Source organism: Mercenaria mercenaria, unplaced genomic scaffold, assembly GCF_021730395.1.
Source record: "Mercenaria mercenaria strain notata unplaced genomic scaffold, MADL_Memer_1 contig_4902, whole genome shotgun sequence".
Lineage (NCBI taxonomy): Eukaryota > Metazoa > Mollusca > Bivalvia > Venerida > Veneridae > Mercenaria > Mercenaria mercenaria.
In genome coordinates, this window is record NW_026463169.1 from 1 (window position 1) to 69003 (window position 69003).

Below are 69003 nucleotides of genomic sequence, written 5' to 3' on the forward strand. Positions count from 1 at the left end.
ATTCATAACCGTTTGAAAAACTGATTTAAAAAGTATTTAAGTTGAATAAAATGTTAGTTTTAATCTGACATGTCTCCAATTAATAACAATATGATTTTTTTCTCATACCCTGTCTTTGTCTTGTTTTTTTCTAACATACCGTATTCTGCTGTAGGTATCACCGACATTCATTTTGTCATCTTTCAGTGTGTGCCCATATACAAAATCAGTTTACATAAAAAAAAAATACGGGATTTGTATACTATACACGCATATACGGGAAAAGTCTGGTAAATGTATCTTTTAGAAATACTGGTCCGTGAATTCCCCGAATACGAAAACCAAATTCAGTCTAAATGTGACACAAATATGGAATCTGTATACTCTGCATATCTTGCATAAACGGGGAAAAACCTGGCCCGTATATCAAAAACTACAGGTTCGTATATCCCCGTATATCAGATGCAAATACATTCCGTATATGACACAAGTACGGGATCCGTATATTGCGTATACCATGCATATACGGGCCTTGTCCGTAGCACGTATATCAAGAAGTACAGTTTCGTATATGCCCCGTATATGACAAAAGTACGGGATCCGTATACTTAGTATATCATGCGTATACGGAAAAAATCCGAAGCCCGTATATTAGAAAATACAAGTCCGTATATGCCCCGTATATTAGATGCAATCACAGTCCGTATATGGCAAAAATACGGGATCCGTATACTACGTATATCATGCGTATACGGAAAAAATCCGAAGCCCGTATATTAGAAAATACAAGTCCGTATATGCCCCGTATATTAGATGCAATCACAGTCCGTATATGACAAAAATACGGGATCCGTATACTACGTATAATCAGAATATACAGGCTCGTATACGTGTTCCGTATATTCTAAAATACGGAAAGTATACGGGAAAAAAAGTCTCAAGACCCTTCGAATACATGAAAATGAAACTTATGTTAAAGCAGGACACGAATAAACACCATTTCTAGGGATTTTTTAGGAAAGTTCGTATATTGCATATATACGGGAAATATACATTTATGTATATTCGGCGTATACGGGATCCCGTATATGCATGACAAATATACGGACTTCCCGTATACTAGATGTTCCGAATACGGGATCGTATATTAGGTCCGTATATTTGTAATATACATCCCGTATACGCCCGTATTTTCGAAATATACGGGACCGTACACTCCCGTATATTGACCCTTTTTTCGCAGTGGCTACAGTCCAAGTTTAATGAAGATCTATCAAGCGGTTCTCGACAAGAAGTCTAGATGTACTTCAATTGTTAGCTCTCGTGTGCCCTTAAAGGGCACAAGTGTCCCAATTTGAGCACATATTTAGAGAAGACCTTTCAATGATTAAACAGACCAAGTTTGATAAATATCTATTCAGTTGTTTATAGAATTAGTCGTTTAAAGTTTTTTCTACTTTTAGCTCTGGTGGCGCCTTAAGGGGCCAAGTGTCCTTAAGTTTGGTGTAATTCTTACCATTAATTTTGGAGGAGACGATATTTAAATATTAAAATGTTGACGACGGGTAAGTGACAACGAACGCTTGACAATCCACCTATACTAATAGTTCAGAGAGAACCCTTGGTTCAGATCAGCAAAACACAGGGGATTTTATTTTCGGTTTTCGTGCATTTCGCATGACATTTCACTAACAGCACGTTGTTCAAAGGGGAAAATTTCATGAAAATATTACATTTCAAAGTTTCCTTTAATGAAAAGAATTACTCAAACTATGAACTTTACAGATACTAGTACATGTAGTTTTAATTATGCGCGCTCGGTGACACGCAATGTAATGAAAATGAATGTAAAATTATCGCTACAATCGGTAATTTTACCCTTAAGTTTAACCATATATAGCAGAACCATGTATTGCATATTAAACAAGACGAACAGGTAATTTGCATACGGAATAGTTTCAATAGGGCGTAGCTTGAGTAATTATTTCTACATGGAGAATCACGAATTCACAAGAACACCATAAAAATCATCATTCCGGAAAGTGGCGACAACATCCGCAACAATACTTCATACAAAACAATTCATTACAGGAGAAGATGCACTAACACGGTTTAATCATTGAACACTCGCAAAATGTCAAGTTCTATAAAAAAAAAAGTGCGTGCTTTCTGCAATGTCTGAATACATCTATGCGCTATCGCAAATGTTTACATATTCCTAATAATCAAATTCTTTGTTTGTTACTGTATTGTATATTAATAATTTTTTTTTTCAAAAATAGTTTATTTGTTAAGAAGAAATATTCTTACAAGTGAATAGGCTAAAAATCTTTCATGATCAGCAAATCATGATGGGTAAGATATTCATCTGAACAAGAAATAAACTGACTTCCAGATAATTTTTGCGTCAACTATCTTGATATTGAGTTAAGTAAACAGAAAGGAATATGAACAAATTAATGCAATAATACGATACCATTAACGTTAAACGCCGTCTGAGAAAGCGATTTTTATAAATGCAAAAATAATGATAAACTGATATAGATTTAAGTGTCCTGATGTTTTCGAACCATGACAAAATACATCTATTGAAGAGAATTATTAAATCTAACCGAAAACTATTACTTTTGGTCTAAAAGCATAGTACAAAGCGTGTTATTTTACTGTGTTTATACTACAAAACTCGGCAAAACTCAGCTCAGTTAAGGCCATTTTCAATTTGCCTAATAAATTCATATTGATAAAACAACATAGAAGTATTTTCTTTTTTCTGTTCCAAAATGAAAGAAAAATAAAAAATAACTTGTATGACTATAACTGCTGGTGCTTTGTTCCGATATCAACCTCTCGATGTCTGGCAAGTAGAAAACGTTTAGCATTGACGACCAGAATACAAAACCTTAAAATTTGCCGTTATTCGACATTCCTAGAAAACTTAAAGACAGCCGCAACATAAATCGCCGAAGCGAAGGTTTGAATCTATGTTCTACGGACCACGTTAAGTTCAGATCAAAAGTAGATGAAATAGATTCAAGTTATCTTTCTCTAAACAACCAAACCTACTGACATCTTTAAATTTGTTTGTCACGAGAGGTTAGAAATTTGTCACATAAACAATCACATGTCCTTACACTGTCGTATATTGCATAACTCTATTTTTTCAATTTGGGTTTCCAACATTTTTACTTAATTTCTGCAATAAATCTAATATAGTTACCTTTTATTCTCTTTTCTATGGCCTGTATAGAACTATCACCTAGCTTCCATACTTTGCGAGGTGATGTTTCAATAAAGGATGTCAGTTTTGTAGTGGTGGAACTCATGCCATCATCGCTGATTAAGGTTATAAAGCAATCAAGATAATGTAAACTTAGTAGCTCAAATTCTATTCTGACCTGAAATACAAAAGGCTTTTAGAAAAAAGTTATTCACAATAATTTAATATATATATATACATTTCAGAAAATGACGCTCTGCATTATATGCACCATCAATAGAAAAAGTAGAAAGTAGAAAGGAAGATAAAATTAATACTCGGGAAATTTCATCTTCGAGAATGACGGTGTTGAGATTACAATAAAGAGATAAAGGGACTTTGATGATTAATATTAGTTCTAAACAAATTTCCAGCAGATAATATTCCGGTACAGAAACAATAAAAATAAGTCATTAAAAAAAATCATATAAGTTTCTGAAAAACTGTCTTCATCTAACGAAAACCTGTCAAAATAATTATACATATTTCGGTGTCCGCCGTCAACAGAGGACGAAGTAATAAGACTGTATTTTCACAAGAAAGAGTGTGCAATTCCAAAATGATTATTTATACTAAAACGAAGAGCTTAATTTATACTTTAAAAACACACATATTTAATTGCACTACATGTATATCAAATAAAGTCCAAGTGAAAAACTCCTTGGTATTTACATACAACGTGATTTTAAGTGAGATTCGCATTTTAAAGTAATTTGCAAATGTATTTTTCCTTACATTTGGTTACTTTCAATGATAAGGGAATTTCATGATGTAAACTATAGCATCTATTTTAAATAGCTATTAATCAAGCGTGTATAGAGTATTGCTGATAATGTGGTGAAGTACAATCAATAAAAATATTCAGAAAAAAAAGTATTATATTACAAAAACTACATGTAGAACTATTTGAGGATCAAGATACTTAGACTTCAATCAAGCCCTAAATTGTCTGAACATTCAACAGTTTGATCAGAGTCTGTTTTATCAGAAAGCATGTTTTATGTTCAAAATCGCAAATAATCTATTGCCAAATTATTTCTGTAATATGTACAATCAAAAGTAAATGACAAGTGACACCTCCATAATTCTACGATCAAACACGAACAGAAAATTTCATATACCTAATACGCAATCACAACTGTTCAAACAGTTTGACTTCTGTATTCAGGTCCAGATGTTTGGAATATCTTACATTTAGACATCAAAGCGTCCCGCTCACAACAGTGTTTTAAATCAAAATATAGTAAATAGATAAATATGCCATGAAATATATATGTAAGGCGACACCAAATTAAATTGATGGAAGAATCTAGGTTTATCTACCTCTATTATATACTGCACTTGTACAGTTACTTGTTAGGGTTTCAACCCGCGCTCGTTTATTTTAAAGAACAACGCCAATTATACTGTCCAGGAAATAGTCCGCTGGCGATATAGTCATGCAGGACATGAAGCATATTATACTTTTGAAGAATACTATTAGCGTCCGTCATAAATCCAGTATACTGTTCATCATGCTTCATAAAAGACATTAACCGGCAGTCGACACAGCTGGCCAGGAAATTGTGGCTTCTTTGAATGGATCCTATGTTTAACGCACACAATGTGAGGTCCGTGCTTGTGTTAACTTCTAATTACTGTACATGAATTATAAAAATCTGTGAGCTACTTCCAAATAATCAAAATTCGTTTTAGAATAGTTGTTCCACAGTTCGCAACCGTATAGATCCTTAAGAATTACAACAGAATTGTATATTGTTCTAGATGTCAGCGGGTTTAACTGGGTTGGATGTAAACGACTTTGAGTCACACTCAGTAGAATTCCTCTCAATTTGGTCGCTGCATCCTGCAACATTCTATCTGTTGACAGATATCAATCACATACCAGACTAAGATGGGTCTCCTCATTGCCAAACTCTCGAAGTCATGAAGGACTTCATGAAACAGCCGATTTTTTCTTGAATCCGCCTTGCTGATCACTTAAATTCTGTAACATTCAATGTTTTAACCTTTTTAGCACACTCATTTAAAAAAAATCCAAAATTACTGATGTTAAGCTAATCGCTCTGTAACAATTCGGGCCATCTTTACGTTTTTGTCCACCTTTATGAAGATTTATGATTACACCTCTTTTCATTTTATCCGGAACATACCAAGAGCGCAACATATGTGCGAAGATATATGCAAGAATAGGGATACATTGTGTGACAAGGGCTTAAATGTTCATACAGTGACTGTATATTATCACATCCACCGGTTTTCCCATTTGGACAAAACGTAATTACATCGATGACGTCAACAAGACGTTTACCGTTTGAACCGTTTATATTACCGCCTTATTTTCCATTGAAGTCAATAGTAAAAGTCTAATTCTGGACAATATTTAGGGTCATTTTCATTGACATAATGGGCAAAATACGGAAAAAATTCGTTTTTGCTTTGGTGATGTTTCAAAGAAAAATTATTAGATCTACTCGACTCAACTCTGTAAAAATACAATAAATATTTTTATTATTCCGCTTACCTTTTGTGCCTTTTATACAGTCACTATTACTTTTAGAATTGAGACTCGGACCGGCTCGGAAATTTCTAAACGACTCGATTACTTTAGGCGTTTACAGCGACTTTGTGATCTAAAGATAAATGTTTATCCCCAAGTTAATTTATGTTTTAGATCATAATTATTTATCAGTATTTTAAGCTCTTTTGTTCTTTTCTAAAATTGATTTAAACTTGTTGAAAACGTCTTGTCATCACATGTTTCGACACTGCAAATGCATGGTGAAAGACGGAACGAATGGTTAACGTTACGGTAGAGGATTTTTATAGAAAAAAAATGACACAAACAGATGAATTTGTATGTTCTAAGAGAAAGTGTCACCTTGATAATATGTCGAATTATTTTCTTTAGACCCATGGATATATAATTATATTTGAAGCGTATCTTTCAGATGTTCATCAGAATCACCACAACCAGAGATCAAAAATATCAAAATGTGTAAAGTAGGCATAAATTGGGACTAATAACGGGTAGTGTGCACTATTACGACACTGTACACAATAAAAATGTTTCGTTGAAAGAAAAGATGCATTTAATTGCAGCAATAAAATAAAAATCTATACAATAGTAATAATAATGTTTTATTCTTTAGTTAAAAAAAACTATGCTTTTTGCCGGCTACTTCAATTCTAGATTTATACAAATAAAGTTTCTTAAAATTTTAGTTGCTCATGTATAATTATATAATTGGAAAAATCGTAATCCTACTGCAAAGGAATAAATGGCATAATCATGTCAAATCTTAAGGCACTGACCTTAAGATTTTGACTAAAAATGCTCTTTCTTTAAAATTAAATATATTGAACATGAGTTTTTGTTACTTGCTATCTTAAAATGCCAAATAAAAATGTCGATAATCGAACCCGGGTTGCCGCGGCAATAAAATTATCTTGCGGACTTGAACAATACATACATGTGTCTAAAAATCGTTAAATATAAAGCTTTATTATTCAGGCAGTTTACCTCCGGTATCCCGTAACAAAACGTTTTTCAATTTTGAACGGAAAAATAGTAAAAAAACAAATTATTCTTATGTGTTTCCATAACTTTTATAATCATTCACTTTATAAAAGAAAACCTATTAATTTTCTGATATCTAAATAGTTTCTCTTTTTGTTGTCGAACGATCTGGATGTCAGTCCTATTTTAATTATCTCATAATTATACCGTCGCTTATTATGTTAAAGAAATAAAGGCGGAAGGTAAGAATAAATATATCGGCATATGAATATTGTAGGACACTTTAATTAAATTGAAAAGGAAATCGTGTTTTAAACAAACAGTATATTACCAATAAACTTATTTTATTGTATGCAAAAACTACAACGTGATAAATCTGCATTTTTTTTCACGCCGACACTTTATGTGCTTTTTATCAATTAAAACAGAAAAAGAAGAATTATTCAACGTTAGTTTTGATAGAAGAGAATGCGTCTTTTACAAATAAAAAAAGAAGAAGGTAGAACGCGTTTCAAACAAGCATTATGAAGAAGAAATGTTAATATCTAGTTAATCTGAACAAATGTTAAATAATTATATATCCTTTGGCCTAGATATTTACTGAAGTTTTCCTACCATCAGAGGCATTTAATAGTAAAACAAGATTATCCATTGAGCCATTAATTAGATATAGCTTAAGGCAGTTTAAATATCGGTTTTATTGAAAACATGGATTATGCCCTCCGCTAAATTTCGAAGATGGACGTAAATTTACGGAAGTTAACGATCAAAGCTACAAGATTATCGGTTTTTTCAAATAAGACTTATCAAAACTCGCGTATAGTACAGAAACTTCGATATGACGAGCGTTCGAGATAAGATGTCGCGCGCACGAGATTATATGATTTAATTTTTTGCATCTGAACAAGATGTCGTACGCTCGAGATAAGATGTCGTTCGCACGAGGTTATATGCCGTGCGTTCGAGATAAGATGTCGTGCGAACGAGATAATTTGATTTTTTCAAACATAAATGCATTTCCTAAACATATAACTGTAAGGATGATATTGATGACATTGATGTTGAATATGCAACTTATCGGTAGACGGTTTTGAAGAAGACAAACATTTTCCCACGTTGAATATTTCCTATAAATTATAAAAGATCTATCACTTAGTAATTGTTTGTCTCATAAAAATTATGTACTTTATATTAGCTACTACCATTTAGCGCTGAAAAATGAGTATATAAACGGTATCTTTATATTACAGTCATAGGGTAAAATAGAACAGCTATATTTTGTCGTAGATTCATGTATGCTGCGGATCGTGTTAGAATTTTTTTATTTCTTGTTTCTCCAAAATTACTAACTGATTTTGCGTTCAATATTAATATCAGATAGTCTCTCATTTTTATTTATACTATTTACAATCATATCCATGTACAAAATTTAATTTTCAATTTTTTCTCTATAATTAATTACCTTTTGTAATATTCGTTAATCGATTTCAACACATCAGTATTAATGCATTCACAACTGTTGATTAATTAAGAAATAATAAGTTCCCAAACGTGGTTTATCGTAGAATAACCCGAGTTTTGAGTTCTTATGCGAAGAAATATATAACGAAGGCTTTCGTGATATATTGTTTCGCAAAAGAACGAAAAACTCGGGTTATTCTAAGATAAATCACACTTGGGAACTTAATATTTCGATTCTAACACGACATGCTAATATCAACAATGCTAGAAAAAATGGTAACTGCTTTTTACGGCCGTGATACGCACCTGGATCGGATAACGTGATTGCACGCGAGTGGTTAATTGCAGATTAACCCGAGATATATTTTTCTCTACATGTTTGTAGGTTATTTGCTGGTCGTGTTAGAATGGTATATATCTAAACCTAAAGTCAATATGTACAGGTTTTTGGTGCGAAATCGGTTCTGTTACACAAATCCAACGGCTTATTTCTGGATAGGTTAATAATTCTAGTTATCCAGTGATTTTCTCAGGCAAAATATTCAATAAGATCTCAAAGCGCTATTTTCATTTGAAAAAATATTACGGTCGAAATGGACTACTTCTTCTAAAATATCGGATTTATTACCGCATTTTGCACTCAGGTCACCAGTTACAAATATTTTAACTTACTGAGTTTGTTCGGAAACCAATTTCAAGTGTTTTATAAAACCCACTTTCACGCACACTAAAATAAATATAATTACTAGGAAGAATATGATTTAAACAAAGAAATACATCAAATTCATAATGAAAATAGATCGCACAGTCTTACCCAGAAGACACCATCATCGTTCATTTCAATATTTTATTTAGAAAATGTCTATGAAACAGAGACATTCAAACACAACCCATCCTATTTCCACCTGTTAACGTTTATATTCTAGTTATTCAAAAGAATTCATATCAATCCATGCAGATATTGTCCTTGCTACGTTCCTAAATTCACTGAGAAAAACTATGTCATAATCGTAAACAACATCTAAAAAATCTTCATCGTCAGAAAAAAAGGTTGATAGTCTTCCGATGTTCTGGAATAAAACGCTTTAGTCATTCATTTTCTGAACATTATTCACTTACATCGGTTCTTGTGGGGATCATGTTTATATATATAGCTCATCGTTAAAGAGGTTGTCCCAGACTAGTACGGCTTTCTTTCATACTTTTTGATCTTCTTTACAAAATTATGTCCCTTTTCCGACTTCGCAATGTTTGGTTTATGTTTGTGTATATAAGCTGGTATCACAGTACTGATTAATAGAAATAGATCGATACTTCACACACTTGTCTGTTATGATGCATTGGCATAAACTTTACATGTTACATAACACTGTTTTACAAAATAATGACGCCTTTTTCGAATCGCTGAATAGCCCAGCACTGCTCTCCTCCGACTGCTCTTATTCATGATTGATATATCACTATCTGCATTTCACACCAATATATTTCTGCACAAGCTCTCGTCGGTGTCATGTATTGTTTCCTTGTCTCACAAGTTACCATTGGCTGTGTGTTATGAGCCGATCGGATTTTTGGATTTGCCAGACCTTGAGTCCGGAGCATTTCGAAGACAACTTCTAGCGCTGAAATAATTGTGAAACTACTAATGCTATATTGCATTGTCTTATCAAAGAGTATTTTAATTTTTGTCATTTTTCTGATAGACAGACTGACGGGAGAAACCTTTATTCGCCTATGTTTATATCACTAAAATATTCAAGCAGAAATTTAAAAGAATGAAAGGAGTTTGATACGTGTTCTTATAGTTAACATAGGATTGTAAATTATACTACATTGTATTCAAAACTATAGTCTGGTCATTTCAACTTTTGTGGTTTTTTGGGGTTTTTTTTTTTCAGGCCCCATATGGGTAACCCCATTTATTTGTCATTTTGGGTTTGAAATAATTCATACATCAAATATTTGGTAGTATGTGAGGAAATGAAGCACAGAAAGAAAGTCGTCAAAAATATCATGGCTAATTCTTGAGATATTGCACATGGAATTCTGAAATTCAGAAATATAGGTGTCCAAATTTAGAACATAGAATTTCTACATCTATATTTTCTAAAACAAAGTCATCCGCATTGGAGTTAAAGCGGTATATACCAAACATGATTGTGCATCTCAAAGTCAGAAAAAAAGAAAAAAAAACATTCATACGGGATTTGAAAACAAAATTGAATTCACAGTGTTACTGCAGATGGGTGGGGTACTTCATAACATCATATCTGCTAGATATTCATAAACACAGCAATTATTTTATAAAATGCTTTTGATCTGCTTTATGATCTAATGCATGCATGGGAATAAGGAGACACTAATACATGCATATTTCATTTCCATTTTACTTCAGACACATTTGCAATACTTTGTTTAATGAAGATCTAAAAGAAGCTGTCCTTGAAAAATATCACCTAATTTTCAGAGTTTGGTATGGCATTTTAGGAATTTTTCCAGTATTGCATAAGGAACTCATGATTATAAATCATCAATAAAACTTTATGTTGGACTTCGTTTGAGGTTTCTTCTAGTAATATAACTGGCCTATTACTATTTAATGACAATTGCTGAACTAAATGAAATTTTATCTCTACATGAACATAGTGTAACTTTAGTTTACATCAAGTATTTTAATATCCAAATGTTTCTTTCAAACATGCATTATTAACAAAATAGTAATACAATATAAACTGACCAATTAGGAATTATTTTGAGTGTAGAATGGTGTATGGACTATCAACGTTCCTGTGTGTATAATGCCCAGCGGCGTTAAATAAACATTTGATTATAAAACTTGTTATCATGGGTATCTCTTCAGAAGTATGGCGTGCTAGAATAGGCAGCTTTAGTCAACCGAACAAATGTAAGAACAGACTTGACACTCTAAAATTAGGCAATATAAGCCTGTGTATTCGAATTTGTTTATTCTTTCTACTATTGCACAATGTGTAGAGTCAAACCCGGGCCCTGCTAAGTCTAGATCACATTCAGGAAGCGCAAACAGACGCCGAGGAGGCGCCACCGGTAACTTTTACATCTTACAGATATAAGCACATGTGCATAGACTATATAATGTTAACGGAACCTGCTTTAAATGAACTCTGTTTAAAAGAATACTAATACGAACTCCTTAAACTGTGTTAGATACAGCTTAAAAATGATTTACGTGATGAATTTAAAGATTCTAAAATGCATAGAAACAAAGTCATCCATATAGCTGACAGTTCTGATGCCGGATCGGCTAACTGAGGAATACGAAAATCTTGATGGCGCAGATAACTCTGATGATGACCGTAGAATCAGGCGTGCAGAGGAACGTGCTAAAAAGAAGCTTGAAATCGAAAAATCTCTTAATCTGTCTTCTAATAATTTTCGTTCTTCAGCTTAAAATTTTAAAAACAGGTTCAGATCTTTGGATAAGCGATCCTTATAGAAAAACGCCCCTTCGAGCAGCAAGACGTCGTCTGCTACAAGTGTGGCAAGTTGGGACACTTTGCCAACGGATGTGCAAGCGGACTCTTGGAAATACCCGGCAACTTCAAGCAAAGACCCGTGGCAGCCTCAGGTCGCAAACAATCAAATACAACGGAGACCGCCGAAAAGCAGTAATCAGGATGCGTTTACACCATATGATAAGCATTCCTTTTTCAATACAGAATCTGAGTTTTTACAATAGTCGTCTTTTTTTCTTTTTTCTTTTTTTTTTTTTTGGGGGGGGGGTGGGGGGGGGGGTTATCGAATGTACAGCCAGTGATAAACATTCAAATATTTCGGTAAAAGACAGGCTGAAATTTTCTTTGTTGTTTCTGACAGATACATTCCAGCCTTCCAATAATGAAATGTTAACTTTCATAGAGAGAGATTATACAATTCCTTTTACAGAAAATCCTCCGTTCTTTGAGATGAGAAACAATCAATTTACATCAAAGAACAAAAGTTGTGTGGATTAAGCTATACATGAATTACTTGTCTACCAAGTTTCATCTAAATCTCATAATATTATTCCTCTATCGGTTGCTGAAAACATTTCTGGTAAACAACGCCTGAATTTAGATTTGAGTGTATTAAACCAGTATGTCAAAAAAAGATTATGTTAAATTCAAGGATAATTAAAAAGTTGCTTTAGAATATTTGATTCCTGGTGGATTTATGTTTAAATTTGATCGAAAGTCAGATATCACCATCTGTCTGTAGATCCTATTTATTATGCTTATTTAGACTTTTCCTGGATTATTGGTGTTTTTCCCGTGCTGGATTTTGGTTTGCGCAGTGCTCCATATATTATGTATCAATAAATCTAAGAACATGAAAAAAAACAACATAATATAACGACAACAGTAGCTACACATTTTTCTCAGAGTGATAATGACGGTTGTGCATTGTCAAGTGCAGCAAATGTTGCTATTATGTAAGATAAGTATATTTTATTGTAATGAGGCGTTTAGAATTTTAAAGTTAATTTCCTTAAATCTAATATAATTTTAGTATTTTTACAGATGTTGATCTTATAAGTATCACATATTGTTTTAGTTTTACCTTGGTAATTTTGGTCACGCCGTTAATGGTGTGACTGTTCACCTGTGGTCGTGCCAACAGTGGCGTAGACCGTTGAACTGCGGTCATTGACGGTTGAACCGTGGTCGGGCCGTTTGTGGCGTTGACCGCTGAACTGTGGTCGTGCCGTTTTTGGCGTCGACCGTTTAATTGAGGTCGTGCCGTATGTGAATTTGACCGTTAAATTGTGGTCGTGGCGTTTGTGGCATTGACCGTGAACTGTGGTCGAGCCGTTTGTGGCGTTGACCGTTGAACTGTGGTCGGGCCGTTTGTGGCGTTGACCGTTGAACTGTGGTCGGGCCGTTTGTGGCATTGCCCACTGAACTGCGATCGTGCCGTTTTCGGCGTCGGCCGTTTAATTGTGGCCGTGTAGTATGTGACTTTGACTGTTAAATTGTGGTCGCACCGTTTGTGGCGTTGACCGTTGAACTGCGGTCGTGCCTGTTTGTGGCATCGACCGTTAATTGTGGTCATGCCGTTTATGGATTTAACCGTTAAATTGTGGTCGTGCCATTTGTGGCGTTGACCGTTGAACTGTGGTCGTGCCGTTTGTGGCCTTGGCCGTTGAACTGTGGTCGTGCCGTTTGTGGCTTTAGCCGTTGAACTGTGGTCGTGCCGTTTGTGACATTGACCGTTGAACTGTGGTCGTGTCGTTTTTGGCGTCGACCGTTTAATTGTGGTCGTACCGTATGTGGATTTGACCGTTAAATTGTGGTCGTGGCATTAACCGTTGAACTGTAGCTGTGCCTATTGCGGCGTTGACCGTTGAGCTGTGGTCGTGCCGTTGTTTGTTTGGCGTCGACCGTTTAATTGTGGTCGTGCCGTTTGTGGCGTTGACCGTTGAGCTATGGTCGTACCGTTTGTGGCGTTGACCGTTGAAATGTGGTTGGGCCAAGTTTCTGACAAGTCGTCAATTTCGAGAATTTTGATATTTTCACATGGTTATCTGTTTCACGATCATCTTGAGAACATATACGCCCTCATATTAGTATCTATTGAGAGTGATACTAAAAAATAAGGATGTGCATTGCTATCTACATCCAAAAGATTAGTATATTTTAAGCAACGTGGTGCTCAGAATTTTTAATTTAATTTTTTAAATCTAGAACATTTACAGAAGTCAGTAGTGCAGCATGTAGTTTCACCTTTATTTTATGTCAACTTAGACATTGGTCGTGCCGTTAGTGGCACTGACCTTTAAGTTGTTACCTAATACTTGTTGTTATTTTTGTAGTCTCGTGACATAAAATTGGTGAAAAATTAATTTGCTCACAACGAAAAGTCAGCAAATAAAATCATTCACCGTTTTCATAGTTACTTATGCGTCTTGTTTCTTCACTATACAATATAGGATATATAAAGCTAGTCTTTGTTTTTTAAGGTCTATAGTTTCCTGCTTTATTTTTGGACTCAATGATTTTCTCGTTTTATTGCAGTTTCGTAATTCAATTTTCACTCGTGGCAAATTTTTTGGCAGTAAAGGTTGATTTGTGTGCTTTATTACCACCCTCCCTCCTTTGTCAGCATTTACAGCCTGAACTTCAGATGTATCTGTTATTCCAATTTTTATTCTAGGAGGTGTAGTTTGTTTTCAGATGCCATGTGTTGCTGTACAGATATTTATCATTTAGACAAGATTTTTCACTGATGCTTGCATTAAAGTACTTTAATCAGTCTTTTTCAGAAACTGATGATCCAACTCTCCATGACGGATACTACGGTGCTACGGCATTGCATGAGATAAAATTGAATTTTCGTGTTATTGTTCTGTTGCCAAATACTAACGCCTGTCACCTAATAATTATTGTTTTTATTTTTGTAGCGTGGTAATATAAAATTAGTGAATAATTAATTTACTCACAATGATAAGTGACTAAAGTTATTTATAACTACTCGCCCACAGTTTGGGTTAATTCTTCAACATGCTCATTTCCGCCAAGTTAGGCATAGAATGTATATATGACACTGAAAAACGATAGAGTAGGAGAAAATAAAAGTTTTGGTAAAAATGCAAGAAAAAATATATTTTCCACCAATCTTATCTCAGTTAGTTTGTACCATTAGTCACTATCAGAGTACTCACTTGTGGATTTTTGAGAAAAATTATTTTTCGTCTAAAAACATGTGGGTTAGTCCCTTTAAACATAGAAGTAAGTTTTTAAGTTACAAACTAAATGATAATTCCAATATCCAAAATGCTTAATGTTTAGACGACAGTGTTCATAATATTTCTTAAAAACTGCAACAACCTTGTTAATATTTATTAGACACAAACTGGCTTCACCTAAGAATCAGTACGACTTTTTATCATATGCTATGTACAGTAATATTAAATTTTATTGAAACACTTTTTATGTTTTGTTATCTAATGTTAACTGAAAACTTCAGTGATGCATGCGTTCTAATTATAGGGTAAATACATCCTTAATGTGAATTACTAATTAGCCATACCTTTTGAATTTCTCTCGTCGACACTTCGGCTGGACGTACTTTTAGTTTAATACTACATACTTTTTCGCCACTACGGCCAGTTCTTCTAAAGCAGTCTCCTTTGAAGACACATCTGTAAATGTAAAAGTTTGTATACATTTAAATCATATTTTCTGACAAAATTTAACAGTTATATGAAATTTAAATGATGTAAACATGAAGATGAAAAACAAAAACATTTACTGTCAGACAGACCCTTTCAGTCTGTTTCTGCGCCATGATCAAACTAACAACTTTGATTTGCATTAAGTTTATAAGGGAAACATTGTGTATTAGTATACCTAGGCCAATGTAAACTATTTTTAGTAAAAGACTGTGTCTGGCGTCCGATGTTACTGTTGAAGCGTGTGATAAATGAAAGAAAACTGTATCTATCAAGAGTTATTACACAAAACTAATACGTTTTTTATGCAATGTTATAATTGTAAGAATGGCGGGGGGGGCGGGGGGGGGGGGGGGGGGGGGGGGGGGGGGGGTATTTACAGGGGTGCAAGACGGCCTTAATTGTCGCTTACGCTTGTGTCTGTTAGTGTGTATATCCATCTTAGAAGGGAAATGTTTAAAGTTTCTTACATAGTTATAAGTTTGATTAAATCTAAATGTCATAGTTGCATTTATTATCAACCTTTTCCATAGCAATTATCTTTAATCATAAAACAATATTATACAATTATCGACTTTTTCATAGGTTGATATTTTTAAAATACCAGTAATGTCAACGAGACGCAGCAATTAGGAATATTTGAAAATATGACTCAACAGCGTGACTGTGAAATTCTAGATGTTGAGATTAGTGAAGAAGAAATTAAGTCTAGCCTATGTTCATTACGAAATAATTGTGCCTCAGGAGTTGACGGTATATGTATAGAAATGTACAAAAGCACAATCGATTTAGTGTTACCGTACATTAAAAAGCTATTTAATGAAATTTTTTCATCCGGGCAATTTTCGCCGGATTGGTGTCAGAGTTTGATCGCCCCAGTGCACAAAAAGGGCCCAAAGATCGAACCAAACAATTACAGAGCAATTTCGATAATAAATAGTCTGAGTAAATTGTCCATGAAAATCCTTAGTAACCGTCTTACATTCTGGGCAGAAAGTAACTGTGTAAAAGATGAATCTCAGGCAGGATTTAGGCGAGGCTATTCCACTGTAGACAATATATTTAATTTGCAAGCTATAATACAAAAGTATTTATCGAAAAGGAAAGGACGTGTCTATGTTTTCTTCATTGATTATATGAAAGCATATGATAACTGTATACATACTCAGCTTTGGAATAGTTTAGTACGTAAAGGTATTGATGAAAATAGTAAACTTTTGTTAGTATTTAAATCAATGTACGGCCAGCTGAAATCTTGTATTAAAACAAATGGCGGTATCACAGACTTTTTCCCGTGCGAAATTGGTACAAAACAAGGCTGTGTTAGTTCGACAATTATTTTCCCACTTTTTATCAATGACTTATCAACTTTCTTAAAAACGAAATGTGGTACCGGAATTTTTATTAGAAATGACATACCGGATGTGTTTGCATTGATGGTCGGAGATGACGTGTCAACGGTTGCAGAAACAGTTTTAAAACTTCAGCATCAAATTAATGCCGTCAGTGACTTTTGCGATGAAACAGGGATGAAACTAAACTTAGAAAAATCAAAAATAATGGTTTTTCGAAAAGGTGGTTATTTAAGACGAAACGAGAAATGGACATATAAAGGGAGAGAAATCGAAGTTGTCTCTTGGTACAAGTATCTCGGTTCATTTTTTACACCGAAACTTTGTTGGTCAAAAACCCAAGAAACTTTGGCCTTACAAGCGAATAAAGCTGTAAACGCAATATTTGAATGTCAAAAACACTTTGGTTATTTAAACCATTAAGACGCATTTAAATTATTTGATGCAACTGTTAAACCGATTTTAACATATTCAGCAGAGATATGGGGATATCAACAATGTTCAGTCATCGAACAAGTACAAGTCCGTTTTTGTAAACAACTAGCGTGCATGAACCAAAATGTTGCAAATTTCTTTGCCCTTAGTGAATGTGGACGATATCCGTTGTCAGTAACTTACATTTCAAAATGTGTCAAATACTGGACTAAATTATTACATATGTCAAGAGAGAGGTACCCCAAACAGTGCTATTTCATGCTAAAACGTTTAGATGAAATTGGTCGCATAACATGGGCAACTTATATAAAACGTTTACTATACCAGTATGGATTTGGTTATGTGTGGATCGCAAACGACGTTGGCGACCCGTCGGTTTTCCTACAAGTTTTTTACAAACAGACTTAGGGATGTGCTTACCAGTCGTTATCCTCGGACATTAACAATTCGTCGAAATCGTTGTCTTATAAACTGTATAAGTGTGCTCCCTTTAACCCGGAGAAATACCTATCTCTACCACTCACGTATATGCAAAAACATATGTTGTCGAATTTTAGATGTTCTAGTCATGCTCTTATGATAGAAAAAGGAAGACATTTAAAAATTGATAGGAATTATAGATTTTGTCCACATTGCCATAGTATGAACATTTACACTATTGAAAACGAGATTCATTTTCTATTAATTTGTCCGCTATACCATACATTAAGAGAAAGATACTTTAAACGAGAATGGACATCTTCGATAATTTGTGAACAGCTGTTTATAAGAATAATGAGTGAGTGTGAAACAGACAGTATTTTCTCACTTTCGAGATTCTTAGTTAACGCTTTCGACTTAAGGAAGTCGAGAATATCAGACTTAAATTAGTAACTTTTACATCTTACAGATATAAGCACATGTGCACAGACTGAATAGTGTTAACGGAACCTGCTTTAAATAAACTCTGTTTAAAAGAATATTAATACAAACTCCTTAAGCTGTGTTAGACAAAGCTTAAAAATGATGTACGTGAACAGTTATCATTATTATTAAAATGTTATAATAATGCGTTACCTATGTGATTATTGATGTAATATCTGACTTTTTTCAGAATAAATACAAAGTTACTAATTCTAGTAAATTACTGTAACTTCTGTATCGATTATGTGTATTTCAAGTATAAAAGGTCCTACTCAGTCTCTCAACACATTTCTGTCAATATCTATAAGATATGTTAACAGTCTACATAGAACAGTTTTTGAGTGTTTACTTTTTCATTCGCAATATGATAAAACTTTGGTAAATTTCTTCCAGACTCAATAAACTTTGTTGTTATATTCAAACAGTATATCTAGAATGTTAAAGAATACATTTTAAATATAATGTCATTACATTGTACAATAATTAATGCCATATTGATTGTATTTTGGGCCGGTGGCCTTGTATTACAAATAAACCAATATTGTATTGTATTGTATATTGTATATCAGGATTTATCAACCCGAAAAGAGTTATATTTACCGAGCCGAAGGCGAGGTGAATATAACTTTCTGAGTGTTGATAAATCCTGATATCAACCTATGTAAAAGTCAATAATTGTTTTATTACATGAATAAATGTATAGTCAGTCGTGTTATTACAATTTTATCTTTAATAAAGAAATAAGGAATAAATTTAGACCAAATCAGGTTGATATTGGTTTTCCAAGCACCTACGTCGATCTATTTTTATTTTCGTACTATTTATAACCCAAGATAAGTTGATATGATATGTACTCATTACTTTTCGAACTGTTTTCAGCCAATCAGAGAAGCAATAGAATACAGTCATGTAATAAAATTATGTATCAATCCAAAGAACGCTGAGGAAGGTGATAGGGACTTCTTCAATCTAATTGATTTTGATTTTATCGTCAAAAATGATTTCAGTGTGGATAACTTTCCTTTGTATTTTTCAGTCATTTTGACACAAATTATTGGAAAATTAATAGTAAACAAAACTTTGAAGATATATCAGCTAGTATTAATGCAACATTTCAATACAAAAATGTAAAATTGAGATTTTGTTTTTCAAAATTGATTCGTGATTTGTAACATATTAAAAGAAAAATACGTTTTTGGACATTAAAATTGACATTATTATAGACGTCTAAAAGTTCAAAAAGGAAGACGAGAACAAAGTAGTCGGTTGTTTCTTGCCACCATTTATTTCTGTTATTTTGTTATGTGGAGATGTATACACAATAGGGGGAAAGAACTAAGTAGTACGTTTCTCTAACATCCCTGTCTGTTATTCAGATATACATAATAGATTACACATACAGTAAAACTAAGATATAGAAAACCCATGTTTAGCAAAATATTCATTTATAAAGAACAATTACTTATCCTCATTTACGAATAAATGTATTAAAATCTGCCTCTAGAACACGGTTAGAGCAAACACGTCTTTTTGTCCGAAAGCAGTAATTAATGCGTAAAAGTTAATACCTTATAACGAACTGTTTTAGATGCGCGATTGTGATCATTTTATACGAATCATTTATTTTCAGTATTTCAAAGTAAATTTGAATTTTGACATGAATATAGCAACAATAAGAATCGGTTGTTTTATCTCAAAAATGTTACCAGTCTTCAAAATATGTACAAAGTTCAAAATGTACCAGAAGAAGAAAATATTTAAAGCTTGAAATACTTTTGTTGGTACTTTGTACAAAAATGTAATGATGACAACACATATGTATATGGTATTAACTTAGTATTTTTACAAAGATACGTTAAAGAAAAAAGTTTGCCACTTTAGAAAGCAGAAATAATTAAACGGAAATGAAAAAGTAATAATAAATTATTTAACCTTAAATCAAACGAACTAGTACGTAGCAACGTCCCCCTGTAACGAACTGTTAATTTTACTGATACAACGAACTTCGGTTATAAGAAACAAATTTCCAATTTACTGATAAGTTAGCTATATCCGAGTTTTATTGTACTGGTGTGTGTAAGGAGTTTGGGTCGGGAGAACCAAGTGGCCAGTCGTTTCTTCAGAACAGGCACTTTTTATTGTAGTCAAACGGTTTGAGAAAAGCATCAAAGGTTGGCCAAAAGCAACCAGGGGTTGGGGAGGGGGAGAGACCAACAAGTCATGTTACCAGCGGGAAAATCAACCAGATTGATCTTTTTTAACCGGTTGTTTTTTTCCACGGAGAAGAAATCAACTGCGAAAAAAAAACTGACAGTTACACCCGTATGAATAATTGTAATTATTGATTGTCATGGTTCTGTTCATTTATTCCTCTTCTTCCTATGGCCAGATTTGTTTTCGTGGTTTTACTTACGTCTTTGGTTGATTCCTTAGGGATTCACCGTCCCTACATTTTTTTTTTCTTTTTCATTGATGATCTAGTGTTTTTTTCTAGTAGTATTTTACACTATCCTCCTCATATTGGCACCCATCCCCAAACATTAAAGTATAATTATTTAAAGACAGGATTGTTAACAAGTAACATATAACCATACGCGGACAGTAGACGGAGTCATTATAGTCCTATGGAAACATATCTTGTAAAATGATATTTTTTAAAACATTTGTTTTGTTTCGATAAACTACAGACAGAAATGTTATTCAGTTTCAATAAATAAACACTAGAGTTCCTTATATTTTCGAGTAAAATAAACTACATAAAATATACAAACTTTACCAGGTAAGACAACTGATATTTGCGCTATTTTCATATTAAACATTCTAAAAGTCATAAATGATTCAAGGTTAAATGTATTTGTAGTCAGACTTTGTTTGGAATAATGTTACCATTGGAAAAGTCTCACTGCTGTAAAACACTTGCTATTCATGTGAGCTTCATTTTTCTTTCATCCTTCTTGCAATTAAGTTCTGTATTGCTTTTAAATTGTTATTAAAGCGGTCGTCCAAAAAAAAAAAAAAGAATATGCATGGTTATATTGTTAGAAAAGCTCTACTTTCAATTTTGCACAAACGTTTACAGCCTTAAAAGGAAGTTATAAAAAGGAAAAGTTTCAATGATTCTCTCTACTATGTTAATCAAATATCAGATCTATGACAAATATATGAGACAAAAATTACTGAAAACTAAAGTTAAATGACTATGTTTTATGTCATAAAAAGACATATGGCAATAAATGGGAAAATTTACCAAACAGTCTTATGAATTTAAAGTGTTTTTATCCTTACTGAATTTGATGTCTGTATACGCATGTAACAGATTCATACTTTCGTTTGAGACAACACATATCAACATTAGAATAGAGTATTTTATAAGCATTGTTCTATAGTACCGTGATGAACAAGAAAAAAAAACACTGTACTGTATGCAGTGTTTTGAGCTTTTTTTTCGCTTTCAAAATAGTTTTGAACTTTTACACTGAATACCAAAAATGTTTAAGTGCAGTCTACATTGAAAGAAAGCGTCCCGCATTATTTGTTCACGTTCATTCCGTAAAATGAATCATTTAAGACAGTAACTGTCTTGAATAATCATTTTACGGAATGAATCTTAATAAACAAATGTCCCGGGACGTTTTCTTCAATGGCAATCTATATTGAAAGAAAGCGTCCCGGGACATATTCTTTACATGCATTATTTATTCAGATTCATTCCGTAATTGAATCATTCAAGACAGTTTCCCCAAAACAATGCCAATATTCCCCTTTAGTAGCAACATATATTTTATTTCACAAGTATAGAAAAAACTCGTCACTATATATAAAATCCAGGAATACGTCCCGGGACGTATTCCTGGGTTATATATACAGCGACGATTTTTTAACCTGTTTATAAGTATTATTTGTTTCTATTTCTACTCAAGGGGAAGATTCCCCCTTGAAGAGTGTTTTCTTCGGGGGCCTCCATGCTACAGAAAAAATGGGGCTTGGCATTCTTTTGAGGGTAACTGTCTTAATTAATCATTTTACGGAATGAATGTGAATAAACAAAGAATGTAAAGAAAACGTCTCGGGACGCTTTCTTCAATGGCAGTCGATCTACATTGAAAAGAAAAAGGCGTCCCCGGACGTTTTCTTTTTATGCATTATTTATCCACGTTCATTCCATTTAAGACAGTATCTGGCTTAATTAATCATTTTAGGGAATGAATCTTAATGAATAAAGCATGCAAAGAAAACGTCCCGGGACGTTTTCTTCAATGGCTGTCTACATTGATGATACAGTGATACTATATTTAAAAGCAAGCGTCCAGGTAGTCCAGATCAGTGACATATATACAGTATACAGCGATCAAAAATAGTGCTGTCAGCAAAACTTCCCCCCGGGGGCTATTCCTGGATATTGCCCTGAAACATTGCAAAGACTCTATGATAAAAAGGATAACAAATAAATATCGCATAAAGTCCAAGTATAGGTATCGCACAGTAATAAAGCGCTTTGAAATGTAAGAGTCAATATATTTTTTTTTGTAACAAAATCCTGTCCCGGTGAAATTATGTCTAACTTTGCGTAGACAACAGGAAATTTTCTTTTGGGTGGTATGGACAATATTGAATTGTGCATGTTTCATTAAAAATATTTACCCTAAGTAGAAGGAAGTATTCAGTAAAGTTGATAGAAGTGTCAGCATTAGCATTTTTCCATTGTCCCTAAAAATTTTTTTTAAATGTGACACTGTCTGTCGGACAAATTGCGAAATATCGAGTTTATATTTCAGCTGGAATGAAATTCAGTTTCATTTTTCACAATGTAAACTATAAAAACATAAAATATCTTTGGATTTAATACGTTATTTGTTTCATATTCTTTGTACCCTAAAGTCAGTTCAGTGATGTAACAGTTTGCTTAAATCCTTAAATACAAGGTCAGTTCCCGTATTAAAAGACGGGTTAGCACCTCGTATTTGAAGAGCAGCCTCAAAACAAATATGGCAGCCAACTACAACAGCATGTGTTTGATGCGATAAAAATATTGAAATATTATAGTATCCAGGTAACTGCGTATAATTCTAATAGTTCCTTGATGTAATTATCATGATCTATTTTACATTTACAGTAATGATGTTATGTATTGCACATCAAGTAATTTGTGTAGATGTGTAAAGGGTTCACTTTAAATTTGAACACATGTGCATAGTCTGTGTAATGTAAAGGTCACTTAAAGTGGAATATATCCTTGATGAAACAATCCTTGATATAACAGCGAAAGTCGTTACAGCAAGGAGTGATTTTGCTACATGAAGGAAATTAACTCATGATATTACTGCGTAGAATTTTTATTTTTTAATTTCATTGACTCTTATGTGTATACACTTGTAGATAAATATACGTCCATCAGAGCTAGAGCGCTTACACATGCATCTGTGTAGCAGTACTAAATAAAAATATCAGTTATTGACTAAATTGTTACATAGCGGATATTGTTATGTCAAGGAAATAAATGACACAAAATACTGCAAATATGTTCTGTTAGTGCAACAGAATGGGGGGGGGGGGGGGGGGGGGGGAAGGGAAGGGGCTTTACAACTTGAACATGTTTTTTGCATTGGTTATTCAAATTCTGAAAAAAAGAAGATATTTTATTGTCAGTAAGTGAAAAAGAAACTGTTATAGTTAAGAATTGTTACATCAATGAAAGTTTTTGTTACATGATGGAATGTATAAAATTATATTTTAAACCTGAAAGATGTGATGTACTTGCGGTATAATAAAGTCCCGATGTAACTGCAATACTTGCTGGAGTTAAACATTTGCATTTGGCGAAAGAGTAAATAGTTATATTTCCCATTGTGCAAGGTAGATCCTGAATTTTGATCTCATTGTTACATCAAGGAAAGCAATTGTTACATTAAGAAAAGAAAAAAAGATTTCAGATATTGAAAAGTGTGTTTTAAATACATTTTTAGATTTATTTGCAGTATTTTTGTCTTTGGTCATTTGTACATGTAAATAGGCTGACATTAATATATATATTATGCAAGATATACTGTTGATCAGGAAGCGGCAAATGACGTTACTATATATGTATATAATATGACAAACATTGAAAAGTTAAACAAAGAGGAAGCTACTAGAAATGAATATACGTTGAAAAAGTTGGTTGTGACTGAATAGGAATATATATTGCAAGAAGCTGTAGAGCATAATGAATGTACAAAGAAAGAACATATGCATGAAGGCGATAGTGAGGGAGGTTGCAGGAGTAAGGGTGTTGGTGAGAAGGAAGGCGTCGAGTAAGGTAACAGCGAGACAGATTGTAGGAGTTGTGGGGTTGGTGAGAAGGTATGCAGTGATGCAGGTAACAGCGAGACATATTGTAAGAGTAGTGGGGTTGGTGAGAAGGTATGCAGTGATGTAGGTGGTAGCGAGACAGTTTGTAGGAGTAGTGTGGTTGGTGAGAAGGTATGCAGTGATGTACGAGGTAGTGAGACAGTTTGTAAGAGTAGTGGGGTTGGTGACAAGGTATGCAGTGATGTAAGTAACAGCGAGACAGTTTGTAGGAGTAGTGGGGTTGGTGAGAAGGTATGCAGTGATGCAGGTGGTAGTGAGACAGTTTGTAGGAGTAGTGGGGTTGTTGAGAAATTATGCAGTGATGCAGGTAACAGCGAGACAGTTTGTAGGAGTAATGGGGTTGGTGAGAAGGTATGCAGTGATGTAGGTGGTAGTGAGACAGTTTGTAAGTGTAGTGGGGTTGGTGAGAAGGTATGCAGTGATGTAGGTAACAGCGAGACAGATTGTAGGAGTAGTGGGGTTGGTGAGAAGGTATGCAGTGATGCAGGTAACAGCGAGACAGATTGTAGGAGTAGTGGGGTTGGTGAGAAGGTATGCAGTGATGTAGGTGGTAGTGAGACAGTTTGTAGAAGCAATTAGGTTGCTGAAAAGGTATGCAGTGAATCAGGTGGTAGTGAGACAGTTTGTAAGAGTAGTAGGGTTGGTGAGAAGGTATGCAGTGATGTAGGTGGTAGTGGGAACAGTTTGTAAAAGTAGTGGGGTTGGTGAGAAGGTATGCAGTGATGCAAGTAACAGCGAGACAGATTGTAGGAGTAGTGGGGTTGTTGAGAAGGTATGCAGTGATGTAGGTGGTAGTGAGACAGTTTGTAAGAGTCTTTGTGTTGGTGAGAAGGTATACAGTGATGCAGGAAACAGTCAGACAGATTGCAGTGGGGTTTGTGAAAAGGTATGCAGTGATGTAGGTGAAAGTGAGACAATTTGTAAGAGTAGTAGGGTTGATGAGAAGGTATGTAGCGATGTAGGTGGTAGTGAGACAGTTTGTAGGAGTATTTGGGTTGGTGAGAAGGTATGCAGTGATGCAGGTAACAGCGAGACAGATTGTAGGAGTAGTGGGGCTGGTTAGAAGGTATGGAGCGATGTAGATGGTAGTGAGGCAGTTTGTAGGAGTAATGGGGTTGGTGAGAAGGTATGCAGTGATGCAGGTAACAGCGAGACAGTTTGTAGGAGTAGTGGGGTTGGTGAGAGGGTGTGCAATGATGCAGGTAATAGTGACACAGTTTGTAAAAGTAGTGGGGTTGTTGAGAAGGTATGCATTGATGTACGTGGTAGTGAGACAGTTTGTAAGAGTAGTGGTGTTGGTGAGAAGGTATACAGTGATGCAGGTAACAGCGAGACAGATTGTAGGAGTAGTGGGGTTGGTTAGAAGGTATGGAGCGATGTAGGTGGTAGTGAGTCAGTTTATAAAACTAGTGGGGTTGGTGAGAAGGTATGCAGTGATGCAGGTAACAGCGAGACAGTTTGTAGGAGTAGTGGGGTTGGGGAGAAGGTATGCAGTGATGTAGGTGTAGTAAGACAGTTTGTAAGAGTAGTGGCGTTGGTGAGAAGGTATGCAGTAATGTAGGTGGTAGTTAGACAGTTTGTAGAAGTAGCTGGGATGTGAACAGGTATGCAGTGATGCAAGTGGTAGTGAGAGAGTTTGTTAGAGTAGTGGGGTTGGTTAGAAGGTATGCAGTGATGTAGGTGGTAGTGAGGAAGTTTGTAGGGGTAGTGGGGTTGGTAAGAAGGTATGCAGGGATGTAGGTGGTAGTGGGACAGTTTGTAAGAGTAGTGAGGTTTGTGAGAAGGTATGCAGTGATGTAGGTGCTAGTGAGACAGTTTGCAGAAGTAGTTGGGTTTTGAGAAGTTATGCAGTGATTTAGGTAACAGCGAGACAGATTGTAGGAGTAGTTGGGTTGGTGAGAAAGTATGCAGTGATGAAGGTGGTAGTGAGACAGGTTGGAGGAGTAGTGGGGTTGGTGAGAAGGTATGCAGTGATGTAGGTGGTAGTGAGACAGTTTGTAAGAGTAAAAGGGTCGGTGAGAAAGTGTGCAGTGATGCAGGCCAAAGGGAGACAGGTGGCAGGAGTGAGGGGACATGTGAGGAGGTATACAGTGATGTAGATGATAGTGAGACAGTTCGTAAGAGTGACAGCGTTGTTGAGAATGTAGACGAAAGCCAGACAGCTTATAGGACTGAGAAAAGTGATGAAAATATAAAATGTGACGCAAGTATTGAGAAGATATATTAAGTAATAGATAAACATGTCAGTGTATCTATTGAGTATTATGTCAGAAAACATATTATTGTAAATTTTAATGGAAAGCCTATGTCGGTCTTGTAACAGAGGCATGTTTATCCAGTGTATTTGTAGAGTGTATGCGTCAAAACGGTAGAATCAGTGAAAACTACTTCTGTTGGCCAATAAAGTTGAAAGACCAGAGTTAGTATCATCTGCACAATGTCAAAGCTTTTGTCCGCTGTGTAAGCATTCCTGGACACACACAAAAAAAAAACAAGTACAAACTTGATGACAAATTATGGATGATCTATTTTTCACACTGTTGATCAATATCAATATTTTCATAATGGAAAGCATCCATATAGACAGTTCCTGTTTATTTCTTAAACTCTATTCAATAATTTTTCATCTTCTTTCAGAACACAGATACCAAATTTTTATTTATCTTTTTTCTAAAAGAAAAAATGTGTATGAAAAGTTTTAATCCTGAAATATTTCCTTTCTGTAACATAGGTAATTAATAGATGTAACATACACACCAAGAGTGACTCAAACGAACGTAAGGACTCAGTTCAATACATTTGTTTTCGATCCATAGTACAGTTAAGCTCAGCAAAACATAAAGTTTAAGTACAAGTCATGATTAGGTCCAAATTCTTGAAATAAATTAACTAGATTTCCTTGCTGTGACACAAAAGTTCCTTTCATGTAACAGGCAGACCTAAAATGCTGACACATGTTTTTTTATGGATACTGTTAAGACAATATTCAGTTGTTGTGTATTTTGAGTAGTATAGAATTGTTTTTATTTGCTTTAGTTAATCTTTTACAGTTTATTAAAATGTTCAATCTTATCAAATATGTTGATTTTCCTTATTGTAACAAAATCACTCCTTGGTGTAACATCAATTTCTTTGACGTAACATGTCTCTTGCTTCAATTAGTTATGTCTCTCCCCCCACCCCCTCACCTCTGGGGGAGACATATTGTTTTTGCCCTGTCCGTCCGTCCGTACGTCACACTTCATTTCCGAGCAATAACTGGAGAACCATTTGACCTAGAACCTTCAAACTTCATAGGTTAGTAGGGCTTATGGAGGAGACGATTCCTATTGTTTTTGGGGTCACTCCGTCAGAGGTCAAGATCACAGGAGCCTGAACATGGAAAACCATTTTTGATCAATAACTCGAGAACGACCCAGAATATAGCAACTTCATAGGATGATTGGTCATGCACAGTAGATAAACCCTATTGATTTTGGGGTCACTCTGTCGAAGGTCAAGGTAACAGGGGCCTGAACATGGAAACCCATTTCCGATCAATATCTCGAGAACGACTTGACCCAGAATATTGAAACTTCATAGGGTGATTGGACATGCACAGTAGATGAACCCTCTTGATTTTGGGGTCACTCCGTCGAAGGTCAAGGTCACAGGGGCCTGAACATGGAAAACCATTTCCGATCAATAACTTGAGAACGACTTGACCCAGAATGTTGAAACTTCATAAGATAATTCATCATGCAGAGTAGATGACTCCTATTGATTTTTGGGTCACTCTGTTGAAGGTCAAGGTCACAGGGGCCTGAACATTGAAAACCATTTCCGGTCAGTAACTTAAGAACCACTTGACTCAGAATGTTGAAACTTAATAAGATGATTGATCATGCAGAGTAGATGACCCCTTTTGATTTTGGGGTCATTCTGTTAAAGGTCAAGGTCACAGGGGCCTGAATATCGAAAACCGTTTCCGATCAATATTTGAGAACCTCTCCACCCAGAATGTTGAAACTTCATAGGATGATTGTTCCTGCAGAGTAAATGACCCCTATTTATTTTTGGGGTCACTCCTTTAAAGGACAAGGTCACAGGGGCCAGAACAATGATAACCGTTTCCGATCAATAACTTCAGAACCTCTTGACACAGAATGTTGAAACTTCATATGATGATTGACCATGCAGAGTAGATGATCCCTATTGATTTTTGGGTCAGTCTATTAAAGGTCAAGGTCACAGGGGCCTGGTCATGTAAAATCATTTCCGGAAAATAACTTGAGAACCACTTGACCTAGAATGTTGAAACTTAATAGGATGATAGGACATGCAGAGTAGATGACATCTTTTAATTTTGGGGTCACTTGATCAAAGGTCAAGGTCACAGGAGCCTGAACAGTTGACTTGAGAACCACTAGGCCAAGAGTGTTGAAACTTAGCGGGATGACTGGACATGTCAAGTAGATGATCCCTATTGCAGCCAACCATCAGTGTCTCTTTGACTTTCGCTCCTGACGCCTATTGACTTCTTGCCTATAGGACTTTGCATTGGGGGAGACATGCGCTTTTTTACAAAAGCAATTTCTAGTTTTTATTGTCATATAATGAACAGCAAACATTTATGCATTAAGCAGTAGACAAAAATCAAACAATGACGCAGAATGAAAGACATTATTGCATTATGTATATAGCTGTGTAATAGAAACAGAATAACATTCTGTTCTGGTAATTATATCTGGCGCAATGTGTACAACCCAAAAACGAAGAAACACAATATCATGTTTTCCAAAAAAGTATATTTAGTGTAGTTTCAGACCCTAATTGAAGTTTCAGATTCGTTTATATTATATTTCGACATTGTTTCTAAACTACAAAATTTAAATAAAAAATTGTTTCATGAAAGAATTCCATGGTGCTTGGTATATTTTAAAATTGATTGCTGCACTTAATACTGTCAATTAAGGGTCATCTTAGTGCATTTTGAGCAGAAGGGTCCCGTATGAACATGTACGTATGAATCATTTGCCTGTTACAGCGGTTCTTTATTTTCACAACTATAAGGTCACAAATGTTGCAAAAAATATATTGACTCGTAAACAAACAAAACAATAAAGTAAATTTAAGTCAATACACAATGTTTACGCTGCAGATAGTAATTCCTCGTTGGTCGAGCGGTATTGGTATCCATCTTATACTTTTCCGCCGGGAGTTCGATTCCGGACCCGTAAAAATATTTTCAAAACTGTACTTATTTTTTTTTTTAAATACGATTCAACGAAAACAACACAAATTTATTAATCTAAATTAATAAATACTAACTTGTTCACTAACTTATATATTATGTCACTGTTATCACATAATCATGTTTAAATACGCTTCATTTTTAATATGATCTAATGTTTTTGAGGCTTTCATGAATAAATTAGAAACTAGAGACAAACAAACTTACACAAAGTATATAAATTAAATGCAAAATAAAATAAAAAATGACGGATGCAAGGTTCGAACCATCAAAACTATCACTACAAAATTATTACATGTCTATCCACTCAACGTACTGCGCCATCAAGCCAACTATTGATCTTGCTTCCAATATATTTTGTTTTAAAAGTGATTGCTAAGTACTGATTGTTTATTTACATGTTGCTAAAATAAAAACGCCATAATACTGTGCGGTACTTATACGAGTGGGCTGTTTTAACAGCATACGTACAGCACCAACATGAATTAAATCAAGTCATTCTTTCAATCCTTCGAGCGTTTGATGGAGCATTGCTTTGATGTAAGTTTCACACAATTATTAAACATATCAATGAAATCTTAAAGCAGCACTATTATGTGAGACAAATTACGCCTACGATGTTCTGCAACTTAACAGTACCATTCAAGAGTTTAAACGCTTGAAGCATAAATAATAAATTATGAATTTTAAACATTTTAGACTTTGACAATTTTAACATCCGTCAGTATAGATGGCGTGGGCATTATTATATTTTACTTACTTAAGAAGCAAACAAACAAATAGTAAATTAATCAAGTAAACTACATCTTATTATAACAATTAAGAACTGAAATTAGGTGTATATTCGAACTGTTTGCTATGTAAATCAGTTTGCTATTCCAGTGCTGTTTATAACACATTTGCTTTACATTTATAACCAACGCATATATTGAACACATTCTGCTGGTCCACATGAGTTTGCAGTTACCGCAGGTAACTTTGCTATGGATGATATTAATATGGCCGGCTACTAGAACAAAACAGTATTCTATTTAATTCTGTTGACAAGAAAGTAGCAAAAAATCTTAAATTGTAGAACAATGTTCGTTCCGAATTGTCAAAGGAATATGGGTTTTACGTTGCAGTAACACATTTTAGGTCATTTAACAATTTTCCAGCTTTTGCACCCCGAGCATTGTAAATGACATAGGAGGGCACCTGAGTGGACCTTCCATTAGCCAGCAGAATTGCTTCCTCATATTGATTATTCTACACCCGTAACAAGGTTTCGAACCCACAGCGATGAGAAGCAATTGAATTGAGGTGACTGACGTTAACCACACGACTCGGCCACCTCAGTACTACTAATACTAAATACTACAATTAAATATAACAACCGTAACAAAATACGATAACTTAACACATGTTAAGGTATGCTATTTTGAAATTCTGAATCAGGTGGGTGGGGTACATGATATGATTTCTGAGGAATTTCGAAGTTACTGTGAAACAAATTTTATTCCAATGTGACAATATATTAATACCATGCATTGCTGAACTTTTACTTTAAGTAAAAGACTAAAGTGGGAAAAGTTATCAGCATGTTAGGGTCACAGTTTTCGGGGTAAGTACTCTATATCATCAAGCATAAATGCGAAAAAGTATAACATACATGATAAAGCTGAACTATCCGTGTAAATGAACTGAGAGCTATTTTTCTATTTCCATTTATTACTTTTCTAAAAAAGACATTACAATTAACCAGGTGTCGGTAAAAGTTGTCATTTCTGTGCCTTTACACAATAAAGAAGTCCGAACTATAGGTATGGTGTGCGAGAAGGGCCTGGGCGCTTACGTAGTGCGCATTTACAGGGAGTGTACTGCTCAGATTAATATATATATATATATAACTTTATCATAAGTCCGCAAAGTGCACAAAAAGAAATTGTATTATTAATTTTGTAATAATGTTATTTATTTACAAGCGTATGTCTGACAAATGACATCGAGAATTCTAACTGGCCTTTTAGAAAGCTGCATTTTCAAGTTCCTGATATTTTCCACTTTGGTTAAAAAAACATTTTTACAATACATTTGTGTAGATAATGACTGACAAAAGAAGGAATATCACGGTCATAAAAATACGCTTGACCTAGAGAATGCTACAATTTTTACCTACTAAACTTCAAAGTTTAAGTTTAAAATTATATTAAAGACTTTTGACCAGTAGGAAGTTGGCAGTTAGTAGTTGCAGCAGTTACAGCAGTTAACTGCTGCAATTGCTAACTGCTCACTTCCCACCGATAGACTTTTGCTTTAAAGGGAAAGGCATCATGACATCATAAACACACTTAAATGTCTGTGTCCATTATCAGCCGTTTTCTTAAACTCCAAACTGCCATATCTATTTCAATAGTTGTCCGATTTTAAAAATTCTTTCAGTGTTATGAAAGGCTTCGTGATGACTTTCATATAAAATTAACCTATTTTCAAGCTCTCCTTACCCTTTAATTAAAGGTGAAAAATAAACTAAAACTCTACGATAAAAATCGAAGAGACTGTTTCGGAAATGTTAGAGAGTGAGAAACAAACATATCGTACGTATTATTTAGCATAGCTGATTTTGCACTTGGATCATGGGACTCGTTCCGAAAAGGCCGATTCGTCAACCGCGAGCTAGTTAAATGAATACTTAAACACTTCTATCCGCATGGCGCCTGGCATAGTGGTAGGAGTTGGGGGGTAATTGACAAGCACAATAAAGGTGTCTCATAATCCAAATTGGCTGGCCATTTCAATAGCGGTGACACTATGATAAACAAGACCTTTACCTTTATACAGAAGGGATATGTTTGTTTTACATGTTACATCAAAGCATTAACCCCTCGTGAAAATATTATGTATGTGGCGTTCACTGTTGATGTATAATTGTAGTATTATATTTTGACGTAACACTGAAAACAAACAAATACTCCTTTGCATATTCATTTATATAAAAATATAAACAAACAAACAAACAAACAAAAACGTGAATAATGTTTATCTATTTCATTCTGTTGGGTATAGAGTAACATCGAAACGACACAATTAACTTTTCCCAGGTTTTGTTGGTATGGAAAGACTCCAGGTGCCCCTCCATACATTTTTTTCGGGCTCAGGCGAGTACCTAGATAGAGACACCAACCATCGATAAGTAAGTTGGTGGCTTACTTATATGAAAAATTTTACACCTCAAGTAAGGTTTCGATCCCACGTCGGTTGCAAGGAAATCGAACTAACCGACCTTGGCCATCCGGTAATGGAGGCATCTATAGAAGTAACGTTTGAAATATTTACCATTATGAAATATTCACGCTGACTTTCATATCCTGTGAATTGAACAATTATGTCCACGTTTTTCTTAAACTTATATATTCATTTAAATTTCGTTAAAATAATGATACTCTCAATGATATTTACTGTCAAAAATAACAAATGGTTTGTCGAATACACCATACTTTTAATTCTAGAAGTTTACACACCATGAGGGTCGGAAAACACGAAATTTACGTTCTTGAACGTATATAAGACTCGCCATGCTTGAAATGTAAATAAAGGAATAAAAGTAAATGTTTACATGATCGTGGAAAAGATCGAACTGTGATTGTCAATGTTCCCGATATGGAATATATATGAAGGTATAAACACGAGCCGTTTCATCTTATGGGACTTACATTAAGGTACTTTCGCAAATTGAAATTAGAAATTCATGTGAAAATCAGAATCCTCGAAATACCTTTCGAAATGCAAGGACACAAAAAATATATGATAAAAGTTGAAAAGATATATCTGTAGGTAAACTTGCGAGCATGAGAGCTACGCTGAACCCGATCTCCACAGTGCTTTGGAAGAAAATGAGTGAACATTTTTGGTGCAAAATTTTGGTATCGTATGCAACCTTAATTTCTATAAGATATTTATTTTCAGATCAAAGAAATGCCAAAATAGTGCACACGAGCGTTACTTTTTCAAGAAAATGTCTTTAAACATTCTAATGTGCAAAACACGTGCACAGTTTTTCTAAAATATTTCGCCGCCATGTTTATTTCAGGAAATTAAATATATGATTGTTCTTTTACCTCAGATTTCCTTACTGAAATATATATGTCTCCTTATTCATGGTTAGAGATATCCATTTAGTATAGTTATGCACTGTCCGATCTCCTTTATCTGTTACCGATGCTTTACATTTAAAGAATAAACGCAATGTGTAATGATAGTTTTCCGCTTTACACACCTCTCCTGGACAAGAAAGCCGTTTCACTTAAAATTTGTAAGCATCCGCTGGAAAATATTAATGAAAGATCGGAACGTTTTCTAACATAAAGTTCAATTATTTTCAAAAACTGGTAATATTGCACATTGTGTTGAACTTAAAAATAAAACAAAAGTCCCCCAAAATAAACCGTTTTAGAACTTTTCCGGGAACTATACGTTTCAGCCGAACAACGCATTTCAAGATGACACAAAACTGATTTCTCTTTGTAATCAATGTCAAAGTTTACCTGAATGATATTGCTAAAAAAGTAAAAGTGCTTACTTCCTTCAGTTTTACGTCCTGTAAAAAACAATCAACTTTCAACTTTAAATGCATATATGTTCTATAATTATTCCAATATCAAAAACAGTCCGATCTTTTCCGTGAGAAATAAAACGAAGCAATTTTAACTATTTGTTTACACTTCAACCATGTGAAATTAAAGGCACTACTATCACGAGACTCCCATGCATTTTGAACCTCGTGGTGAATAAACTGAATTTACTTTAAAGCATGGTGTCTCAGTTGAGCCAGTTATTTGTTAATTTCAGAGAACACACATTAAAGAAGTGTTTATGAGATTATGCATGTGTACGAATATTTCAAAGTCTATTCTATATTAACAAAGATAGAAAACAAGTGTGCACTCGGCAAATAGCAAGTCTATTATTTTCAGGTGTATACTAAGCACTGATCCCAGTGTTCGTAATTTTCAGATGAAGAACTCGTTATCCTTGGTTTCGTAGACAGTCTTAGTACTGGACCGCTGCTTCCGCTGCCAACACCGCAGTAATGTATATTATTATTATTCTTATATTAATATTATACCAGATTTATATAGTGCCCTTTTCATGATCAATTTCACGTTCAAAGGCGTTTTACATAGTTCAAATGCAGCCACACAGGGCGCATAATCCATCCTCTACTAGTACAGACACAGAGCGATCTGACCAGAGGGACAGAGTGAGACAAAGCCCCCACGACAGAGGGATCAGAAATCAGATACAGGCTTGTCCGGCTAACTTAGCCTAGCTCGTTTCGAATAGACAGCCTGGTTCTTTAACGTGCCCAGTGTATAGCACTGAATACACGCAAGGATTGCCTGGGTTCCTGACCAGTACACCTCTAGTTGGGCGGGAAACACTGAAAAGCGTTTCTGAAAATTCCCGAGTAGCTGCCGGGGATCGAACCCCCGACCTCAGGATTGGAAGGCCAGTGTGCAAACCACTGAGCTATCCGTCCACCCGTAAAGTCAGTGTCCTTTTCTATGCCGGAATTGCAAAACACATTTATTGTCAGTTTAAATCTATGAAAGTGTAGAAAATATCATTCTTTAACGAAGAACTAAGATACAAAAAAAGTTACTATTGAGATATTTCTGATTTTTATCATCAGGTTTTCGCGCGAAAAGTACAACCGATTGCATTTTGTTTGTTTCGTAGTTATCTACAATTGTATACAAATTGTATTACTTTGTAACATATTTGGCTGTACATTTTTCTGCGATTTATTCTTACTGTGTTTTTAAAAAAACATCCTGCATAAATTCTCATATTGTATATAAAAAAAAAAAACTATATATCAAAATTGGTTAGTTTACGACGCACAAAACATCTAATAAGGAATCACTATACACATCTAACCTGTCCCGGACCAGTATGCAGAAATACTGTGGCCCAATGTCTCAAGATTGTCTAAAAATATTTGCATATATCGTGATAAAGCAAATATTTCGATTGTTTTTATAATTTATAAATATACAATCACGTATGTGTGAGGAAGTTACATTAAGTAATTTCGGAAGTTACCGCAGAAAATGCCGAAAATTCCATTCCCGCAACATTTTCCGTAAAGTGTAAGTACATAAATTCCAGTATAATAAATTAAACCTTTCTTATACTTAAACCAAATCTTGTTCACATTAAGTCTGAGACTCGTCTTACAATTTTAGGCAGTTTGGTACACCATACATAGAAAAATCATTGTCCGCACATTGCACTACTATTATGTGTGCTGAAAATAGCAACATGTACAAATGTATTTTCGTTTTAATACATGAAGTGGTCAGATTTGAAAACAGATTTTGTAATACGTTTAGTTCTATTCAGTAAGACAATTCTCCTATGCATTAATTGAAACTTTGAACTAACCTTTGCCATTCGTGAATTTTTAATAAAGTAAACTCAACAAAAAAATTAAAGGGTCAAGTATATAGGGTCGTAACAAATGTATAAACGTAAAATTGATTCAGTGGAATCTTTACAGTAGTATGTAAAATTACGTGTTTACTTCATTGTAGAGTCTTCCTCTCTTGAAAAAAGTAAAAAACAGTATCACAGTTCTCCATAAAACACAACCACCCTCAAAAGTCCGTGTGTCAGACTAGGTGGGTGGGGTAACAAAAAATTAAACTAAACGTCCCACCTTATGGGTTCTTCCCTCAAATCACAGTTAGTATCGTGTGTGTCCACCACGTGCATTAATCACTTCCTGGCATCTGCGGGGAAAGCTAAGAATAAACCTCAGAATGTCTGCGATGGGTATCCTGTGCCATTCTTCAATGAGTATATTTGTTAGCTCCTCGACAGTCCTTGGTTGCCGATCGCGACCGGATATCCTGCGTTGCAGAATGTCCCAGGCATGCTCTATTGAATAGAGGTCTGGCGACCTCGCTGGCCAGTCCATCCGCTCTATGCCCTCCTACTCCAGGTACTGATCCACCACCCGTGCTCGGTGGGGGCGTGCATTGTCGTCCATCAGTATGAAGCCTGGACCGTAAGCTCCAGCGTAAGGGCGCACACTAGGGTCTAAGATCTCGTCCCTGTACCTAACACCACTCGGTGCACCGTTCCTAATGACGTATAGGTCCGTGCGCCCGTCATAGGATATGCCCGCCCATACAGGCACTGAACCCCCTCCAAATCGGTCATGCTCTGCCACACAGCAGTCCCGGAAACGTTCGTTTCTCTGTCTCCACACTCGTCTGCGCCCGTCATTGAAATCCAAATTGAATTTGGACTCGTCAGTCCACAAAACGTTGCGCAAACGTTGACGTCCAAATGGCAGCTTGTCGCGGGCAAACACTAGACGACATCTTTGGTGGTGTGGGGTCAAGGGCGGTCTCACGACCGGTCTTCTAGCCCGCAGGTTTGCAGCATGAAGTCTGTTCCTGACGGTTTGAACAGAGATCCTGTACCCATACGTCTGCTCAAAGTCTCTATTTAGCGTAACGGCGGAGTCGAACCGTCGACGTCGTGCCATAAGCGATAATTGTCGGTCCTGCGCTTCAGTTGTGACCAGCAAACGACCTTGACCTGGACTCCGCTGTACATCCCCAGTTTCCAGGTACAACTGCCACAACCTGCCGATGACGCTCTGGCTAACATTAAACTCCATCGCAACATGACGTTGGGTCTGACCAGCTAACAGATAGCCGAGAGCACGCTGCGTTTCATTTTGAGTCAAATGGCGTCTTTGTGGCATTATTTTCGAATTTTATTCCAATATGTGCTCTAGTTTTGTGCTAAAAGACAAAACTGCACTCGTTACAATGAAAACAATTGTGAAAAGAATCATTGAAGCATAGACAATAACTTTACGCGAAAATCCCGTGCACGTTGAAAACCGTGTTTCTGATACCTGTCCGGTTCCCTTCATTCAACCATGACCGTGTTTGCACTTAGTGACTTGCTTTTCTTCATTTTTAATTCTAAATGGTCTTAACATTTATTCGCTATTGTTATTTTTAATATATTTGCATTTTCAAAAAAGATTTATGATATTATACTTCTGACCCTTTAATTTTTTTTGTTGAGTGTTTGGAAAGGATTTATAACTCTAACCAAAAATTTGGAAAAATACAGGTAAAATATCTGCTTTGTTTATTTCCAAATTGCGGTATTACTTTTCATACAGCTACTTTTAGTTCAGGTCTTGCAAACTGAGCTGTTTTTGAGCTATGGAACACCTGCATTTGAAAGCTTTTGTTCACTATATTTTCACACCGCAAATGAAGGTCATTCTAAATTCAAGATGGCGGAATTCGAAGTACCTTAACACTGTAAGCGGTTGTTTATTTATTGTATTTATGTTCTAGTAACCTTTGACACTGATTTCGAGGACAAGCCGGATTTGTGACACAAACATGTATGTTGTTGGACTGGAAAAAGGTAGGTCCAAAATTTAAACTAAAAGCTATACTGCATAGCTTCTTCGTTATTTCTGTGCATACAATTCGGTTGCTTAAACGTTAGAATATCAGAAAATTACTGGAAATAAAACATATCTTTGAAAAAGTCCCGATCTTTCATCATTTGTTTGGTTGGCGCATGTTTAGAAATTTAATGTTAGCAGGCCGTGATCTTCATGAAGCCGTGTAAAGTGATAATTTTGATGCCACATTGGTTTTATTTTGTAATTGTGGGTGATGGTTAAGTGATCAGAAAGATCGGACAGTGGGATGTTATAAAAAAGTGATGCTTTTATTAGATTAGAGAGTGAATCGCACTATACAATAAGGAATTCTAAGGTAAAATACTCCTTTTATTTCGTTCACTGAAGAAAACATGGCGGACATATTTTTGTAAAAAATCGGTGCACGTGTGATTTGTGTAACACAGTTTAACGACGTTTTCTGAGAAAACTAACGCTCAGCTCATTTACACTGACATATCCTTGATTGATGAATATATATATTGTATACGTATGAGAGACTTACGGTACCAAATACCTACCCAAAAAAATTCTATGCATTTTCTTCCAGTACACTGTTGGGACATGCTTTTGAGTGTCATTGATATTTTATAATTTACTCGGAGATGCATTTTTTCATTATTATTAGTTTCTCTTTGATCCCCGCGCATTTCTCGTGTTGTTACGACAATCTCAGTTTTACATAGGAATTTTTCATTGTCAAAATAACATAGTCCTTAAACAGGTTTTCATAGAAACCTTGTTATCAGATGCGCAAATGCCGTTAGACGAGTGGGTGGTAAACATCGGTCTCTGTTCAATAACATGAGTTAGTAACTATGACCAATTTAAATGAAACTTGGTAGATAGGTAGCGTGCCTGGAGACAGAGCTTGGGATTTGCATATGGTGGCCGTGTATGTTTAGAATATAAATAATTTCAACAGTCTCAATAAAGGACGACACAAGGATGATTTGGGTTACAATCAGGTTTTGACAGGAAGATTTGTAAAGTTTCCACTTTATACAGATAGGGAAAAATGACGATGTTCTCTGGTAGTCATGGATTTTGACGATTAGGGACACACCAAAGGTTATTCCTGTGAAAATATAACAATATTTCATGATAAAAATAATGTTTTGAGCTTTTACTATATTCATATAGGGAAAAGTGAGTGCGCACTTCGGCGGTCATGGTATTTGACGAGTCAGAATAGTTTGAACATCATTCTTGGTAGAGTGTCATCTTAAGCTCAACTGTGTGAAATCATTTAAAATTGGGTCTAAAGTTTCTGACAAGGATATTAATTAATTATAATAAAAAGAAATCATGCACTGTAGCGGCCACTTTTTTGACAAGTCAAAGTAATTTGAACATTATTGGTAAAACATTTCTCAGACCGTTGGTTAAGGGGGTTATGTTGTGTTTGTAGCTCTGGTGGTCTTGTTTTTTTTTGTGCTTTTTTTTTGTTCTTTTTTGTTTCTTTTTGACGAATCTTGATAATTTAAATAAATGTTGTAAATGTCCACCAAAGAAACATCTGTGTAGAATTTTTGAATATGGCAAGGCGTTTTTTACTAGATACATATCACGTCCACTATCGACCATGTTTTTAGCGAATTTGGAATAACTTGAATAGTATTGGTAGAAAGTCACCCAAGGATCATTCGTGTGAAATCATTTTAAGTCGAGCGATTATTTTTAATCGGGAATATCTTTAAGTTCGAACTTTATACTAATAGTGATATGTGAGCACGCCTTCTAGCGGTCATTTTATTACGAACTGGAAATATTTTAACAATTTATATATAGTTACGTACATACTAAAGTTAACGGTCAGCAACTTACTCGTACCCCTGAGTTTTGATCAAAGTATAGTCACCGTATAATTTAGTGTTTACTGCACTTCAAACATTCTCATAAATATTAACTTAAACTAAATTTGGCCTCATTTGATGTGACACAGAAGAAATAAAAAGTGTACTTTCCCCGAAAATGTGTTAACTATGCATTTATTTGACTTTGAAACTGAAGAATGCTTTTGAACATGTCCAACTTGAGTTAAATGGTAGAATAAATGAATATGCAATACCTGGCCATAGCTAAACGACATGTATTTGGAAAAGAACAGATCCAAAATTGTAAAGCAGTGAAAAGAATGTGATGTGATTCTGTGGGAAAATAGAAAGCGAAATCCTTAAAACTAGAAATAGTGTTATATTCAACCATTTCTTAAGAAAAGGGTGTTATAAGAAACCATACCTAAACAACAAAACCCCCAAAAAAACTAGTCATGGTGGCCCTTTCACTTATCACTACAAATGTATGTACCATTATTCACAATTCAAAGTCAAGGATGTCGTAGAGATCATATTAAGTAATTCGTGAGCACATAGCTCAACAATCAAACATTTTGCCTTACAAGAACACTGGCTTGGTACTTGATTGCTTTAGAGCCCGTATAAATTGTCTCTGTAAATACGATAGGGATTTGTTCAGAAATAAATGAACTATGTGCAAACATAATAAAATGTTGCTTATTTAAGTATTTTTGTATAAAAAGTACTTTCACTGGATCCATGCATGTATTAACAAGAGAAAAATCGTGTAGTAACAAGGCAGTTCACGTTCTGTTAATACATGACATTTATTTTTGAATGGTTTGCCACAGCCGAATATTTTCCGCTGACGGACATCTGGTATTTGCGTCTTTTTTCTTCCATTAAAATCTTTTTGTAGCATAAAAGAAGCAGTCAAATCCATAGAATATTTAGCTTTATAAGTTACCAGCCTCAAACGCACTGCCATCTCCAGTAAGCACACGGACGACGCGCTGACTCCCCTTATCTACTCTTTTTCCAACTGGGCATAAGGAAAATAAAGGATTCAATTTTCGTCGAAAGCTGCGAATGTATTGAAACTGCGATTATCAAAAATCATATAAATTATTTTGGGAAGTTTCAATTGAATGTTTTTATTCAATACCTCACTGAAGTCATAAAAAATCTGGAAGCAGGGCAACACTTTCGTACTCAAAATAATTCGTAAGTAAAATAATCATTCTTGAAATTATTTTCCTTTTAACGAATTTGAAAGTGATATGCAAAAATATGCATTGGTCATGTTTGTAATAACGAGAAATAAAAATATTTTTTTTCTAAAAATACATGCTTTTGGCAGTGTCGTAAAGTTTTGCGGATTTAACACTATAGATATTTCAAACATCTTGTCCGTTTTCAAGAACCGGAATCGTGAAATCATCACCTATGAAAATAATACATGTAGTCTTCGTTGCATGATTTTATGCAAGAATAGCGACCTTTGGACTCCGTCACCAACAATCCATCAGGCTTCTGCAGACGTTAATATACAAACAACCTGTTAATCAAACTTGAACGAGAATTTATGGTTAGCATATGAGAGAGAGAGAGAGAGAGAGAGAGAGAGAGAGAGAGAGTAAATAATTATGATAATGACTGGTTGGAAATTGAAGGTTCTAAAATATATATAAACATAAAAAGTAATAATGAAATATTGCACCTTTAAATAAAACAGGGGCATAAATCTGGACATACTGAAGTAAATATAGTTCGGACTGGTGAGGACATGTAGGTGCCAGACTGTAAACAAAAGTGAATGAGGAAGTATTGATAAATGAAAGGCCATTTACTCTGTACCTACACCTGAACAGGGCCATTTGAACTTGAACAAGATGAAGACACATCCTGTGTTAAAATGACTAGGACTAGTGACGATATGAAGGTGTTATGTCTAAACATTATGAAATATAATATTTCTTTTATTTCAAAGGCCCTCTATCTTAACTCATTCAACTTAATGCCCAATTAGGTTCGCTACTAAGCTGTACAGGGGTATCGGTAGTATAGAATATGTATAAGCTTGACATATTACTGTACTACTAAGCTAAGTTTATAAAGGACAAATAAATTTTGGGGGCCTCCGTGACCGAGTTGTTAAAGTCGCTGACTTCAAATCATTTGCCCCTCATCGATGTGGGTTTGAGCCTCACTCGGGCCGTTGGATTCTGCATGTGAGGAACCCATCCAGCTGGCTTACGGAAGGTCCGTGTGTCAGGATTCGCGTTATATGACCCAGGGAAGTGCCTACACCTTTAGTACCTTGAGCAATGAAATGGGTCCAATCACTAAGGTGACTATGTTGTAGACTAGCTGACAAACTATATAGCATGTCCTATGTTTAAACGTAGAGCTGGTATGACCTATATATCTCATATATACTTCTATTTTCTCTGGCTACCCCTCGCCTAAATGATTCGTATACCAATGATTCGTAAATGATTTCAATTATATGCTAGATAACTTCAGGGATCAGGTAAATCATTCAATGTTGTAAACTAACAACCTTCAACAAATGATTATCAGCTGAAACTCCTATAGGCTGGAGGTACTTTACTTGACTTGTCTTTTTGTTGAAGTTTCCATCAGATGACATCTTTGAATCATACGAGTCCTATCGCGCAGATGTTCAGCCTATGTTCTCTTAACTGAAGTAAGATATAGCATTTAACTACCATATAGGTATGACCCCGATGTCTTGGCTGTACTTCGCAAATACCGTTGAATCTCGCCTGTAAGCTGGAACTCTCTACTGTCTCAGTAAATTTTCAAACTAGATCTATTTGTCTCTGTCTCAGCTTTACGACGATCAGCCTATATTTGCTATTGCTTATAGTAAAGGTAAATGTTATACTTCTTTGCACTGGCCCTAAAGCTCGAAAACTTGTTACAATTCTGCACTCTTCTTTAGTGTATGAATGTCAAACGTCTTCTTTTAGATAATGTATCACCCCCCCCCCCCCCCCCCCACGACAGTGTAGGTGAAATAATTTTCTCACCAAAGTACTAGGATAAATTTTAAGTTTAATCGTTGAATCTCGATGTGCCTGCATCAGTCGCTGGATACAGCATGAATTCACTGTCAGGCGATACCTATTTACACCCTAACAGAAGTGCGCTTTGATTGGTGCTATTCATATAGCCTGTTTCTGATTGATCCAAATTCGCATATAGTATTTTACAACGAGTACACGCTTTAACAAATAGTTGGTTCCCATTCGCTATTGTATATAAGATAAGGCGTGAGTAAGCACTGTAATTAACCCAAATCACCCATAAATGACCCAACTACTATTATTTACAGCAATTCAACTATAATTATAGAAATGAGAGAATGAAAAAGGAATGAAGCACTAGCTGTGCTTATTTGTTACGTTAGTAATTTGTCAAATATACAAATTATTCGTGGTTCTACACAGGTGCCCACTAGTGATGAAACAATGCACGAAGAGGCACCTGGGGTCTCTCAAAGCTGGAAAATCAACATATGATCTATAACTGTGTTGGTGCCACTTTATATCCCATAAAATAAATATAAAAAAAATACATTTCATTCAAAAATCACCATGAAATCATTCAACCGAAAACGTAAAATACGGGCAACTAAGCTTGGTGCTGAGAAGCCCTACAAAAATTACTTAATTTTCCCTGACAAAAATGTCCATTTTACAACTAACTTGAAAATAGATTAGTAGTACATTATTCCTTTAGATACACGCTGACGTAAACACTTGATCCAAAACTGACATTTTAGGGGTCATAACTCCCATAAAATGCAATCAACCAGGAAATGACTATGTTATGAAAAACAAGCCACAGAACCGAGCTTCAAGCGGGCAAACATTATCCAAAATTAAATAGACCATGTCGCGACCAACATGCATATCTACCTTAAAATACCGACGCTATGCAAAACAAAACATGATGCTTAGTCTCCCTACAAGGTAAAATTGAAATCCCGTAAGCATTTGTGACATACTTGCGGACGGACGGACATTTCGAAATATCTCTCCATATATTGGAAGACATGATTATAGCATCACTTCTTTTTAATATTTTATGTTTCAACTTTTTCTTCATGATAATATAAGCGTTAATAAGTTCTGTTAATATCTACCGTTTATTATATTAATTCGCGGAGAAGTTACTAATACTGTTGAAAAACGGGGTTAAACCCAAAACAAACAAACAAACAAATATCCAATAGTAGTAGACAAACACATTTTGGGTACAATAGCCGGACCATAAAGGTAACATTTTACAGGCAACCTATCAATAATAAAACTTTAAAGACACTGGTTCTGGTATGCCAGGTACAAATGTATGTGGCCTATGGGGATGATAAGGTATGCGTACTGGCGGTAAGGGCCAATATACAAGACTGGACCATTGATGGACTTGCTTCTGTTTATCATAATAAGCTACTGTACAACTACTGTGCAGTACATAAATTGCAGGTGATATTTCTCACCTTTATAGCAAACCAGTTATCAACTTTATAACGAGTTTAGAAAGCTTGATTAAATTAGGGCTAAACAAACAAAGTGATAAGATACTACAGTGTTTTTATTATTTTTTCAATAAATCAAGATTTTGTTCATAATTAAATCTCATCATTGCTGGATTTTTCATTGAAAATATAAAAAAAAATGCATTCAAGAACCTAGCTTTTATAAATAATGAATTATGTGTATTTTGAACAATGATATCTTTTTATTGCTGGATTTTATTATAAATCAAAGAAACTGTATTTATGCCACACAAGGGGAATTCTATATTCCCAAATCACATACTATAATCAGAATTATCTGCAATTAATGAAGTTTTCTTATAAGTCAGTTCACATAACACATTTCACATTTCATACTGTGTCATAAGAAATGTCTCCAGCCAAACATTCTGTTCATCCATCGTGCCCATATTTTGTTCAATCTGTCCATATTCCTTTTTATTTATTAAAAATGCAACTGAACGCTTCTTTCATTTCTAATGTAATCCAGCATTGATCAATATTAAGTTTGTGTATATTCTAAAAAAAAAAAAAGAAAAAAAAGAATAATCACATTTCAATCAATAAAATGCAAAACACAGGAAATAACCAATTTATCTGTATATATTAATAAAATTTATGATCTTCTGACAATAATTGGGCTACATGTCAAGTTTACAGGGGTTGTACGGACCCTTATCAGACTGGACCAGACAGGATCTTGTTTATTGGAGATTAAGATGTCTGGTATTTGGGAGTGGGTGGGGAGTCACTTATATAGGAGATTTTCTTTGCTTTTAAGTGCATTGGTGTGTTTTTAGAATTAACTCACAGTGAGCATGACTAGAATAACATGATATAAAGAGCATTTTGTGTAACTGACGGGGAAGAATTAGGCTACTTGTTCACCATACCATAATTTTATAATAAAAATTATAAAAGCCGAATCCTGGCCAGTAATTCTCCGTTTCTTTAGCCAAATATATTTCATTTCTGCGGTCGATTATGTTCTGGTTTGACTGTACATTTATCATAAAACTGGAGTAAAATAATGTTTGGCCATGCAAGGTGAATGAAAGTGGCTTCCCAGGAAAAACATACAACAAATTCGACCGACCCAGAAAGTTTAATTAATCCCCTATGACTGAAACTTTATCAATTGTAAATTGTACGGCTTACCTGAAACACCATTCACAATAACTTGCCTGTATGCAATCATTGCACGTGGAATAACTTGAACACATCTGTACTGGCAACTTAAACACCTAAAATAATATGATTTTAAATAATAATACTAAATAAAAGCTTTTATATAATTCTTAAAAAACGGAGCTGTTAATACAGCCTCAGCCAGCAAATATAAATGTGTGTATGCAATGACACTGTTGTCGTGAAAATAAAGAGTGCACACTGCAACAATAGCCATTTTTGACTTTATAACAATAACGAAGAAATAGTGAAAATTTGTGTAGCGTTTTTACACTTAATAAAATTTGAAAATCCACTAGCACTTTATACAACGCCTGGTGTGTAGAATTAATTTCAAAATTAATACTTCGAATAAAGCGAACGCCTTCATCGATTTTATCATTTTGTTTTGTTGAGTTTAACATCGCAACAACACAATCATAGGTCATATTATAACAATATTTCACTGTTAGAAAGTGTGGATGGAAATAACTGGCTCGAGGCTCTGCCGAGTTACCGCAAAACATTTACACTAGAACCAGATATTTCCGTCCGCATCTTCAAGTAGTGATAGATTCTTTTTCTTGCATACCGTATTCTTTAACTAATAGAAGAAATGAAGTATAACGAGTGCGTTTCTTTTGAGCACTATTTTTATTGTGGCGTATGAATTTACGCATATATTCATAAATTGCAACACGTGAGTCATCTTACACCATGGGGTGTAAGAAGAGTTTTCTAGCACCAGCAAACGCACCTTAAAATCCTGTCTGACATTCAATAAGGCGACTTTCAGGCTTTGATGGTGTAAGAATATCCATTCCTCTCAGTGCATTTTTTCATCACGGACAGGCACCTTGGTAAAACCACCGACCTTCTGTAAGCCAGCTAGATGGCTTCTTCATATGAAGAAATTCAATGCCCCGAGTGAGGGTCGAACCCATATCGGTTAGAGGTTTAATGCACACGTGTATTTAGTAGAAATCAGTTAAATATATTGTTGTCGATTACATGATGTTGTACCTTAAACGTTCACATCTAGAAATATATGACAAAAGGCCCATATATTGATAGCTAGAAACTCAAGATGAAATGTTCAGAAATGGATTTCCCGTTATTTTCAATACCAACATGTCAATTTAATTCCATGTGTGTGACGTCTTTTATAACACCGCATTAATGGATGACGTAGCCTCAGAAGTACATTAACATTGCTAATTTTTAATTTACACAGCCAAGCGACTAACGTGTATCACTTTCAAAGAAAAGAAGAAAACAAATATATGCTCAGTTTTGCACCGGGAGATATACGCTCGCTATTTCATTCCTTTTGCGCCGTTAATGTCGCGTTTTAAACATATTTGAAACTATGTGGGGGCTGTTTACATTCTCCTTTTTCTGAAACTATCATTTACAAGTTTGTTTCAAAAACTAATTACATGTTGATGGATGTTTTCATGTGTATTTATACAATTTTTATAACTTAATATTCAGTAGCTTATTCAAAATCTCTGAAACACATACGGAAGCCTATAAGGGACATTTCGTCTTAGCTTTTATGACTTACCTGTTATATATAGTGTACTATGTGTTACGTATTATTAATTTCCTCTTATATTATAAACGTAGGGTAGAGAGGTAAAGCGGAAAACGTGAGTGGCTAACAAAAATGGCGGATGTAACACAGATGATACGCGGACACTTGAAGAAAAATTTTTACAGATGTTGTAAGTATATTTACTTATACATGTCCATAATGTTAAAAAAAACTTTCATACTTAATCAGTGTGTGCCATGCTCTTTTCTTCCCGCATGAGGGCAGTAGATTGGATAATACTAAGAAAGGAAAACATCTGAAAACTTTGTTATAGGATAATAGTGGTCTGCAATAATACGTTTCAGTCATTTGTTTTAAAGTAGAGTGAAGACTGTCATACAAATCAATATTGGACGTACGGACGGACGATAGACAAAAAAACCGTGACAAAAGTGTTCAGGTGAGCTAAACAACCACTTCCTATCATGCGCATTTCTGTGGTATTTTTCAGGGCAACACGGAAGCAATACCATAGATCCTATTGATGTCAACGGTGACAGCAGTTGTGCCAGAAACAGTTGCACAGAATAGAATTGATAGAACAATACGTTTATTGCAGATGTTGGTGGAAATGATAAAGTGAATCACGCTTGATGCTGTGGTTTGTTACAGGTAGAAAATAATGTAGTTAGAAGTTTCGCAGTGTAATAAAAAACCCTTCTCTGTTTATGTATTATTTCGGAGCGTTGAAGATGCTTAGACTTCTGCTGTGACAAGTGAACCAGCAATTCAACCTCAGCAGTTCTCCAGCCCTTTTTCAGACACAATACTACCGATAGTATGTCTGGTCTTAAACGTTTTATTTATGGCAGAATAGTTCCAATCAAAGAATAAAGGATTAGTTTGAAAGTTTAAGACGTCAAGTAATACAATGGTAGATTTACATATTGAAAGATATGAAAGACAGTAACGAATATGATGAACTGAATCCTTTAAGTGTGGATTGTTAAAAGTTTTGTTTCACACGACCGAATAGCTGTTAACTAGAATCTACATTCCATAGGCATGCAAAACAATTCCGAAACACCGAATGGAAAGCCTGATTTAATGTATTTAAATTTGCTCCTGAAGTATTTGATGGTCATGATTTTGGCAAGAAAGTTGGCTAAAAGATCAATATATGCTGTGAAATGTCTGGTTCCCATAGGAAGATCTGTAGTTGAGACTTTGAATATCTACTAGGACTGCTCAAACCTATTGTTCAAGTTTCCATACATTTAAAAGATGCTATACAGAGAGCTATTAACATTTGTTGAAAACACTTTGATTAAATCACTTATTAACATAACGAAAAGCATTTTCTATTGCATGACAATGATGCCTGTGACGCACAATTTTCACATTTCGTCACTCTGGTATTAAGATACTGCAAATGAATTTTCATTCACCGAAAGGAGCTTTTGGTAGTGTTAAATTAGCCTGGCTCCCTGGCTGCATCATCATATCTTTTTATATAGTTCAAAACTTTTATTAGTGAATTGTAAGCGTTAAATGCAAACAAACTGTAATAGTGATTATGTATATAATGGTCCTCTCAAATTCAGATAATAGTATATGTATTAGAATTTGAGCGTGAAAACTTCAATGTCAAAGGGACATAACCCTATTAGAATCAGTGTCAAATATAACATGTAGCTGCCACTTGTATCAGCCTTTTTAATCGTTTATAATCGTATTTTTAAAGGGACACGAATCTTTCAAAGTAAAGGCAAGACTTATGGACACTGCTTCTTGTGTCAAATGTTGGGGTGGGGAAACACTCGTGTGACGTTTGACAACATTCACATGAAGCAACAGTCACATCAACATTTTTTATTTGAAAAGGGACATCTGTGAAAATAAACTTTTTTTTTTTTTTTTTTTTTGAGGCCCCAGCTGGGTAACCCCGTTTATTTTTCTTTGCATAACATACATGTATATGACATACAATTTTTATATACAATGTCAATGACATATATAGTCAAAAACAAAACATGATCTTAACATGTTTCTAATCAAAATCACGTCAGATTCAATACGAATATTATGCAAAGAGTTTTGGAAGGTAAGAAAACAGGAAGGAAGGAGAAGGAGGTAGAGAAGAAAAAAAAGAGCTATGTCACTTGGGAGTTCTAACTTTGATTAATGAAAAAGTAGATTAAAAAATGAGGAATAAAGGGTGATCGTTTCCTGGTTTCAGTAGTAAGTACTCAATACTAGTATATGTACAAGAGTTTTAGGGGTTGTAAAGTTTAGTGTAGTCAACTATTATATTTCATCGAACTTTGACCATTTTTCTTCATGTCTATCTAACTTGTTTTGCATTAATGCGATTTCTTTTTCAATTTTTATCCTAGCTTTCAAGTATTGTACAAAGCACTCAAACATTGGAATGTTTTTGCTGTACTTAGATTTAAATATAAAATATTTGCATAATATTATTATAAAGTTTAGAACATCATTTTTCTTATTGTTTTGTATTACACCGAAACATATGTTTTTGATATTCAGTTTCACGTCAATTCCTTTAGTAGTCAATAGATTTTGAATATTGTTCCAAAAGGCTTGTACTTTGGGGCATTCCCATATTATGTGTTCAATTGTTTCTGTATTCATGCAGCAGAAATCACATAGGTTACTGGGGGCCAGCTTACAGATAAATAGATATTTATTTGTGGGCAACAGACGCATTAAAAATTTGTATTGAAAACTGCGTAGATTTGTATCAATGGTAGAAAGGAATGGTACGCTAAAAATATTCTTCCAATTTAGGTTTTCATTTTCAAAAAAAGATTCCCATTTCACAACAGCAGTTGGTTTTTCATATGGTACATTGGTTGCTTGTAAATTATAAAGATACTGGTTGGTGTTTTACAAACTTTTAGTTTTTCTATATGAATGTTTGTTTTATTTCCGTACAGAAAATTTTCAGAGATGCTTTCTATTAATATTTTCGGTATTTTTGTAACCAACTGGTAGTATTTGAGATAATCACTTTTTTCCAAGTTAAGTATTCGTTCTGCTTCTTCAAATTTATAAAACCTGTTTGTTCGGAAGTCAAATAATTGATCAATATATTTTATTCCCTTTCTGTTCCAATTGTCCCAATATATTGTATTTTGTTGTAATTTAATGTCGGAGTTGTTCCATATTATATGTTTTTTCACTTCATTATTTGTGTTTGAAGAATTCATGATTTTAAACCACGAAGTTAAAATATCTTTCAAAAATTTGTGATTTTTGCAAATTCTAGCAATATCTTGTGTGTGTAAATTACATTCGAAAATTAAACTGCCCCCAAAGTTTTTAAGGAATTTCTTATACAGTATTTTCCAAAAACCGTTATTTTCATTCTGTGAAAATAAACTTACTATTTGATATGATACATATTTGGTTGGGGGACACTTCTATGAAGTTTGAACCAATTCCTTTGCATCAGGGAAACTGCATATAAATTAACCGATGTCTTACCATGCTTACACAAAACATTGATTTGTAGCAACAATGGCTCGCACGCTTTAAAAATATTTTCATCGAAATTCTTAGTTGAATAAGGGATACAAAACTGCCAAAGAGATATTGGTTTGGTTTTAAAATGTTTGTGTAAGGTTTGGGGTAGCTATTTATACTCGCGAAGTTATAAATACACTGGAAGAAAACTTTAGTGCTTAGTGCGGCGCGAGCTGTGACTTTCTACTAATCTATTATTTATCAGCTCTTGCATATACGTAATTTTTGCATTAGGTATTTCATCTTACACCTTATGTCTAAGGAGTAAATTAAATGTACTTTCTATTGTCGCTATCGTCTATTGTAATAAATACAGTATATAGGCTGTATAAATATAGTATAAAGCTACAGAAGGAAAACCAACTTATTTCATTTTGAGTGTCTATTAATAAATTAGAAGCTTGAGGCAACAGTCAACTAACCTAATTTCCTGAAATAGCTGCTACATATTTCTTTTCTTATTTAGACTTTAAGCAGATAGACCATTAATTCATAAATGATGTTCTCATTCAGAGGTTGCCAAACTGTTTCGAAATACGCCATGATCATTTGCAAAAAACAGCATATTTCCTTATCCGTGCAAAAGTCTGAGGTCTTGAACTAAAACAATAAATATACTATAAAAATTTTAAAGTATATTGTTCAAAACTGTCAGAGTCAAAATATACGTATTTTTCCATTCCAGGCTGTTCGAAATTCTGAATGAACAAGTATGTTCAGACGCAAAGGCATACCTCCCTCTCCCTCCCGCTCCACCAACCCCCGCTCAACCAAAAAAAATAAAATAAAAAATATAAATGGGTTTTATAGTGTCTGTATACGGGCAGAAATATTTAATGCTGTCCATGTCCCTATGCCCTCTTGCACCAGTTTACGTCATTTCTTATTTTCAGGAACTTTCAAAACCCCATTTCCCGTCTGTTAAAGTAAGCATTTTTTTACTAAGTCATGGTCATGGTCCATTCTCGCATACCAGAGGTCTACCGTGGTTCCCCGGATGAACCTCTGGCACATTTCGCCGATATTTGTGGTTTGGTTACATTACAGGTAAAACGTTTCAGCCAATCAGCGTCATTTCGCGACAAATCGTAGCGAACCAATCAAAATCATCCGTGAAAAGCGTGACCGCGTCCTTTCCATATTATCGAGGGAATACGATGTCCATTTACGACGAATATTATTATTTCTTGATGTAAATTCTTAACGTCGAATTACAGGAATAAATCTTTATTTATCGCAGTCATGGAATACAGGCTTTATCCATCGTAAGCAAGTATCTTGTTTACATATTTTTTGAAGTTTCAATTCGGAGTTCCAAATAATGGCGAACAATGATTGGCTGAAACCACTCCCGATAGTTATTACGAGTGCGCATGCTCATCAAGTAAACGATGGAAATAAATCAGAGGTTCGTCTCGGGATTTTGACGAACCTCTGATGGATGAGAATGGGTCATGGTCTGGCTTTGTGAACTCCAAATCAAAACAATCACAGGTTTGATAATAATCCTATGAGGTCTGCTGACTCTAGGTTAAATACTTTTTGAGATATGCATGACACATGTTTGGTCAGACGGACAGATGTATGGACAAGGACACATCTAAGTCTCCACTTTAACAAAACATATGCATTGAGGGAGAGGGTGGGGCCACTAAAACGTAGTGGTTTAATATAATCCATTCTTATGCAGAAACTGTTAAAACGGTAGATATCAATTTTAGGATATGCTTTGTTCATGCTTCCATGCAGTTAGTTTCATAATTACATAGAGTTCTCAGACCAGCTATATGGATCTATCTAGGTAAGAGTTAACAGCACAGTATATTTCATGAACTTTTGAAAATGTTTTGTTTGTTTGTTTTGGGTTTAACGCCGTTTTCCAACAGTATTTCAGTCATGTAACGGCGGGCAGTTAACCTAATCAGTGTTTCTGGATTCTGTACCAGTACAAACCTGTTCTCCGCAAGTAACTGTCAACTTCCCCACATGAATCAGAGGTGGAGGACTAATGATTTCAGACACAATGTCGTTTATCAAATAGTCACGGAGAACATACGCCGCGCCCAAGGATCGAACTCACGACCAACGCTCTACCTATTGAGCTAAGCGGGCGGGCTTTTGAAAATGTAACAAAATGTCGCCTTCTTTGGCATTGCAACTTATTATTTATCTGTAGGACTCTGGTGCCCCCATTCAGGTTTGTCTTTGTTTAGTATATGGTTCATAACTTTTTATTGCCATTTAAAAAGAATGAAATAAAAAATTAAAATTATAGAATGAAAACAGAAAGATATCAAAAGGGGGAAAAAGTAAAAACACAATTATTTCAACATTTGAAAGAAATTTATAATATGAACAAGAAAAATTGAAAAAGGAAGGACAATAATGGCCCTAAGTCGCACATCTGATTTTGATCATTTTCTTGAATATATATACACTTTGAATTATGAATGGTAACATCTGTGTTAAGCATATAAAAAGAAAACATAAAAAGATCAAGTACCACCGTTGAAAAAAAAAGAGATGGATGGTCTTGCAAGAATTATGTGGACCCAGTTTTAATGCTGATCCGCTTATCGCTTCAAGGATAAAATATTCTAAGATCTTTTTATCATTATCTCTAGTAGCCCCTTGTATTATAAAAGATTATACATTGTACCTGATAAAGTGCTTCATCAGAAGAAGTTTTTAGGTATTTTTCTATTTCTGTCTCTAATGGCCCCATTTGGGGGCCAAGTGCATCCGTTTTAAGCTTTAGTGACCACTACAAGGAGGCCAATGCGCCTTTTTAACAAAGTTGGGAGATGATCTCATAATGATGCTACAGAGATCCATCATGCTGTTCATAGCAGAAGTCATTTAAAACTATTTCAATTTTTAGCTCTAGTGGTCACCAAATGGGGTCAAGTGCCAAAAGCTGTACTGGTTACCGTCCGCCACTTTCTGTTTACCTCTTCATTGCGTACTAGGCCAATCTAGCGTTATATATGAAAAACACAAGATATAATACCTAAGAGGTAATACGTAACATGTATGAGGTAATTAATAACACGTTAGCAATAATAGGTCATACATTAGAGGTAATGCATAAACACTAAGACAAAATGTCCCTAACAGGCTTCCATAGAAACAAGTGTAACTCTTATAAAAACCTGCTTCAGCGCCATTCTCTTGTTTTATATGGCAGATGGGTTTTAAAGACACTGATTTTGGTATGCCAGGTATGTGGCTAATGGGGATGATAAGGTCTGCATATTGGCGGTAAGGGCAAATATATAAGACTGGACCATTGATAGACTTGCTTCTGTTCATCATAATAAACTACTGTATAGCTAATGTGCAGTACATAAATTGCAGGTGATATTTCTCACCTTTATAGCATACCAGTTATCACCTTTATAACGAGTTTAGAAAGCCTGATTAAATTAGGGCTAAACAAATAAAGTGATAGAATACAACAATGTTTTTATTATTTTTTTAATAAATCCAGATTTTTTTACAATTACATCTCATCATTGCTGGATTTTTATAAAAAATAAGAAAAAAATGCAATCAGGAACCTAGTTTTAATAAATAACGAATTATGTGTATTTTGAACAATGAGATCTCTTTATTGCTGGATTTCATTATAAATCAAAGAAACTGTATTTAGGCCACACAAAAGGAATTATATATTCCCAAATCACATTTCTTATACTATAATCAGTATTATCTGCAATTAATGAATTTTTCTTGTAAGTCAGTTCACATAACACATTTCGCATTTCATACTGTGTCATTAGAAATGTCTCCAGCCAAACATTCTGTTCATCCATCGTGCCCATATATTGTTCCATCTGTCCATATTCCTTTTTATTTATTAAAAATGCTTCTTTAATTTCTAATAAAATCGAGCAATTATCAATATTTCTGGTGTTTTTTTTTTGTTATAAATTGAATAGAAAAAAACATGTCATTTCTCTTATCAAGTTTTAAATAATAATTTTATTTTTTTATGAAAAAAGGTGAGAGTTTTCTTAAAGGGGTGAGAATTGTTTTGCTGTAAGAATTATAACCAATTGGTTTGCACATTACAGCACATTACTCAACATGACTGAACAATCAAAATTAGTATATTTTCAATAAAATATATTTGTGTATATACAGGAAAAAACAACAACAATTGCATTTCAATCAATAAAATGCAGAACACAGGAAATAACCAATTTATCTGTACAAATCAATAAAAATTATGATCCTCTGACAATGACAATGATTAGGCTACATTTCAAATCTACAGGGGGTATTATGGACCCTTATCTGGACCAGACAGGATCTTGTTTATTGGAGATTAAGATGTCTGGTATTTAGGGGGGTGGGGGTCTTTGCCTTTAACTTCTCATTTAACAATTTGTCCTATTTTCATTGAAATCTGTCAATATTTGACAACGATATAAAACGACGAATGAGGTATAGAGTTAGACAAATTGTTGCGTATAATTAAGAAATAAGTCCTATACCTTAGATCGAAAAGAGAGGTAAACATAATTCAGGTTATAGGCTATATACCAATAAAGAAATTGTTCTTTCTTTCATATAAATTCATCTACTTCAGAACATTTTTTATACAGTTTCTAGATTTTCACTCCCTCGTTGACCTATTTTTTACACGATATCCATGCATTTGCTTCAGGAGAACGAAAAGAAAAAGGTGTGTTGAATAGTATTCAGTGAAATGCAAGTCAGCTGAAATCAGGTACCCTCATATTGCCGAACTTTAGAAAGCGGTCCGCAGGGTAAACACCCTACTTTCGTTTTCAAGTAAACAACTCAAAAACATGCGAATATTAGCATGAAAAGTGTGTTATTTTCTGTAAAATTCATTCCGCGAGTGAAATAAAGCCTATTTGGCCCCCGATTTACGCGCCAATGCGCGAAAAATTGGGAAAATAAGGATCTATTTTTTTAGGGACTTCTTTCGACTACACCACGGAAGCACATTTTAGTCCGAATTACTGCTATATAACCTATACAGTATAGTAATACAAGTCAAATGGTTTATCGCGGCCAGAAATTTGTACAAACCGGACAGAAGTTGCGAAATTGTCATTTGTGCAGGAAAGAAGCGTTTACCATAATGTTCAGTACTGGACAGGTATAGTGACCATGCACGGACACAGCCAATTTTCTCAGAGGGGGTCCGATCCCCTGCCCCCCCCCCCCCCCCCCCCCCCCCCCCCCCCCCCCCCACACACACACACACCCTGGACATTTTGAAATTTAGCACTTCATTTTTTGCATTCTGGAACAGTTTTATGGACTCACTAGTTAAATTTGGGAAAATGATAAAATCAAGCTTTCTTGAAGGTTAAATTCTTAGTTTCTTTTAGATAAATAATATGAATTATGTCGGGGTCGTATGTAGCAGCAGCCGCATATACTTTACATGCAGTCCTAATGTTGCCTTTTTCGAAAAACATTTTCTTTCCTTCTTGTCTTCTTTCCTTTTTTTAAAGATTTTCCAGAGGGGGTCCGGACCCCCGGTCCCCCCCCCCCCCCTGGATCCGCGCATGGTGACATATCATGCTTTCTGTTTATGCAGGTAAACTTGTGTTTGGTTAAATTGTCTGAACAGTGTACAAACTCATTACTGTTTTTTCAGGCAAGGGTGAAAAAAGTGGTAGACAATGAAAGCAGTAACATTTTTATTTAAAAAAAATAAACAATGAGACAAACATTTCCAGCATCTTTGGACGGTTAAAAAATCCCATGTTAAACATACGATAAAGCCCGAAACGCGTGAAAATGCTCCGAATGTAAATCGGGTGAAGTAAGCGCTCTATATATAACAGTTAGATTATGCGTCTAGATTGATTAAACTGGGAGAGTCTACTTACTTATTACTTGAGGATGAAAAAAACGTGTTTTTAAATGTTGCTCTTAAACAAGGGTGGCGGTTAAACTACTAAAAGTACAACAACATTTAATTCACAACAAATCGTACGGTATGTTTTATAATCAGTAGAAGCTAGTCGTATTTACGCTTATGAGACCTGTTTCACCCACAAGTAAAGAATTGACAGGTCCATCATGAAATATTTTCCCCAGCGTGCAAATACTTGTCCTATTCAATATGATCGCGGCCTCATCGGCCGCGATCAATAACCATAGTTTCATACGGTTGTCTCCCCTGCACACATGTATGGATCTTTTCTGACTTTAAGTATTGGTGTCAGTTTAGATTTGCAAGCATGCCTTGATTTCACATTTTACTTTAAGTCTAGTTGGAATAGAACAGTTTAGGCAGTTTTTCATGTTCTTATATTTCTTCTTAAATGGCGATAATTTGCATGAAAGAATACAATGCAAATATGTTTATAGCAATAATTTTTTTACGGTTAACAAAGTCAAATGAGTTTAAATATATTTATTCCCAAAGAGTAAACATATACATTGATACATAGTCATACAGTGAATATTATAACTAAGGGAAGGATAAGAATGGAAGACAAGTCTTATAGAATTCTTCTCCTTCGCGGACAATTTACTTGTAGGCATACTATCAGTTTATAGCTAAAATGGGACTTGAAAGAAAAAAAGTAATGTTGTCATTATGTTATCTGAAAACAAATGTTCAAAGATTGTCAGTTTAGTATTTATTGTTAAAGAAAAATAAAATCGAAAAAGGGTTAGTAAAAGAAGATTGTAGGGTGAAGTAATAATAATGAAATGATATCTATTGCGTGATAGTCTTACTATAAAGAACGAAGTGTTGTCTTTAAAAAGGGAGTCATTTGACTTATGAGAATCTCTTGTTGTCCGATATGAAGGGCTGTACGTAGAAGAACATAGTCATGTTATCCTGATTAGAAAGGGATGGGTTACCAAAAAGAACAGTATCCAAGTCAATATCAAAATTCCGCAGATTATTAAGAAAATTGTACCGGCAATCATTGTAAAGTGTACATTCAAAGAAAATGTAATAATTAGTTTCCATTTTGCCACATTGGCATAATGGTGTAGGCGAAATATTTCTAAGGAACAAGTGATAATTCAGTGCACTGCATTTAGTACGGAGACGTGTATGGAGAACCTGAGACTTTCTGTCCCCAGCGTTATAGTACAGTGGTGTACGTCGCTTGTTTAAGTTTAGGTTTCGTTTAAATGAAGACAGTGTTTGAGAGTTGCGAGTATCAGGGTTAAGCTGGTTCTAATCATGTATAGTTGAAGGCAAAAATGAATTGAAATAAAGTGATGTTCTTGCGGGTACACCGTGGATGTTGTCTTAAATCGTAGCGTGTGTCACCCGAGTCAGGAACTGGAGAAGACAGATATGCTTCGGTCAAATTCGACTTCATTTTGAAGAACAAGATGAGTCTATGCTTATAGCGTCTTTTTGAGAGAGTTTCCCAATGTATTTCTCTTTGTAGATTTTCTATTGAGATAAGCTTAGTCGCACCAGATGCAATGCGTGCACATTCATTTTGAATTTTATCAAGAAGTTCCAGTTCATATTTAGTACAATTGCTCCACACCACATCAGCATATTCAAGTAAAGGTCTTATAAAAGAGAGATATACAATTTAAAGAGATCTGCGATCAAGCGAGAATTTTAATTTGCGCATAATGTTAACACTCTTTTACGCTTTTTCTAAGATGGTGTAAATTTGAGGATGCCAGGAGCAATCACTTGACAAGAATACACCCAGATGTTTGTGGTCAGTTACTTCGGGTATGTATTGATTATACATTTGAAGAGGAGGGTGTGGTTGACAATTTCGTTTTCTTAATATCAACAAAGTTTCAGATTTGGAAGGATTAAATGTGACGAGCCATTTATCTGCCCAGGAAGATATTGTTTGAATGTCAGACAGAAGAAGACCTGCCGCTGTATCTGGTTGTTCAACTATAACGTAGAGACTTGTGTCGTCAGCAAAAAAGATTAACACCTGATCTTATTTGAACAACAATATCATTTATGAAGATAAGGAATAGTAAGGGACCAAGGATTGATCCTTGGGGAACGCCAGCTTTTTACAAAAGCCCAGTTTGATTTAACTCCAGGAAGGACAACTCGTTGACGTCTGTTAGAAAGATAATTTTCAAACCAGCTAAGGAGAGCACCTGTAATCCCAGCATGTTTAGGTTTACAAAGTAGTCCTCTGTGCCTGACTTTGTCAAAGGCGTTGCTGATATCAAAGAAGACCACACGCACCTCAAGACCGTTATCGAGAGCTTTGCAGACAGTTTCATATATTAAGACAAGTTGGTTGACTGTTGAGTCACCCGGAATGAAACCATATTGCACTGGAGTAAAAAAACGAGAAATATGAAAGTGATTGAAACATGCTTGAAGATAAGACGTTCAAAAACTTTTTAATGGTATTTAAGAGGGAGATTGGGCGGTAATTACTAGGAAGAGTGGCATCACCTTTCTTGTAGATTGCGCGAACGTGAGCTTCTTTCCACATATTCGGCACAATAGAGTGTTGTAATGAGGCATTGAAAAGACCACAAAGAGGGAAAGATAGTTCGTGAGAAGCTTCAAAAAGAATTATGTTGCTTATTCCGTCAGGACCTGCGGTGTTGTTAAGTTTTAAGGACTTTCAAACATCTTCTGTTTTTGTTGGATAAAGATGGATGTTCCTTAAGACTTGGTTTGAAGGAAAGAGGTCTGGGACGTCTCGGTTTCCGTCATCAATATACGTCTGCTTCTGAAAGTACTCGTTGAGGAGGTTAGCTTTATCAAAGTCAAAGAAAGTGGTTTGATGCGTATTGGAATTGCAAAGTGGTGGTATAGTGTTGTCGGTGGATTTAGAAATTAAATTTTTTAAAACATTCCACCAATCTTTGGCAGAAACAGAGCCATTTTTAAGTTTGTCTGAAAGGTTTTTGAAGTAATTTGATTTAGCATCACGAATCAGCAAGACAGTTTAATTACGGAGTCGTCTAAATTTCTGCAATTGGTATGGTGAATTTGTTTTTCTTGCTTTTCTTTAAGTTCTCTTACGCTTTCAAATTCAAATTGAATGGTAAATGAAAAACATAAATCATGTATGTTTTTTGGACCTACCTTATGTATTAAGTTATGCATGATTCCATTTTTGACAGGTATAAACAATTATCCGTTGTTTTTTTTTTTATTTTAAAGCTAAGGTTCAATATCATTTCAAAAGTATGCAGTAAATGTTGTTTTTTAATTGAATATGAATTATTTGACTGATATGAATACTGATACAAACAAAATCGCATCCATTAAATCTAAAATGTCCATGTCACTGTGTAAATCTATAGGCAGTCCATTTTTTCCACTATTTTTTAACGTTAAGATCTATTTGAAAAATAATCAAACAAATCCGAAAAGAGAGAAAGAGTTGTTTTACAAAAAAAACTGGACAGCATGTAAACATGTATATTACTTTACTAAACGATTGTCATTTTCTCCCAAAAAGATGCAATGATTTCTGAATATGGCTGCATTAAGGGGCTGCACTTTTGGATAGTTTATCGCCTTGGAAAACTCAACATTTTCAAATAGTTGTTACATATTCTTGTTTTTAGGCATTTGCAATAATGTTAAAGTACTGATTTATTACAAAAATAGGTAGGTTGATCGTAGTTTTCAACAATCTTTTTTCTTCTTCTTTTCTTTACTGTTTTTAAAGGGGGGCAACTTTTTGAAACTATGTAATATACCCAGTCGTATGGGACAGGACGGCAAAACATTATTGAATATGCAGCTTGCTGGTAAAGATGTTCGGCTACCAACTATTTCTGTGGTTTGGGGATATACTGATAAACCCTTATGCATAGCTGCGCTGGAAATTAAGACAGTTTTCAGTTACCTTTTTGCTTTTCTTACAATTATGCTCGTTAAACATAGCCGTAAGACGATGAAAAAGCTCATAAATTGTTTGCTTTACGTAAGTAATTTCTTTCTACAGGAAATTATAATATTCAAACATCCGTCTGTTTGATACAAAGACAATAGCTATATTCGCTTACAGAAAATTTTCAGGTCAAATAAAAAAATTTATAGTTCACTGAAATCATGTAGAAAGCGGACAGGATTTTCGGAAATATATAGGACGCTTTCAAATACCTAAAATTGTTATCTACAGTTAAAGTATTTGTGCAAAATTTATGCGAAAATATCAAGGTCAAGTAGACAGACGATAAAACATAACTATAAACAAGTCAATTACAAAATTTTCGAAAGTTGCAAAAATGAATGAGTCGCCTAACGTGGACCACCTGAGCTTACTAAACCGTTATATTTACTTCAGAGTAAAAATATTGAGCAGGTATGTATGGCATGTGTAGCACCAGGTTTGTAATCACGAGCACAGATCAACTCGAAACATGGCTTCCCTATCAGTAGCTTCTATTTGGCAAGCATTGTCTTTAACTGTTAAGTTGTGACCATCACCTTTACATACTCATTGTATGTAGCATTAATTAAAGGCATATATCGTGGTCAAATCGGCAAGGTGGAAAATCTTCAGATATAGTCGAAGTAAAGGACTATTTGTAGTAAATACCGCACGCTAAATTTACAGGAGATGCGAACAGTATGTTCGAAATTCCCACACGTAACATTCACGGACCTAAAGATAGTGTTGCAGTGTTGCAGAAATAAAAATACAAGGCATACGTAACTGCAGGTCACAGACTGCAACAGCTCCGTAGATAAAGTCACTGGATTTGAACACTGCTATGGGTTCGAACGTCGTTGGGGAGTTATAATGTTATCAAGTGAGAAAGCCATCTAGCTGGTTTACGGAGGATCAATAATCCTACTCTATACTGGTGTTCAATAGTACTTTAAATTGCTCAAGAGGGGCAACCAGTATCTACCACCGACATCAAAAGCTAGAAAGCCACTATACGACATCAACTTGTATCCGTGTGAATGATAACCCAGCAAAACAAACAAAGTTTTTGCTTCGCTCAAATGTGTAAGTTCAGTCCAGATCTTGATCTTGAATAAAATAAAAGCGGTTATTTACTGATAACATATCATCATTCTAGGCAGTTAAAGAGACTTGTCAAATCAATTTCAGTTGATGGAACAGTCACTTAATATGCCTTTTGCGTATTATTCCGGCTATAAAGTAAGACATTATGCTTACTTCTAGGAGAAGACGCCGTCGATTGATAACAGCATGAAGGTCTAATACGAGGAGTAGACACTCCATATCAGTCATTACATTTGTCTGTGTTATCTTGTTATTCATACCTGTAAATATCAATCAGCCGTTAGCGATCAATTTATTTCATAAGACATTGGAACTGAATGGATTCCATTCTGTCTTATCACTAGCTCAAATTACATGGTAATTAGCTGAGCAATCAGCCTCCCCGCATGTTGTTCTTAAAGAGAGCAGTAAATCACATAATGATCTGTAAGGTGCCTGATAAACAACTGTTAGAGGAAAAATAAGTGTTTTATGAATATACCTGCTGCCCTGTTATCAATTACATGCTAATCAGATTCAGCAGAGATTTTACCCAATGTCCTATACTTAAACGAGATTGCTGTTTAAATAACAATTAGTTCAATCGTTAATTTGATGCGATAAAAAATACGATTTTTTAAATTATAGACCTTTTGTTTCCAACAAATAATTGTTACAAAAAAATTGTTTTCGAGACTTTCACTGAAAAGATGGTTTTCAATTTACATTTTTATGCCCCCGAAGGGAGGCATATTAGTTTTCAACTGTCCATCCGTTCGTTCGTTAGTTAGTTCGTTCGTTCGTCACAACGTTAACTTTTTGTATGAAGGCACTTTACTCGCGAAACACTGCACCCAGGACCTTCAGACTTCACATGCTGATAGTACTTATTGAGTACACAACTCCTACTGACTTTGGGGTCACCAGGTCAAAGGTCAAGGTCACAGGGGCCAATGTTAACTTTTTGCATGAAGGCAATTTACTCGCGAACCACTGCATCAAGGACCTTCAAACTTCACAAGCTGATAGTACTTATTGAGTATACGACTCTTACTGACTTTGGGGTCACCAGGTTAAAGGTCAAGGTCACAGAGGCCAATGTGAACTTTTGCATGAAGGCAATTTACTCGCGGACCACTGCACCCAGGACCTTCAAACTTCACATGCTGATAGTAATTATTGAGTACACGACCTCTACTAACTTTGGGGTCACCAGGCCAAAGGTCAAGGTCACAGGGGCCAATATTAACTTTTCCCATGAAAGAACTTTACTCGCGAACCACTGCACCCAGGACCTTTAAACTTCACATGCTGATAGTACTTATTGAGTACACAACCCATATTGACTTTGGGGTCACCAGGTCAAAGGTCAAGGCTTTGCGGAGGCATTTGTCACCATTAGTTACAGCTCTTGTTGTATTTATTTATTTATGTCTCATGACATGTACAACATGTATTAATTCACATGATAAAGCAACAATGTACATATGACGCTCTATACAGAGCTATTAGAGACAAATACATGTATACATATTAAATATGTTCCGAATCTTTAAATAAAACACTAACTTAAAACATCACTCTTTATAAAAAAGGGCGGGGTACGGGGGTGACAGGGGGGATAGTTACACTAGACTAAAATATACTAAAAATCTAGTCACATTGTGTACAAGACTATATAAGTATTGTTTTTTATGGTTCTTTAAAACGGTCAAGGTACGGACGGTATTTACAGATAAGAAAATTATATCTATTTACAAAATAAAATACTTTTTCTACATTTTAGAATATAAAGCAGGTTCCAGCAGTGTGTTTAGTTACTTCATTATTGCAGAAAAAAAAACAAATAAACTTATCCGAGTCATTCATCTTTTCAAATGTGACAAACATATCTTTCGCAGCTTTGTATAACTTATCTCCTAAATGCTTATATAACGGACAGTAAAGTATAACATGTTTTCATCTTCCAAAAAGTTCCAATGAAAACAAGTTTTTGCATTAACATCATTCTAGATTCTCATGTCTACCAGTCTCCAATATAATCTTCATGGCGTAAGCGTGTGGAAAGTGGAGAAATAACGTACGACCTTCGATTGAACGACAAGATAAACTAAAATAAATCATGTATTCCAGTCCCCGTGTTTAATCCACTTCTATACACAGCTGTAAGGGACAACGTGTTTGATACAATTTTATGAATTTCTGAATTTCATGATTTCTTTAATTAACGGCATGATAACAGGTTTTATTAATGATTGTTTACTGGGGTTTTTATGATTTCTTTGGCATGCGTCAGTACATGTATATTTAGAAAGAATTGTGGTATTGATATTAGTTTATTTATTATTACATTTATTGTGAAGGCGTTACATTGACATATTGTGTTATTGGAAGTCGCCAAGAGGCGGCTTCCAGTAGGTACGCCTAAACATTTCTTCTATAGAGACGACGTCATTAATTTAGGATCAGCTGTTGTATTACATGTTATGATTAGATTACAAAAATTGTATATAAGACGAACTAATTTGATAAAAATTTAAAGTAAAAAAAAAAAATAAACTGATTTATTTTTACGCAGGTTTATTATCATAAATATTACAACAAATTATCAGCAACAATCGTAAAAGAACTTTTCCCCATTTTTGTAGACTGGTCAAGGGTGTACTTAAAGTATTCGATTAGAGTATAGAGTTATTTCTGTAAATTTCGCATATTTTTTATCAAAAACTGACTAAGTGAAAAATGTAAATATATTTAAAGACAACAAAATATTTGAAATGATCTTCTTTACGCAAAATTAGCGATTGAATTTTTTTCTTAAAAAAAAATACATGTAGGAATGCAAGTCTATACAGACTGGTTTTCGAATTTATCTGCTCCATTACTCTATACGAACAACTATTACAGGGAACCATGACAAGTGACGCTTTTAGATAGCCAATGAAAGGAAAGCATTTCTTCTCGTGATAAAAAGTACGCCAAATCAGTAGGTATTTTGGGGAGTTTCCACCAGGGTTCAGAATTTTTGGCCATATCATAGGAAAACAGTGTACTGCAATATCTTTGATTGCATAGTTAGCTCTTTCTCAAGTTTGGAAATGAACCTAAGTCGAACATTTCTCCAACTGATGTTGAGAACATTTTGATCGAAAGATAGCAAGCACTTGGCACAACAATTGTGTTCTGATTTAATGGAACTATACTGGTCGCATGTGCCGGAGTAGACTGGCTACCGACTATATAATCTCTTTTTCAGAAAATAAAATAATTCTGTTATATAGTCTAATTTCAAAAGTCTTGGCTCTGATTATGTAATAAGCAATTTGCTCAACCTACTAGTATTTATTTAATAAATACTGCAATCTGATGATTTAACGAAGGGCATATAACTACATTTTGAAACTACATGTATTTTGATAGAAGAAGCGTAGTTCACCGAACTTTAGTAACTAATCGACCGCCATCACATTTACTGTAATTAATTCCTGTCTATGCGTGCTGCCGCACTAGTTCTATGTATGTTGCTTTAAGTTGGTGGTGCACATCTTTGATTTTACTGTTGTTTTCTAATGCTTTAATGAACAGAACGGTTTTTAAATATATTCGCCTGTGTTTTGAGAAGACAAGGGACATAATTATACAAACTTTGAACAGCCTCAGGAGTTATCTCCTGTGAACAAAACACAGACTAAGGCTGTACTTCAATTCAGGAAGCCCTGACGGAAACTAAGATTTGGAATATTTTGTTAAGTTGGATTTTTATTTTTTATTGTTTTAATTGTTTATTTTTTCTTTCTCCTTTACCGCCCCATTACCCACCAGACTATTGGCCATAGCTCTGTTACTATAATATTTCCTTTATAGTGACAAAACTTTTCCCTGTTATTGGATCTAAGACCAAATATAATTGTTAATATTGTTCAACGTTGCCTGAATTATATAGAATTGTTTTGCTTTCTAATATAAGAGTTGTATGCTTTAGTTTGTGCAACATTTCATTGGTATATACAGCAATTTAACATTTAAAATTGTGATCAGATTAAAGTTAGTATATTGTAGATTAAGAAATTTAAGTGGTGGAAACACCCGTCTGTTTGCAGCATTTGGAATCCACTACCTCTCCCATGCTCTCCAAAATAAATAAACATTAAATAAATGAAAAGATGAGGATAAAGTTTGGGTTAGGGCAGCCGTTTCATAGCTTTCTGAAATAGTTTTAATCATACAATGAAAGGCATTTTCAAGAATGTTAATCTTTTGGTTCAAGGTGCTTTTACATTTTTGTCAGCATCATAATATTGTTATTTTCTGTTCCATCTTTGAATGTTAACCTTTGTGGGACGGAATATTCTGCGCAGACCCTAGACCTAAATTCCTATTTCAAGTCACAGTTGGAAGTCAAATGTCATGTAAGATCTTGTCCTGCTTGTAACTTTGCCATGTATAATACATTCTTTTTTATTTGGCATAAAGTTTGACCCCTACCGTAAATGTCAAAGTCATACATAGAGGTCAAAGGTCAAAACTTTGTGTTGTTGGTCCTTTTGACAACTGGCGGGCTCGACATGTTGGCCATGGTCATCTTTGATTGTAAAAACGATTTTGAAGATATTGCCTTTGGTCAGTGCAAAACTTATTTTGCCTTACAGACATATTTATTACAGTCAATAAAATATCTTCATACTTTGTTTCCTGTATATCCTGGACTTTACTTTTTGTACCTGAACGAAGCGGTATTAAATTCAGACCTGTCCTTGCGTCCAATCTTGGGGTTCCATATACTGATGACTAACATTTAAAAGAGATATTGCAACCGAAATTGTACAAGATGGTCATTATATATTTATGCAGACGTGCCCTAGAAATAACTTTTGCTGTGCTTAACTTGTTCTTATTATATATATTTGTATTAGAATCGTTTTGCAGAAGTTCTTTTGTGCCATCGTTGAATTATCATCGCACATCGTTTGTTCACTAAAGGGACCTTTACAAAGACATTGTTTTACAGGATATTTTGCAAATGAGCCCCATGTATGTGCGTCTGTGTGTTTGATTAAAAATATTGATAATGACTTAAAACGGTCTTTTTTTCGAATTTACGGGCGGATTAGTATCCTGCATGACATAAGTATCAAACCTTCATTTTAGACTGCACTGGACAATAGCTGAGGATAATAGATATAGCGTATTTAGTAAATGCTTTTAAGGTATCATAATTAAATTAACTGTACAAGGATGTCCAAAAACGGCAAAATTAACTTTTTAACTTTAAAACACCGATTCAAAAGTATCTTTGCGCTTTAGGAAAAAAAGGTTACTTTAAGACTTCAAAACAAAGTTTCTTCTCACCATGTAATTAAAAGTGCAGATAAGGTTATTATGAATAATTTCCAATTATGATTAAGTATTACAGTGTATCGCAGGATAGATTAATAGTGCACGTGGCAGGTGTTATGATATTGATGTCCAGAACTATGCATATATACCAACGGAAACCTCAGTGTAGGGATTCTATGTTACATATATTTTGAGTAAAGTTTTAACACGTTTTTTTTTATGTCAGGATAATCATGATAGTCAACCGCTGGAATTATTAAAACTTAACGACCATGCCGCAGGAAATATAGCCGCTGTGTTGACTGCCCGCCGTGATTTGACCGTTATTTCTCCTATTTAAAATTCTTTACATATATAGACACCAACTAATCTGCATCTTTCGATTTATATGCTTCTTTAAAATACCCAGAATTTGCGGATGACAAGAGCTCGTCGAACACGAAACGCCCCCCTTGATGCATTCAGTATTTGCACAAGGAACAGACATTATAAGCTCACTGTAAACAAAAGTTCTACTGTTCTGGTCCAATCTGACCTTGACCTTTAACCTATTAACCTAACAAGAGATCACAGAGTGATCTTGGCACCACTGAGCCATTTTTTATTGTTCCAAATTTCAAGACTGGCTCAAGATCAAAATCAAGGTTAAATTTCATTTCGGTATAAAACACTGTGCATGTGGTCCAAATTTGAAAGCTGTGGCTTGACAAATGTGAAAATAGGTCACTAGATCAATTTCAAGGTCAAAGTTTATTTTGGTAATCAGAACTATGCATGTGCTTCAAATTTGGAGGCTGTAGCTTGAGAAATGTGAAAGTAGATACTAGGTAAAAATCAATGTCAAATTTCAATTCAGAACACAAAGATATGCATGCAGTCCAAATTTAAAGCCTGTAGCTTCAGAAATGTCAAAGTAGGTCACTAGGTCAATCTCAAGATCAAAGTTCATTTCGGTACACAAAGCTATGCATGTGGTCCAAATTTGAAGGCTGTAGCTTGAGAAATGTGAAAGCAGGTCACTAGGTCAATATCAAGGTCAAATTTTATTTCGGAACACAAAACTATGCATATGGTCCAAATTTGAAGGCTGTAGCTACAGAAATATGAAAATAGGTCACTAGGTCAAGATCAAGGTCAACTCATGTCAAGGTTCATCTTGCCACTTAAAACAATACATGTGGTCCAAATTTGAATGATGTAGGTAATAGACAAGAAGATTCTACGTTTTTCCCTATATAGGTCTATATGAACCATGTGACCCCCGGGACGGGGCCATATTTTACCCTAGAGGGATAATTTGAACAAACTTGGTAGAGAGCTACTAGATGATGCTACATTACAAATATCAAAGCCCTAGTCTTTGTGGTTTGGAAAAGAAGATTTTCAAAGTTTTTCCCTATATAAGTCTATGTAAACGATGTGACCCCCAGGGCGGGGCCATTTATAACCCTGGGGAAATAATTTGAACAATCTTAGTAGAAGACCATTAGATGATGTCATCTATAAAATATCAAAGCCCTAGGACATGTGGTTTTGGACAAGAGGTTTTTCAAAGTTTTTTCCTATATAAATCTATATAAACCATGTTTTACCCCAGGGAAATAATCTGTGCAATCTTGGTAGAGGACCACTAGATTTTGCTATATACCAAATATGAAAGCCCTAGGCCCTGTGGTTTTGGACAAGAAGATCAAAAACCGTTTAACTGTTCCTGGCAAATGTGACCTTGACCTATGACCTAATGATCTCATAATCAATAGAGGTCATCTACTGGTCATGATCAACCTCACTATAATTTTATTTGACAATAGGCCTAAACGTTCTTGAGTAATTGCCCAGACCATTTTACTGTTCCTGGTCACTGTGATCTTGACCTTTGACATACTGACCTCAAAACCAATAGGGATTATCTGCTGGTCATGACCAACCTCCCTATCAATGTTCAT

At 34.9% G+C, this 69003-nt stretch overlaps 1 protein-coding gene across 2 annotated transcripts; it reads right to left on the minus strand.

Moving 5' to 3' along the window:
* Nucleotides 1-2519: 2519 nt before the first annotated feature.
* On the minus strand, nucleotides 2520-45776 carry LOC128554282 (uncharacterized). 2 transcript variants are annotated; one of them, XM_053535539.1, is made up of 3 exons: nucleotides 45689-45770; nucleotides 15264-15375; nucleotides 2520-3374 (listed from the first exon to the last, which is right to left on the minus strand). In XM_053535539.1, the coding sequence occupies exons 1-3, from the start codon at nucleotides 45751-45753 to the stop codon at nucleotides 3162-3164; spliced, it is 390 nt and encodes a 129-aa protein (XP_053391514.1). In that variant the 5' UTR covers nucleotides 45754-45770; the 3' UTR covers nucleotides 2520-3161. The 2 variants fall into 2 exon arrangements, 1 of the variants encoding a protein (XP_053391514.1); XR_008369568.1 differs by lacking the exon at nucleotides 2520-3374 and adding an exon at nucleotides 8418-9838 and having other exon boundaries at nucleotides 45689-45776.
* Between the last annotated feature and the right edge of the window lie 23227 nt (nucleotides 45777-69003).

Bases quoted from the DNA above. Each gene is read 5' to 3' on its own strand.
- LOC128554282 (XM_053535539.1), bottom strand. From the start codon at position 45,753: ATGTGTTCAAGTTATTCCACGTGCAATGATTGCATACAGGCAAGTTAT. The intron at 15,376-45,688 runs GTAAGCCGTACA...TTACATTTACAG, and splicing joins TATTGTGAATGGTGTTTCAG to ATGTGTCTTCAAAGGAGACT. The intron at 3,375-15,263 runs GTATGGCTAATT...TTTGTATTTCAG, and splicing joins CGACGAGAGAAATTCAAAAG to GTCAGAATAGAATTTGAGCT.